The following is a 71,915-nucleotide window of genomic DNA, read 5'->3' as shown; positions in this document are numbered from 1 at the left end:
TTTGACTTATTGCAGTATGATTTGAGTATTTGAGTATGATTTGAGGTTTAGAAGTGAAAATTTTTAATTTTTGGTATAATTTGGAGTATAGGGTAAAATGATAATTTTGCCACCCAAGGGCAAAATTGTAATTTTCCACCACCAGTACATTTTTCCAGCACATGGTCTTCCCTTATCCTCATTTTGACATTTGACTAATCATGTGGTGGAGATAAAAGGTTTAAATTTTTTAAAGTTTTAAAAATGGACCAATGGAAACATGCCATGTGTCAAGCTTAGGATATTTTATTATTTAACTTAAAAATCAGCATAAATCAGCCCATTCTTCTTCTCCATATTTGGCCAAGACAAAAGGAAAGAAAGGAAAAACAAGAACAAAACTTAGGTAGAGGATTTCAAGAGAAAAAGTGTGAAAAATCAAGGAAACAAGTGAAAAAGGTAGGATTTTTCAATTTAAACTTGAAATCTATTTTCCTTAAGCATTTCTCCTTATTTTTCATGGTTAAATTACATATTTTCATGGTGAATTCATGGCTGGTCAAAATGGGTATGGAGAGAGAATGAAGTTGGAATTGTTTGATTTTAAGTTATGTTAGTGATTAAGGTTAGTTTAGCATATTTAGAAGCAAAACAACAAGAAAAGAATCTATTTTTCTCATGAATCTTCATTGGCCGAATCTTCTTTGATGTGTGTGGGTGATGGATTGTTATTATTTCAAGAGAAATGGCTTAGAAAATGATGAATAATGGTAAGAAAATTAAGTAGGAAAAATCACGGTGTTAGTGCACTGTAATGGCCGAATTTTTCCATGAAGAAATGGGAGGGTTTTGATGCTGAAATTCGTGTTATTTGAATAATGTTTGGTGAATTGAGGTACTAGAAATGAAATGGAGCAATTTGGAGCCAAATCGGACACAATTGTCATTTAATCGGGTAATAGGTCGAATTAGGTCAGCACCGCATTTAAGCGGTCATCTGATAAGTTGCATATCATATCATGCATATACACCGAGCCTGAATTGATTTTATAATGGTCAAGCATTAATGTGGTGAATTATGTATTGTACATTGTGGATAGGTGGTGAGCAAATTACACTAGTAAAAGTACAGAGATTGTGCTTGAAGACTGGGATTAGGAGTACATCGACTCTTAGAACTGTGAGTGGATAATTTATCGTTTTAAATATCTAGAGTAATTACACTTGTTTAATGCTTTTATTGAATGATGAGTTTAAATTATAGAATATTATATTTTCTAATTAAAATATTTTTTTTAATAAAAATGAGATTTATACTGATTTTGAAATCAAATATTGTTTTGGAAAAATTGAGTATATGGAGACTATGTTGAATTTATGATTTTATATGTTATTGAAATTGTGGCTTATGACACTATGGTAGCATGATGGCTAAATTTTGGGGTTGACATGAAATATATGAACAGTTTTGGATTGGTCTCGGTAGACTAGATTAAATTTTATTCATCATATTATGCTATTTAAAATTTTATGGGTCTGGTGGTATATTAAACGGTCATTGTCATGGCGGGGGTTTTCGTGGACTGCCTATGAGAGGGGCGCGGTAAACCAATTATATATTTACCTCCGGGGGGAGATGTTGGATGAAGTATCTTCTGAGGTAAGATTTGAGTGCACCTCACGTTCGGGCCACCACTTGAGAGTGAGACTAAGCGAACGCCAAGGAACGGTTGTGTGTTAGATGTGAAAACATGTTTATGGGTATGGGACATTTAACAGCCTTGGCGGTCTTAATGGGATACCTTGACGAAGGTACTTGCAAGAATGATTCTGGCAGGGGCCAAGTTTAAGAAATTCATAAGCCGAAAAATTTTGACGAAAAGAAATTGTTTGGTATAGATTGAAACAAATTTTACGTTATGAACATTATTGAAATATAACGTTTTTATATTGTCTCTATCTACTCGACTTTAGATGCTTTTGATGGTAATTGTTTACTCACTGGGATTATGTAATCTCACCCCTCTTCCTATCCATTTTTCAGGCTCAGGATAGTTTGTTGATAGTTGATTAAGACGAGAATTAATCTCGGAGCTACATCCTAAAAGTAAAGGTTCGTAGCTCTACACCTTCTTGGTCAGTTGGGGGCCCACGTGTCACTGTAAAAGAAATTTTATACTTCAGTTATCTGATTTAAAGTATGTATGAACATATTTAGCTTTTACACCATGTTTTTGACGGGTTTTGGTATTTTCGAAAAAAGAAAAAAAATGATGAAAATGCCCCTGTGAGCTAGAAAATAATATTTTGCTGTTTTGATTTGGAAACGACTTATGATTTCTTAAAATGTGAGATTTAATAACTGTCACTTACCGGGGAGATGCGGAAGTTGATGCTAAGTTTTGCGAGGTTTCGTAGGCATTCGGGGTAATGAGTACCTATCGGGACGTCGTAACGATTGTCACGGGCCCGATGGGAGTTCTGGGTCGTGACATAAAAAATACTTTATTACTTTCATAGATGATTTTTCTAAATATTGTAATGTCTTTCCAATTTGAACAAAAAATGAAGCTTTGGTTAGAAAAAAGGATCAAAATTCTTCATTCAGATAAGGAAGGAGAATATGATTCTATAGAGTTTTCAAACTTCTGTAATAAGAATGAAATTGTTCATCAGCTATCCCCCTTACACACCCCAATTAAACAGTCTGACAAAGAGGAAAAATCGAACTTTGTTGGATATGGTAAACTGTATGCTCTCAAGTTTCGGAGTGTCAAAAAATTTATAGAATAAAGCACTGTTATCAGCATGTCACATTCTAAATAGAGATCCTTAAAAGAAATTAGATAAAACTCCATATGAATTATGGAAAGGGAAAAAACTCAATTTAAATTATTTAAGAATGTGGGGGACCTTGGCAAAAGTAAAAGTTTCAAAACTTAAAAGGAAGAAATTGGGACCTAAAACTATTGATGGAGTTCTTGTGGGTTATTCCTAAGATAGTGTCACCTACAGGATTTTCGTAATAAAACCCGAAATTACCGATATAAGTGTCAACACTATCAGAAAATCGAGAGATGTATTTTCTGAGGGTATTTGACTCTTGAAAATTAAGGTAACTAAATCAATATCTTCTGAATATACTCCAATTTTGGTAGAGCAAAAAGAAGAAGATATGATAAATATGGAAGGTCCTAGAAAAAGTAAAAGAGCAAGAGTAGAGAAAAATTTTAGAAACGATTTTATACTTATCTGATGGAAGATGATCCTCGAACATACAAAGAGGACACATCATTTGTAAAGTCTACTTTTTGGAAAGATGCCATAAATGCTGAAACAGAGTCTTTAATAAATAATAAAACTTAGGTTTTAACCAAATTGTCTAAGGGGTGTAACCTATTGGCTGTAAGTGGATATTTAAAAAGAATCTTCAACTAGATGGGCCAATAAAAAAATTCAAAGTAAGATTAGTTGCAAAAGGTTATTCTCAAAAAAAAGAGTTTGATTATTTCGACACCTATTCTCTAGTAGTAAAAATGACGACAATCTGAGTGCTTATAGCTTTAGTATCCATATATAAGTTAAAGATCCATCAAATGGACGTTAAAATCGCCTTTTTAATTGACGAATTAGAAGAAGAAATATATATGAAACGACATGAGGGATTTGTCAAAGTATAAGGTTTGTAAACTAACGAAATCCATAAATAGATTAAAGTAAGCCCTAAAGCAATTGCATGAGAAATTTGATCAAATCTTCTTTTCAAATGGATTTTTGATAAATGACTCTGATAAATGTGTTTATATTAAAGTTACTAACCTTGGATGTATCATATTATGTTTGTATGTATATGATATTCTCATTTTCGGTAGCAATATGAGTATTATTAAGGAGACTAAATATTTTTGTCGAATGACTTTGACAAGATGGATTTAGGAAGGGTAGATGTTATTTTGGGAGTTAGGATTTTATGAAGTCCTTTGGGTATTACAATTACACAATCACATTATATACCAAAAGTATTGAAGAAATTCAATAAAAATGATTGTAAACCTGTGAGTACACCTCATGATTCGAATGTGAGATTAAGGAACAATGTTGGAAAGCTTGTTTCTTAGTTGTTGTACTCTCAAATTATTGGTATACTCATGTATCTCTCAAATGCTACGAGACTTGATATAGCACAAGTAGGGGGAAGGTTAAGTAGAGTAATCTTGATATAAATCATTGGACAACATTGGTAAGGATATTGAGATTTCTAAAGGGTACCATATCATTGGGTTTACACTATTCCTGGTTATTCCGCTGTACTCGAAGGCTACAACGATGCAAACTGGATCTCTAATTCAGATGAAACCAAAGTTACCACAAGATATGTTTTTCACATTAGGTGGAGCTGCTTTTGCATGGAAATCCTCTAAGCAAACATGTATTTCGCAGTCCTCTATGGAATCCAAGATGATAACCTTAGATGTGATGGCACAACAAGCGAAATGACTTAAACATTTATTAATGGATATTCTAATTATGGAAAAACCAATTCCTGCAATTTGCCTTCATTGTGAAAATCAAGCGGCTATTTCGAAATGTAAACAAAAGAACTTAAATGAGTAAAGGAGACATTTACATTTGAAGTAGAAAACAATTATGAGTTTAATTAAAAATAGAGTAATCACTTTGGATTACATTCTTTCTTTGTAGAATATTACAGATCTATTAACAAAAGGATTAGCTAGAAAGCAAGTTATTGAATGTTCACGAAGGATGGGACTGGATCCCATTATTTGAAATTACTGGCAGTGGTAACCCAACCTTTTTGATTGGATATCTCAAGACGAAAGTTCAATGCTTAAACAAGCTGTTTAGCGAGTGAATAAGTACCATTTTTTTTAAAAAAATTTTATAGTCCCACTGTGATTTTATGGTACTTAATGTAGTGGGTAGAAGGCGCTCGTGCTCTAAATGAGTTTGTAGCAAATTATGCAGGACATACTTCATTACACATCTCCTTGAAGAACTCACCTATTTGAGTGTGGTTGTAAGGCCATAACTTATGAGATTGGGTCTCTAGAGCAATCAATAAGCAAGATACGAGTGCAACGCTGTTAAAGCGCGACACCGTTTAGAACTTAATAAAATCTCGTACGATGTTTATGATGAATCGAAGCTTGAGCTAAAAGATCCTAGTTCAAGATGTTGTTCAAGACGCAAGTTCACTACGATTCTTTCGAATGGATTTTCTCATACTAAGTGAGGTTCGAGTCCATAAGACACCTTCACTGAATGCATTGTAAACGATTGCTTTTGTATTCCTTAAATTTCGAATCATGTGGAGGATTGTTGGCATTTTATTTAAATTCTTATTTTATTTTTGGTGATTCAAACTTTAACGTGTCTATTGGAACGGTATGACTTTTTGATTATAGAAAGGCATGTATTTATAAAAGGACACATTTGTTCACCTCTGAATAGGTGTGTCTGAATGGAGAGGCATGTTGATGATGATTCACTATCTATAAATATCCAGCCCTTCTTTTTGAAAAATTCATTCAAAGCGTTCTATATTTCCAAAAACTTTATTCTTCTTCATTCTCAAATTCCTTCAAGAGCAGTTGAGAGATTTACGAGTTTGTTAGATTTTCTATTTGAATGCACATTAGAATATACTTGAGTGGTTCGTTGTATCTTGGAAGTAGGACATCATCGATTGCTATTTGCATCAGGATAGTGACGGAAATCTACTTTGTAGTCGTCGCCTTCAATAGCATGCCTTGAATCGATTTTCACATATAAAACTCCTTTTTATTTATTTTATTGTTAACTATTAAATATCTGTTATTTTTTCTTGTATTCTTCTTTATCCTTTTGAGTATAGATTCCAATAACTTACAATAAGATGATATTTAGATTAGTCCTTGTCAAAACTTTGATATTATATATCCTCGATTGCTTCATGTTGTAAATGGAGACATCAAAAGTAATGTTTTAAATGGTTGTCGTTCTTTAATTTTCATAAACTTTAATATAATTTTTTTTTATTTTGATGTATTTTATATTATAGATTAATTTTGATATAATATTTGGAAAAGTTTTTGAATTATTTAAAAAAATTTAAAAAAATCTTTATTTTTCTATTACATTTAATCGAATCCTTATATTTTTATTTTAATCAAATAAGTTATTATAACTAATGGTTAATTAATTTTCATTGATCAAAATATAACTTATTATTTTATATTCATGTGAAGCTAATATGGCACTAATTTGATATTGATGTGAAAAATAAAAATATCACATAATTATATTATAATACCACATCAACATATCATGTCAAAAATATTTTCGTATTACCTCAAATTCCTTATCCCATGTATATATATAAGTATATTTGAAGACCTTTTTAAGCAGTATGATTTGCTTGCCCTGTTTCCGTCCTTATACCAAAGCTTTATTAGCTCAACTGTGAAAACAAATAGAAGTTCCTTACCTAATTAACGGTTCGTTGCCATTGTTTGGGCTTATATACTTCATCTATCATCCCAATGCGCTAGCCAGAGCCATACCTTATCCTTCTACCAGTATGCTTGCCAGAAAGCAAGATCAAATTTGGCATTTATAACTAAGATAAGAGTTAGAACAGCCACCTCACGTAGGACCTGCTCCTCCCTTGTCATCACTCACAATGCACAAACCCACACCACAAATTAATTCCTATTCCTTGGCATATTCTGCATGTTTGGTCGGAGAGAATGATTATTGTGTCTGTCAAGATCAGTGCCCAAGTCCGACCTAATGTCCAAATCTGATTATATTTTTTATTATCAAATATCGTAATCTAATTTTGCCATGCACCTAACAGAAAATGTTACTTCTCTTTCATATCACACGCTCCCTAAGTGTGTTATGTATCAATCAATAAAATATCTATCCAAGTAGAAGTGGGACTGAGTCTCAGCTCGTGACATTAGACATGCTTGAATCATATACGTTATAGATGTGGGAATTTGGACTTCTTTCCCTTTCACTTACAAAATAACTCTTGGGCTTGGTCGACTAATCCATTTAGGGCCCAAATCATTATCTAACAATTTTTTTTTATTTTTTTGCTTTTATTACAAATGAAGACTTATTATATATTGGATAAATAAACTAAAAATAAATTATTATTTCATTATTAATTTCAATAGAATTATGGTTAAGGGCAAGGAAAGTGAAAAATCAGTGTCCTAAAACCAATGGGTACTACTTGTTAGTGGTGGTGTATGAGTAGATAACTTGCTAGATTGATGAACTGCACAAGGTCTCAACAATTATATATGCAACTGATCACATCAATCTCATTCCTTGTGGTTTGCAAATTAGATATACGTGTGGTTCCATGTATTTTATATATGGTCAAATTAAGCCGAATATAAGAAAAGGGCTTGTATTATATTGTACAGAAGAAGTTTTTTTCCACCGGAATTTGATAATATTGGATTTTTGTTGTAAAAATTTCAATCGATAGTGATGAAATTTTGAATTTCTGACGGAAGGGTATTACCAATGTTAGTATTTATGATGAAATTTATAGAAGAACTATTTTATAAAAAAATTTGTTGGAAATATTTTTTTGGAGGACAGATTTCTGTGGTTAATCTCTTCAAGTTCAATGAAGAGGATCGAGCACAAAAGGCATCCAAAACATGGAAATGGAAATGCAGAAATTCATAATAAGAATCCTTAGAAGAAGTAAGAGGAGGAAGATCCCCCCAAGTCAAAACTATCAGGAGCCGTATCCGAAACCGATGGCATCCTGCTGAAAAGAGGGCTATGCACATATTCACTCGTGTCAAACCCAAAGAAGGAGCCACTCCCCGTCGACTCGAACTCATTATTTATCTGTCCGGTCGGATCGTCCGGCCACCCCATCAAACCTGTTGACGAGTGCTGGTCACTCCACGTGCCCTGCCCTGTGCCATACCCCGAATTGGACGTCACACTCGAATCAGCAGAGAAAGAGCTAGGCAAAGGAGGGAGCTCAGACTCGGAGGAATAGGACCACCCTTTGTTGTCAATGACAGGTTGGTCTTGATGACAAGAAGTGGAAGAGCCCCAGACATCTTCTTGGGCCATCTCTGGGTAGCCACTTGAAAAATGGCATTGGGTGGTGGTGGAGTCTTGATTGAAATAGAGCTGGGGATTAGGGCGAGGGTGATCTTCAGGATCAGAGGAATTGACAAAGAGATGGGAACGTTCGTCCGGGGAGACAATGGAGGTGACAGAAGAGCCAGGAGGCATGTCAGAGTAGACAAAATTGGTGCGTGAGCGAGGGCCGCGCATGGAACGGGCAGCTCTGTCGTATGCCAAGGCGGCTTCCTCTGCAGTGTCGAAAGTGCCTAGCCAGTGCCTCTCCTTGGTGCTTGGGTCTCTTATCTCTGCTGCGTATCTTCCCCAGGGTCTCTTCCTTACTCCTAGGAACCTCCCTCCATTGGCGCTGCCTGCTGTTTCTTGGGACTGTGTTTGCTTCTTCTTGCTCTTGGATGTGGACGTGTTCATGGTTCAGGAAACAAAGAAAAAACCCGCTAGGCCGGCCACAGTATACCAAACTTAATTTGCAAGAGCAAATGGGCACTGTCTGTTTTCTCTCTCTCGCGCTTGGTGTGTTGGTTTTGTTCCCTGGATGTTGCATTGCATGTGTATATATATATATATACGCCGTGGTGTCTGTTCAATCAGAGCTCTCCCAGTACTAGCACTATGCATTTGCCTTAAAACTTTTGCAATTCTCTTAATTATTATCCTTCATCTTCTCTAAGTAAGTAATATTTTTCCAACAAATTAAAGTAACGGGCCAAGTGACATGACTCTAATTCGATGTATCTGAAGAAAACATAAAGCGAATTCAATACTCTTAAATCTTAAATTCTCTTAAAAGGATTTAAATAAATAATTAGCTGCTTTTCCACCAATAAATATATTCTTTCCAAAAGAAAAGGCCATCAACATTGTCTTGTCTGAAATCAAGACAAAGAGAACTCAGAAAAAAAAGATGAAATTGAGTTGCTCCCCAAAAGGACCTGAAAGATCTCATAAAACTCCAAGACTGTTCCAGTTAAAGAAATGGGTTTTGTGAGAAAAAGGGTCTACAAAAGCACAGAGGAGAAGAATTAAAAAACAGAGGGTTTGGCCTTAATGGCGATGATAAGCATGTTCTGTGAGACACCCATGTTCATGATTATTCTCCAATCAAAGTTTCTTAACCCTGAATTCCATAAATTAACATTGTTGGTTTCTGGATAATCATATACAGTCCAAAGTTCTTCCATGTGACCAGGTCCCCAATCATCCATGATAACTAATAAGAGTAACTTAATTCTTACATGATTACTTAAACCATTTACAATATGATGATTAATCGATTTTATATACGAGGAATGCTTACGTTCCGTTTCATTGGTTTTTTCTATAAAAAAAATTAAAAATAAATAATAAAACTATTCATCAAACAAACCTTAATTCTCTTCCTAAATTTTTAATTATGTAGCAAAAATTCCACTCTTCATTATAAAATATGAACCATGAGGCTATCTTTGTAAAGTCATCCCTTTTAGATGATCCCACATGCCAATACATCAATTCTGTTATAAGATAACCTTTGCAATAATAATTTCATGATGTTGAACCATATTCATTCCCCCTTCAAAAGCATATCTATGTAGCCTTTTTATCCATTTTGTTTATAATTAATGATTCTAAATCTAATTAAAGTTTGGAAAGAGGGCCATGATGAGAAAAGCATTTTTTTTCAAGAAAAAAAATAGTATTAGATTTTATATACACACATATATATGTAATGATATTGTATGATTCTGCTACGAGGAAAATAAATGTCATGATTGATGGACCATGAGAGAAATTATATATCGTCACTTGCAAAGATTATCGAGGTGCTTCATAAGAGGAATTTCTTGTATTAATCATGTCATTTTAAGGTATGTATGTGTGTTTTTTTTTTAAAAAAGGTTTGATTAAAAAAATATATACATCAATGCTGGTGATCAGCCATGTGCATCCAATTTGAGGATGAAATTAAATTCAATGATAAGAGACACATTCTTGGCTCTCTTGTCCAAACCTTCTTATAATTTGGAGCAATCTTCTAAAAGAATTGAACTCAAAAGGGAAACCATTTTGGGCTGCATGTGAAGATCCACATAAGCTCTGCCTTTTCCCAACAAAACAATTGAGTAGGCACTATGAACTTAACCATGGAATGCAAAAATGTAAATCAAATTTCTCCTTTGACTAAATGCCCCACGCCACAATCTTGACCTAAATTCACCAAACTTGATTGATTTAAAGAAATATAAATGTCCGAAATATTCGATAAAAGTAAAATAATAATTTTTAATGTATTAAATGAAGATATTATTTTAATGTATTCTAGATGTGTGTGAGTTGATTATATTCGAAAGTTTTAGTAAAGTTATAATGTCGTACTGATTCTGCAGTTAAGAAGTTCGTAATAACATAGAGCCGACATTTTATGTATCATTATCGAACTTCTTCTAAAACTCACTATTCTCCTTTAAAAAACAGTTGAAGGTCTTGACTAAGTATGCTTAGCGACCACAAGATGAAACAAAAACATGCTAAAATTGGGGAATGTTTTGTGTGTGTGTTTTTTTTTTCATTAAAAAAATAAGACTCCAATAACTCTCTAATCTTTAGCTAAGGGCTAGGACTAGGAATTTTGGATTCATTCAAGGTCAATAAACCTACAAAGACTTTTAACTTAAGGGGGAATCAGAAAGCACGTATTCTTCTTCGCTTTTAGCACAAGCAAAACCGGTGAAAGGGAAAGTTCCTTTGGGATTTGGAGTTTCTGTTTTGGATTTATTTTACCATATTGGGGTGATTTTCTAGACTTTTGTCTTCTTCCATGGATGAGTTTGATTAGGAAGACTTCCATCCTTTCCTAGTCAATGATTCTCCTTAATTTCTACCTAGGGTGTTTTACTAATTATATCTAGGCACGTCGTTTTATGATTTAATCTAGATCCGGTTAAAATTTAACTTACATCACATCTTAATCGAATTCAATTAAAATTTAATACATAATACTCGAATCTGATTATTAATATTTAAAAAAAAAATCCCGAATTCATTTCAAATATGCTAATTAAACATGTTTATATACACGAGTATGAAATTAATACTAAAATTAATCCGATAAAGAGAGAATTTCCTAATTTTATCGGTTAATAATGTATCTCATCTTTCAAAAAAAAAATGTATCTCAATGTCTTAATTTTAAACCCATTATTAGTGTGATGAAGACAAAAATAGAAAAAAAGAGGGTTGTAGCAACCAAGAAACAAAAACCCTTAGAACATGAAAATAATGTTGAAATTGTGGGGTCTGTTAATCGGAAAACATAAAATTATCCTTTACTCCCATATCCCATGTGCAGGCCAAAGTGGGAGGAGAGATTGCAACCCCTATTTTCATCAAATCATCCACCATTAATTATATATTTTGCCTTTAACATATCAATTATACTCTGTTACTGTTCCCTCCGAATTCTCTATCTTATCTTATCTTATTTTTTTTACAAGTTCAGCCGGCCCTTGCTTGGTACTACCCACGTGTCGGTGTCATCGGATTGAAAAGATTGACATGATGTTTAAAAAAGTTTACGAATTATTTTTATATTTTTATTTTAAATTAAATAAATTTTTATAATTAGTGATTAATTAATTATTATTAATCGAGATGTTATTTTCGTTTTATACTGTATAGTGCTAACGTGATATGTTGACATATCACAGTAAATGATAATGTGACATGCTTACATGATTATAACATCACTTTAGCGTCAAATAAGTATAAAATGACAAATAACGTTTTAATTAAATATAATTAATTAATAGTTAATAATAATAGTTTATATGATTTAAAATAAAAATATAAAGACTCGATTAAATACAATTGAAGAATAACAATTGATTTGAATTTTTTAAAAAATATTATGCCAAACAAATTCATTAAGATTGAATTTTAATCATATGGCAGGGATCTTGCTTTAATACTGATCAACAACTAATCATATAGAGAGGGAAATGGAAACCGTGAAAAATTGTTTGCCCACTATCAAAGGGTGAATATTTTTTGATTAAAACTGAATTAATTACATTAATTGAATAATTTTGGTTAAAACAGGTTGATTAATTCAGGTTTTTGGGGGTTAACTTGAAATTAAATGTAATTAAATTGATTCATTCAGTTGGTTTTTTATTTTAAAATGTTTTTCGATTAACTGAACTAACCGATTTAAAATTATAAGCATATAAGTAAGTATATTTTTATTTATATCTGTTGTCATATTTTAATATTTTTAATCATATTTGTTGAAATAATTTTAATGTTAATAAGCTTACAGTAATGTTAAGATCTTATAATTTAAATATATTTACATTATTATTAACATAGATAAAAAACGAAACTATGAAATTGTACTTTAGTCCAAAAACTTTTAATTATTTCGATTGCCGATCAAATTAACCTGTCTAATTCAATTAATTAACAAGTTAATAGATTAATACTTGATTTTCAATTAGTTTAGTTAAATTTTAAACAATATTTGATTAATTTGGTTATAAAAATTGTTTTAACTGAATTAACCAATTTAATTATTATTTTTTCTCTCACACTTGACCTGGTTGTTGGTGCAGTGTCAAACCTCGGATTACTCAATTAGAAAAGGGTTCAAACTTCCGAAGAAGATGTTGGCTTGAAAGTTGAATGGACGACACGAGGCGTTGTGTGCACGTGTCGGACCATGCCTTTTTCCGGGAATCTGGCACCCCTGTCTGCTCGGCTTTCCGTTCCAGTGGATCCATTAATGGGATCAAGTTGGAAATATGTCCTCTTTGTGCACAACAGCAGAAGCATCAAAGCAGGAGCTCTTTTCCACAATTTCCCCCTCCATGCCATTGCTGATATGCTTCTGTTTAGTCAAAGATCACCTTGCTTTCCTGCTTGCCCTCTCTTCAACCCCGAAAGCGTCTTGGATGATATAAGTAGTAATTAAATAATGGGGTTGTTGTAATGATAAGGATGTTCATCAGTTCCAATTAAAATTTTTTGGACATTACGTCGAACAAGATACTTGCTGTCCATTCTTTCTTTGTTGGTTCATGGTTGATAAACTGGAAAGTTTCTCAAGTTGCTTTATAGCAGGTTTTCTGCCTGATTAGTTTTATTGTCTGGATATATAAATATAATAAGAATTTATTTGTCAATCTATAAATTTTTAATTTTAAGTTAAATGGTCGTCTTAATAATTCAACATGATATCAGAATAAATACTCTCATCATTGTTATGCTTTGTAAAATTCTTGCGACGTAATAAGTCTTTGATTTTTAAATGTGTTAATATTAAAATGATAATAATCTCTTACTTATTGAATTAGAGGAATGTTAGGCGTATAAATACAACAATGACCTCTTTACTTGTAGTCAATTGATTTTAAAATAGATATCTCTTCTAAACGTTTGATAATTATCAATTTGAAATCAGTTTTAAAAATGTAATTTGTTAACTGCTCAATCTGATGATCAGAGTATCCTTGAGTTGAATGCCTGATGCAGACCCATTACAGGCCATGGAATGATGTTAGCCTGGGCCTGTTGGCCTTGAAAAGCCAACATGTTTTGGCTGTTTAGAGAACCAAGCCACAAACCGCAATTTCCTAAAATCAAAACGGGAGCCAAGAAATGGAAATGATTTTCACTAATTAATGACTAAACATTCTAAACCAGTACGGTGCTTCACAAATTTGATCTGTTAAAAAACGGAAGAAGTCACAGACATAATGGAGTTATAGAAAGCCTAGTTGCCCTCTTAGTAAAAGAGGCAGAGGATGACTATTACTAAGGTCGATGTCTCATGTCAATGGCAACCTTTTGAGAGGGATGTGCCACGGGGAGCTTATAGCACTCAAACCATGATGATGCTGGGCGTTGGAAGGTTTTACATAGCAATTTGCAGCCATGACTTGACAGTCTGCCACAACATCAGATACTGGAATGGATGGGGGCTCAACTATCTCCTCCTCCAGCTTGAGTTCTTCATCTTCTGCCATAACTCTCAGAAACTCCTCCAGTGCCCTACGCATCCAGTCGTATCGGCAGAGTCGGAAGGCCTCTTTTACATTTACCTGTAGAGGTAAAGATATGTTTCAGAAGAATTGAAACTGTTTCAGCAGCATGGTTAATTTGCAAGTATGATTTAGCATGCATTCCTGCAGCATGTACATCGGAAAGTACTGGAAACCTAGTAAACTAGTATTTGATTTTTAGATTTGGCAGTGGCATAACTCTGGTGTAAGTATGGTGTAGATTGTTTATGCAGTTGGCGTAACTTTTTCCCATACTAACCCAAATCCTATCTCGGTCTTTCTGCTCTGGCCAGATGTCAAGCTCCTCGGTCACCTCTAATGCAAACATGAACCCTCTGCAGCTTCCTTCCAGGGTGCAAAGGTCCTGCTTGCTCTTGCTTCTAAACTCCCATACTCCTAGAGGAATTTCCTGAACAAGAAGAAATTCAGCCTATCAGAATTGTTTAGAAGTGGTGATAAACGGATCAAATACCATATATCTCACATTTAACAAGTTGATATATATGAAACAGCAATTGTCAAAAAAGGCAGCTGTTGGGATAAATTAACAGAACCTACTCTTAATATTCCTCTAACTCCTGCTTCTTCTAAGGCTTCACGACATGCTGCTTCTGCAACAGTCTCGTCATCCTCCCATCCACCCTGACAACAACAAAAAGGTAGAGGAAACACTGATCAACTTTTCATTCCAAGGAATCTCAAATGTTACATGAGGTTTTGCCAAATAGCGTAAGGAAGAGATCAAGGGAAGCACATGTACCTTTGGGAAGACTAAATCACTACGATTTGGTGAAGAGATCATGAGAACTTCTATCCGGTTTTCCCTGTCAACATCCTTATCTTCCTCTGTCAACCTGTAGGGAATACATCTGTTGTAGGGCCAACACAAGTAATAAGCAAATTTGCTTCTCATAATTAACTAAAGGATCACATTGAAGATATGTTAGATATTGATTAGCTGAGACTCTTCATGCAGATCAGTTTTCCTTGAAACGTTTCAAGGTCAAATTAATTTTTCTTGATTCTCCAATTTCTGTTTGAAGCTACATGTGCATTTTTAGGTTGGTTCTTCATATAAGCCTGATGCCCCTTCAAAAGTTTAAAACTCAACTTGTCCTTTAATTGTATGTATACATCTACATCTTGAATTCTTGATGCTCGATTTTCTATCTGAAATCTACATGTTCACATGTTGGTTGCATACCCCATTTAAGCTTCATCAGAAGATTAGCAAGGTAAGTTCGACTGGTCAATGCCAGCTTTGGAAATGCCATGAAGATCAAATCATTCCATTCAATATTCATCATCCTAGTAAAAGAAAAAGAAGATTACATTTTGAGAACATCAACATCATCAAACTTCAAAGTCAACAATGTTGAGAGGGGACATGTTGAACATTGTTCAGGGTACTAACTGTAAGCTAATTGTTGAAAATGGTGGGATCGGATGCCTGGATGTTTCCGTTTCGATACAGAGCATTGTTTGAGGTTCAGCTATTTACCAAACGTTGCAGAACCTTAAACTGACCAATGACCATGGAACCAGAAGCCATTAGGTAAACCGACCTCTTTAACTAAAACCTCCTAGACAACCCTCCTGAAATTCTAAATTACCATAAAGGTAGCAATTAGAATACTAATATCGCTTTACCAATGAATCAAATCAATACAAAAAGATTATCTGCAACCTCCATTACTGCACTCTGCTCTGAACCTAAAGGACACAGCAAAATCATTTTAATGGAAGACCTTTCCAACATGAAAATCCTCCCTCCCCCTCTTCTTTCTCCCTTCTTCTGGAAGGAAAGGGCAGATCAGTTAACAGAGTGAACTGCATACCGTAATGAATTAACTTAGGAATTCAACGCATGGGACAAGATATAGATTATGCAAAACCTTGAATTTTGTGAGGTAAAGTAATAAATTTAAGAGGACATATTCTGACACTAAAATAGGAGAATATCTTCTCCTTGCTCATCGAATCAAAACGACACTTTTGAGAAATGTAAAGGAATTGACAAAGATAAATAGGATAAAGCCAAGCTTGGTACCTAGGCAGGCTGAATGTAATGCATGTCAAGCATGAAGAACAAGAATGACAAACTGAAACAAGAGAGCAGGAATTGAGAAGATGGAAGCAAAATTAAGGAGGGCTTACCCAGAAACAAGTCGAAAGTTATTCTCATCATACCGTTGGCGGTGTCTCCCTGTTCTTGCTAGGAAACCTGACATGATGATATTCTGCAAACGAACAGACATCATATTCATACCTAAAACTTCAAAGATATACAAATTAAATCCATCTACAACAAACACTAAAAGGAAATGATATATCTGTTATGAACATAAAATTCTGAAACCGAATGCATGATTATCATCCTCAGTCCTCACCCTTGGTACGGAGTCAGCAACCAATCAAACCCAAAGCCAAGAAAGAAGGAAGAAGCAGTGAGAAAGTTGAGAGCACCAAGAGGCAACGGTGGAGGTGGACTTTGAAGAAACAAAGGCAGCAGCAGCTTTCATAACCAGAAATGTCAAACGAGAAGCTGCAATCTATTTTTCAAACAATCATAATCCCACGATCAGAAGATTAAAAGCAAAAAAAAAAAAAACCCCAACACAAATCTTTCAAAGCATTTGTACGTCATAAACATATTACATATATATCTGTGTATAACTCTCTTTCTTTCTATCCTGTAGAACGAACCTTATCACTTATGGCTTTGACAGAAGCTACTTGTGACCAGGAAAAAAAAAGAAAATGATTGAAACCGAATAAAACAGTTTGTTTCTTCTCTATCTTTTCACTACGCAAATAAACGAAGGAACAGAGGAAGGAAACAATGGAAGGGAGCCAGAGATTTCCGCGGGGCCAGTGCAACTGTATGCCATTTATAATCACTGCCAACCTCCGCAGGCCCAGGGTCGTTATCACTTTTCTTTATATATTTCGTTAATTATTGTTTATGATATTACATAAAATAATGCTAATTAATAAATTAAGTTAAAAACGCCAAACTTCACCTACGTATTTTGTGATGTGATTTTTCCATACGGTACCCTATACTTTCTTTGATTTTTTTTCTCCAACTAATATTCAGTGAATTATTTCTGTTCCCATTAAATTATTGAATTATTAATTTTGTTTAATAAAATAATAAAAATATTTTTAATATAAATAATAAGTTAATTTTGAATCAAAAATATTTTAATAATTTTACTAAAAAAATTAACAACTTAATCTCCATAAAATTAGAAATTATCTACAAGATGCTGCTAATCAAAATAAAAGATATCCAATTAATATTGTAATTATTGATATGGAGGAAGTGAAAGGTAATGAAATTAAATTTAATAACAAGTTACACTTGAATATTTAATTTATTAATTGATATATGATTTATTTTTAAAGTAGGGTTTGAAATTTTTTTAATTAAAAAAATATTAATAAAAGCGCCATGGGGCTTTCCGAAATGTAAAAGAAGTCAACCAAATCAATAAAATTGGGTGTCTTTAGTGGTTGGATCTTTCTTGATTTTCTCCTCTTTTTATTTTTTTGGCACCACCCCCCTGCCCCCCCGCCCTTTTTTTTAATTATTCTGCCTTCCAAGAAAGTCTTCTTCACCAAAGTCATTATTATTATTAATGGTGTTATAAATACTTAATAATCTAATTGAATTCTAAGAGTAAATTTCAAGTCCAGATTCACCCCTTCACCACTTTGTCTGCCTCTGTCTCCGTGTAAAGATAACTTCATATGCCAACAAAACCATTTGTTTCTATTTCTTGAAAATCATAAGTCAATGGAAGCGTGCTTTGCATTGTTACTCTTAACCTAATTATATTAATTATACAAAAAAATAAACAAAATAGTTCTGATACCAAGTGCAGACTAAAGAATGAGATTATCTTATCGTAATCGTAACATAATTCTTATTTATTTAACGTATAATTTGTACTATTATTATAATTATGTTGTAATTAACTCAATCGTAACTCTAATTAAAAGATGCTTTAGGTTTACTACACTAAAACAAAGTAATTAAGGATGATGATCAACACAAAACATGATGCACAAAGGCAAAAGGGAGGACTAATTTAATCAGGAGTTAAAACTTTCCACAGTCAATGATGTGAAACAACATATGGAAAGAAAAGCAAAGTCGCTTTTGTCACAAAAAGATGTCAAAAAGAAAGGAAAAGATGAATTCCATTTAGGTTTTGGGAAGTCTCAAGTCTCATTTTTTGACCCTCTTACCTGTAATTTATGCCTACACATGGACAAATCAAATCAGAAAGTTAAGGCAGAAGCTGCTTTAGAAGAATGCTTTTCCTCTTTCTTTTGGCTGTGTGAATATGTATATATAAACAAATTAGCTTGTTAAGAACTTGCACATCTCAGTTAGAACAGAAGATCACTTAGCAATGAACGTTGCATGGGAACACCGCCTCCTTATATATATATGAATGGGATCTCTCACTTTTTTTGACTTGTAATTCATACATAATTAGTCTGACCCAGACTTCCATTCCAGCTGCTGCTCTTTGCATTAGTCTTCCATTTTGTTATGAAAAATTAATATTAATATATATATATATGTATGTATGTATGTATAATATATGATTTAATAGTAAGTGTGTGTATTCTTTTATCGAAAGAACTTGCAGGCCTAAGTTGAAGTGGGCAAAAGGGGAAGACGGTGATCATCCTAGCAAATAATTCCAAGAGGAAGCTTTCAGTCAAAGGTTAGTTACTTACATAATTTCATGCAATAAAAAAATATTATTTTTTGAAATAAAGAAAAATAACAGGTCCATGCCAATATTAAATGTGACAATGACATGATAGGATCCCCACATGCATGCCGACATAAATGTCTGATGCATTACGCATTATATGCATGTCACATGCTTATAATAATCCCTCCACCAACTTGGGCCGGCCATTATTAGATGAAAATGAAAAAATTAAATTGAATTGATCCAACTGATTGAATTAATGTTTTAAAAATAAATAGTATAAGTCATGAATTGCTTTATTCAAAATGAATTTTAATGAGATAAAACCTCGATATTAATACTTTGTATGTCGATGGATTTAAATGTTTAAATGAAAATTATTATTTTGAAAATGGTTAAATTGTCTAAAAATTATTTCCAGTTTATTAAGAAGGTTCAAACTAAATTGAAAATAAAAATTACCAAAAGAAAAAACCTAAATTTTTGGGTTGGTTTGGTGTGAGTTTTATCCTAAAACCAAACTAACCACACAATGCATAGTGGTACCCTCTGACCTCTAGACCCTAAGAGTCTTAGACCAAACCAATTTCAAATCATATGTATGCAATTGTAAGTCATAGAGCAATTAAAAATGAAGAAAAAAATGATGGAAGCATAGGCCAATACTGGGTGTGGTGGGGGGAGCCTAGTTTGACAAATGCTATATATAATTAATCTTGCAGATGGACTAAATCCATGAGTTCCAGGAAAAAGCATTAATGGCAGAATCATCTCCCATGTGGGGAAGCTTAATCAGTTTCTTCTTGTTAAGAAAACATGTGTTAGTTCCGACAAAGCTCACAATCTAAACTGAAAACCAGAAACTTAACTGCAAGGATTCCAACACAAATTTTTTTAGTTAGTTAAGATGTATTTTTTTCTATAAATGTTTAAAAGGATAATGTTTTAAAAAGTTCTTGAATTATTTTGAAAATTTAAATAAATTTTTATTTTTTTATTACGTTCAATAAAATTCTTACATTTTTAATTTAGATCAAATAGATCTAATGGTTGATTATTAATTATCATTAGTTAAAACATTTCCTGATATTTTAAATTTACGTGATGTTGACGTGATATTAATATGTAAGGTAAGGTAAAAATATTACATGATCATGTCATCATGTCACTTCATCATTCAATATTTTATGTTAGCACTATATAACATAATATGATAGAAAGTTGTTTTTAGTTATAAAAATTTATTTGGTTTAAAATAAAAATATAAGGATTTAATTTAATATAATTAAAAAAATTAATAATAATTTATTTAAATTTTCTTGAATTGTTTAAAATTTTTTATGTACAAATTATTTAAATATGAAAATTAATTTAATTTTTATTTACTTGAAATAAATCAATAAAGGGTCATAGGCAGAGTTTAGGGCATGCAAAGCATACGACGAGAGGCGAGAGAAGCCCTTTCCTAGCAAGTTGTAAGTAAATTTGTCCCTTTGTTTAGGTTGTTGGGTTCTTTCTTTTCAATAATGTCTGTTCCAAATGCTTGAGAATCTTTTCTTGCTAACCAAACGTGGCTTAATTGGTCGGAATTTCAGCAAGTCTCCTTATCGTTCTAACAAGTGGCCGCTTCGCCGGAATAATTTTAATCACGTTTTTCTTTTCTTTTCTTTTTTGGTTTTCCAAATCTTTTATGTATTTTTATCTGAAAAGCAAAAAGCTGTTCATTAGACGACAATAAAATTTTAGTTGTGAAATCGAGATATTGAAATTTTATTTTATTTTATTAAGTATTGAGTATTATGATATGATAAATGAGGTTTTTTAAAGTTAATTATAAATAATATGTATAAAAATAATTATTTTTTAATTCAAAATTTTAATATATTTTTAAATAAAAAACTGTTAATTTATTAATTAAAAATCGAATGTCCCATAACCATTGTACCATGGTATTGAGTACATAATTTCCTTCACATCACCAATTCATTACTGGCGAGCTCGGTATCTATGCGTCACCCGTGATCGAGCATAGGAATCTATAGCCCAATTTGACACTGCATTCCCTATCCTTACTATTGTACCACACTAATTGGTCTTCCAGTCTCCTTATACTTAATGGTAGTGATAAAATAAGATTACTTTCATATGGAGGAAAGTATTCTCTTATTTGTTCTTCATCCTAGGTTATTTGATCTTCAATTACATAGTCACTCACCTTGGTGGATTCTGTCACCCTTTCATCACAAGTCAGAATTGGCCTGCGTATATCATAAGGTATCCAATTACACCATCTAGCCAAAACTTTCCTCCTATCACCAACCCTTCAACAAGATCCTCTACTAATAAGGAATTGGCTTTCTCTAAGACTGCACCGCAAGTAATTGGGTTAGACCCCATAGGTGCATTTGAAAAACTTGTTTTAGGGAAATAACGAGCTTTTAATGCCTTAAAAGCAAGCATATCCTTTTGTAACTGTAACCTCCATCCTTGCTTAACGAACATTGCAAAATTAAATCCCTAAAACCCATTCCTCCAAAATGCTTCAATGAACACATAAATCGCTAGTTCTTCGAATGAATCTTATAAGTTGTATCATTTCCTCCTCACCAAAACTTAGCAATAGCTGAATCGATTTCTCTACGAAAACCATCTAGTAACTGAAATAGCTCATGACATAAGTGGGTATTGCTTGTGCCACAATCTTAATTAAGACTTCTCTACCAGCTATAGAAATAATTTATTTTTTCGATTAGAGATTTGTTTCAGCACTTTCTCCTTAACATAGATAAATATTTGTTTTTTCGAACCTCAACATATAAGGGGCATTCCAAGATACTTCCCTCCCCATTGATCTCTCTGTGCACATAAGATCTAACTGACTATATCAACATCAACAGCACTTGTATTTTTGTTAAATAAAACTGCAGATTTCTCAAAAAAAAATTTTTGGCCTGATGCATTCTCATACCAAACAAATAAATTTTTGAGATTCATCACCTCTGGAGCTTGTACTTTCCCAAATAGCATACTATCAGCGAAGACTAAATGGGAGACATTTGGGCCACCTCTACTCACTTGCATCCCAAAGATACTTTTATTGGCTTTAGCAGCAGATAACAAACAAGATAAGGCTTAAAAGATTATGACAAATAAAAAAGGATACAACGAATCACTTTGTCTCAATCCTTGGGAAGGCACAATCATTTCCCCCAAAATCCCATTAATTAAAACTGAAAAAGTCACAGACGATATACACCGTATGACCATCTGTAAACACTAAAATTATAACAAAATGAGAAACAAAAAAAATGAATAAAAATAAAAGATTAAAAAAAATTGAAAAAACAAAAGGGGTAGAGGGAGTGGTAAGGTAGTGGGAGCGTGCCTCCCCTTCAACCGAGTATAAAGGGGGCACTGTAGTACCCATCCGAAAGAGGCCAAAACCTGCAAGCCAAAAAAAAAAAAAAGCAACCAGAGACCAAAAAGTCTTAGCTTTCTAACAACCTCCAACAATCCACAAAAATAAAAAAATATACTAGAAATAGACAAAAAAAATTCAAAAATACACACAGTGAGGGAGGGGATTTTTGGGGTTCATTTTTTTCTTTTGGGGGCTCGGGTTTACGCAGGCAGGAGAAGAGTGAGAGAGAGGAAGCTCAACCGTCGCGCCACCAGATCCGGCGTAGGTAAGAGAGGGGAGACACCCGATCGGCGCCAAAGGGATTGGAAGCCGACAAAGTGCAGGAGAAGAGTGAGAGAGAGGAAGCCCGACCGTCGCGCCACCAGATCCGGCGCAGGGAAGAGAGGGGAGACACTCGATCGGCGCCAAGGGGGTTGAAAGTCGGCAAAGCGTAGGGAAGAGAGGGGAGACACTCGATCGACGCCAAGGGGGTTGGAAGCTGGCAAAGCGCAGGGAAGAGAGGAGAGAGTTTTGCTGCCGACCGTCCCGCCACCAGATCCGGCGCAGGGAAGAGAGGGGAGACACCCGATTGGCGCCAAGAGGGTTGGAGGCCGACAAAGTGCAAGTAAGAGAGAAATGTGGGATTTTTAGAGAGAGAAGAGAGAGTCCGACCGACTAGAGAGAGAAGGAAGGGAGAAAATGAAGAAAAATGAAAAAAAAAAGGATTTTATAGTTAGGGTACAAGGGCTCAAAACTATGTCGTTTTGCAATTAATCAAGAAGCCCTTCCAAAGCTTTGAAACGACGTTGTTTTGCCACTTGGAGGCTACTGGGCAGGGAACCAAATAGTGGGCTTTGGAGCAGACCACGGGTCAGGTCCAGCGGTAGTTTGGGCTAGCTAAGCCTGATCAGGTAAAGGGCCTTATTTTTTTTATGGATCTGTGATGGACTGGTTGTTTTGGGGCAAGCCCATCATTTTTTATTAAGATTGGTATTTAGTAAAATTAAATGGTTTGAGCATGATATTTACAATCCTTTCAATAATATTTTAGAGGATTTTAAAGGATTTAAATTGATAGAAAAATGTGAAACAATAATTTTAATAATAGAAGGTAGTAAAAAAGATTTAATTATTTTTTTAATCATCACTACAAATCCTTTGTTTTGGACAATATTAATAGTTTTAATAGTATATTAAGTGAGCCTTAAGGTACCGTAATATTAACCATGGAAAGAATACAAAATTGTACCGATGATGGGATGATTGGTCGGAGACGCGAGAAGTCGTAATCTCCGGCTAATTTTCTCTAGGTTCGAAATCCGAATTAAGGCTCCACCAGTACGATGGGAGGGCCTCGATTTCGAGATCCCAAAATTTTTAAATAAAGAATTTGACTATACAAAAAAATTAATTACTTAATAAAATTAATAAATAAATAACAATAGATAAAAAAGAGAGGATAAAAATAATAAATAAAAAAATAATTCAAATATATAATAAAATAATAAATTTATAAAAAATGCAATATAAATAACAATTAAATAATAATAAACGATAAAAAAAATAAATAATAATAAAAAATCTAAAACAACAACTAATTTAAAATTAAGCATTAAATCTCAAGTGGCACAAACTATGAATTAATAAATATTATAAAAAATGTGAAGACAAAGATAAGAAAAAAAATAATTAAATATAGATTTATAAAATAAGATTCTAGGCTTTAATAAAAGTTTGCTTATGAAAAAATATAATAATAATAAAAATATAAAAATATAAAAAAGATAAGAAATGGTATAATAAAAAAAAATTGTTATTCATTAAAGTAACATGGAATCATAAACAATTTATCTAATTATAAAAGGAAAATATAAGAGTAACTTAAAATAAAAAATGTAAAGTATAAAAAAATAATAATAATAATTAGAAATAAAATAGAAAATATGATAATAAAAAATAAAATAAAATGAAAGTAATAATTGATAATAAAAATGGACAATTGTATTGGCATGGTATGTACATATATATTGCATCATGCATATTATTGCATATAAATATTTCTGTTTTCGAGTTTAAGCCCCGATGATGGGATCTTCCGAGAATCTTACGAAGGCGGCTATTTCTCGAAAAGTTCCCTAGGTGAAAAGATGTCCTCGGGTCCCACCAGTATGATGGGAGGGCTCGAGAACCATCTTTAATAAAAGACTTTTGCCCGAATTAGGTTCATTATGCACAAAAATATTATTTTAAAAAGAAAACGTACGATGACCCCGATGACGGGAATTATTCGTCGAATTTGCGAAGGCGAGTTTCTCGGATAATTCCCTAGGTGAGAGNCCCGAGTCCCATCAGTATGATGAGCGGATTCGGAAAAATATCATCGATAAAAGGTTATTCGTCCGGCATTTTTATCTCATGCCATGCATTTCATCTTACTTCACATTTGCATTCCATTTTAGGATAAATAAGGGATAAAATAAGAGAATCCTAACTAAGGAAATATAATAAAAGTCTAATAGGATAATCTAAAAATGGTACCGTTCATGGAACGGGCGTCCCGGGGGTGCTAATCCTTCCCCGGACATAACCGTACTCCCGAACTTAGATCTAAAAAAACGTAGACCAGTTTAAGGTTCTTTTCGGTGGGCTTAAAATTAATTTAAGGCTTCATCGATTAGAATCGAGTCAATGGGTGGCCAATCGCACCTAGTAAAAAAAGATTGGTGACGACTCTTAATTTTTTAGTTTTCTAGAGTTTTCACCTCGCGTCTGGCGGTCGGGTTTCCGGACCCGCACGTTACGACACCATCTCAATAAATTTATCATTGAACCCCATCTTTTGCAGAATCTTTTGGACGATGACTTGTTCCACTCTGTCATATGCCTTACTCATCCAGCTTAAGTGCAAAATTACCCATCTGTCCTTGTCTCTTGTTATTCAAGTAGTAGATAACCTCATAAGCCATAATAACATTATTGGTTATCAATCTACTAGGAACAAAAGCACTCTGGTTCTCAAATACAATGTCAGGTAATTTCGACTTCAACCTATTAGTAATAACTTTGGAAGCTATTTTATACAATACATTATATAAGCTAATGGGCCTGAATTGACGTACCGGTTTTGGGTGATCTATTTTTAGGATAAGAAATATGTTTGTATGATTAATGTTCTCAATTCCTGATCTTTCGTTTTGGAAATCAATAACAAAACGGTGGATACTAACTCCAACAATATCCTAGAATCTTTGATAGAGTAAAGCTAGCAATCCATCCAATCCAAGGGCTTTCAATGGATTCATTTGAAATAGGGCTAATTGAACCTCTTCAAGTGAATCATCTTCAACTAACTCCTTATTAATCTTCATTGTCACTCTCGGATTAACAAATGCAAGCACTTCGTCAATCATTGAAGGTTGATAAGTTGTAAATAAATGAGAGAAAAAATTATTCACCTATAAAGAAATTTCTTCTCGTGAATCTACCCACTCACCAGTTTTTTTCCTTATTGCCCATATTGTATTCTTCTTTCTTCTCTCTGAGGCTCTGTGATGAAAAAATTTTGAGTTTTTATCACTGTCTTTTAGCTAATCCACCTTAGACCTCTATTTCCACATCACTTCCTCTTCCTTAGCCAATTCCTGTAACTCTTGTTGCAAAGTTTTAATAGCAAAACTTCCACTAACCGTGACGTCTTCCTTGTCAGCTGCTTGCAACTCTTTTTATTTCACCTTTATTCTTTCCTGCATATCTTTCATTGGGTTAGGCTTAATAGAATTAAATAAGACTTTAATGTTATTATTGTTCAATTTTCTATCCACGTAAGTATTCGTATCACAAAGATAAATATAGTAATGAGTAGAGTGTCGATGTCACCGAGAATTGAATTAATTCTTACTGTTAACTACTAAAATTGTAACACCTTAATTTTATCCAAATAATTAAATTTAAAATTATCAAAAAAATTAAAACTAATAAACTGAAACTAAAATTAAATAGTAAATTTGTTTTATAAAACTCAATTAACTACCAGACCTAAGATTATGATGTCCCTCAATATTTCATCTGATTACTGTCTTTCTCTTAATTTAGTTTAATGGATTAATTTGCTAACTTAGAGTCCTAAATTATTTATAAGACTCTGTCGAGTTCCTCATAAAAATATCTCTCTCAATTAATTTACTATATATTTATGCAAATTAAATTGAAGAAAGATTCATTAAGTTCGTGCTCTAATTTTGGTTACGTATGACTTATAAGTGTATGTCTATCCTATATGCAAATCAAACCACCTAATCAATTAAGTGCATTCGATCATACATTATTTTATTTAAGGTCTACTTAAATCTCCTTCGTCAATGTTTAACTTAGGTTTTCAATTTAATCTAATTGGTGACCAAGTAACTATAAGCATTAAGAAGAGAATAAAATAAACAACTTAAATCTATCAAATATAAGAAAAAGATAAATAAATAAATCAGACTATATATTGAGTTCAATCATAATCTTAGAGAAGAAGGTTTGTTCCCCATCAAGTACACATCATCATCAAATAAAATTTAAACATTAAAAACAAAAGCCAAGAAAAATAAAGAATAAAAAAACTCGAAGAGTGAAATCTTGATCTCCAAATCTTCTTGGATCCTTCAAATTCTTCTTAGCTTCAATGACTTTGTGACTTGATTTTCAACTGTCAATCTGGTGTTTTGTTCTCTCCTTAAAGTTCTTCGAAAGGTTGTTTTTATAGGGTTTTGAAGTTAGGCCAAGTTGGGTTAAGAAAGAAGTCAATTTCAGTTGAGATTTCCTCATCAGACTACATGGGCCACGACCTACTACCTCCAAAGCTGCGGCTTGGACCATTTAAATATAAAAAAATCGTAATTATTGTAGGACTGCTATAGTGCATCAACTTTAACAAGATTTTTGACCACCTTCTAGGTCGAACTGGGTAAAGTGGTAAACATGAAAGTTGTAGCTTTTTCTCTTTCTTTCCAATGGTCAAAAATCACTTCATTTGAAGCTCTGTAGAGAGAGTTATGGCCAAAATATTGAAACATGTGCAGTGAAGTCTGCACATTGAAATTGCTCTTCTTCTTCCACTAAAATTTTTCTTTTATCAAACACCTACAAAAGCACAAATAAGTCAATAACAACCTATCTTAACCACATTAACACCAAATTAAGCATAAAATTAACTAACATTAGATTGACTTACTTAAAATAACTAATTTAAAATAATTAAATAAAATATACTAATTTTTATGTATTATTACAAGAACTAAGCTAAATTACTATCAAAATTATGCTCAAATAACTCTATATCATAGAGTTATCAATTATTAAGTTTACCAATGAATTCTTGTGAAGAAGAATCAGGATTGCACCATTCATTCTTTACAATTCGATCACAAAAATCTTCCTTTAACCATGAAGCCTCGAAATGAAATCTACGTCTCTAATTAACTTTTTTTGATAAAAAAAGATCAACTCTCAATGCTAAATAATCAAATGCTCCTAATGCTTCATTAAAGACCACCACTTTAGGAAATTTTCGAATCCATTCTATTATAGCAAGAGATCTATCTAAGCTGCATCGAATATACACCTCAAGAAAACAAAGTTTTTTCGACGAAAAAAATTCTGTTGGATATTTCCAATGGATTTCTAACAAAAAATGTTGTTATTTTTTTTGACAGATTTTCGACGGAAATCCGTTGGAGAATTTTTTAACATAAAAAAAATTTCTCCCACCAAAATTTTCGATGGAATTTCCAACGGATTTCCTTTGCAATTTTCCAACGGAAGATTATCCATTGGAAACTTTAAGGACCCAAAAAATTTGAAAGCCCACTAACGTTTCCAACAAAATTTTTCATTGGAAAAAGCTGTTATTAAAAAAAGCTGTTATCAAGAATATGAGTACTCCAAACTCCTACTATTGTGAGTAATCAAATGTTCATCTTAACTATCTAAAGTAGTTTATATTCCTTTTTTTATGATTTTAAAGAATAATAAACTTAAACCGTAGATTTTTATATTTTACAAGTTAAGTGATGGTTAAATGAATGAGATTTATAAATTATTCTAAAACTAAATGTTGATTTTTGAAATAGAGTAAGTGGAGGCTATACATTCATATTATATATATATACATGATTTGAATTGATGACTTATGAAATTGTGGTAGCATGAATGGTTAGAATTGTGGTTTTGTGAATTATATAAATTGTTTTGCCTTACATTAACAGGCTAGATAGTACTATATTAGCCATGTTATGCTGTCGAAATTTTATTGGTTTGGTGGGTTATGTATTTAGCTTACTACAGTGGGAGGGTTTTCGTGGACCAGCCTAATAGAGGGGCACGGTAAACCCCGTTATATTTTACCTTAGTATGAGAAGCGCGGAGGGTATCTCCTAAGGTAAGTTTAAAGTTCACTTCACGCCGAACCATCACGTGAGGATGAAACTCAGCCAACGCCAAGGAATTGCTATATTTTAAAAGTAAAAATGTGTTTTATGGGTATATGTCGTTTTAACATCCTTGACGGACTCGGTTGGATGCCTAGGCCAAGGTGTCACCGAGTATGAGTTTTGGCACAAGCCAAGTTTTTAAGAGAATCATAAGCTTTGTTGATTATTTTGATGAAATGTAATTGTTTTATAGGAATTGAAATGAGTTTTGAATGTTATGAACTATATTATGATGGGATGATTTAACTATCTCCATTTACTCGGCTTTAGATGTTATAGATGAATTTTGCTTACTCACTGGGTTTGTAAAAACTCACCCATTCTTTTTATCCATTTCAGGCTCAAGACAGTCTATAGACAGTCAATTTTGTCGAGGGTTGCTTTTGGATTTGCATCCTTAGAAATCGAAGGTCTACAGTCTTGTATATTTGCGGTTATTTTGGGACCCACATGTCATTGTAGAATATTTTCGTATACTTGGTTTAGTGTGCTATTACAAATGTGAATTTATTTTACTCTTACGCTACAAAAATTATTTATGCAGGATTCTATAAATATTGTTTTATAAGAAAATAAAATATTTTATTTAATATTTTTATTTAGTTTGATTAGCCAAAATTTCATTTTAAATGGATGATTTAGATTACTAAAATTATTTTTAGATGCGAAATGTACATTTTTCGATCGTATGCTGTATTTTCACCAGGTTTCAAAATTTCAAGTAAAAATGATCAAAATACCCCTGTGTGACGGAAATTACTTTTGTTTGTTTTTTATTTAAAAATAGTTTATATTCCTTTAAAACATGATATTTAGTAACTGTTGCTTACAAGGGAGACGTAAAATTGATGCAAGAGCCTTGCGAGGTTTTAGTTGACATTTCGAGTAATGAATGTCTATCGAGACATCGCGGCAGTTGTCACGGGCTCGAAGGGAATACCGGGTCGTGACAACTGCCCTTCTCTGTGCATCGCTTACTTTCCCCAAATCGAGCCTTCTTGTGCCCAGACCAGAGGCTGTTTGCTGCCCTTCTCCGTGTGTCGCTCACTTTCCCTAAATCTCTCTTCTTATGCCGAGACCAGAAGCTGTTTGCTACCCTTCTCGGTGCGTCGCTCACTTTCCCCAAATCGAGCCTTCTTATGCCGAGACCAGAGGTTGTTTTCTGTTTCTTGCTCACTACCGCATGCCTGATAGTTTTGAAAAGGAATTGATAATAAATAATTCTTTCCTTGCCTTTGAAAAAAAATGTGTTGAACATATTATTTATTCAGAGTTTACAAGTTACCCATCCCTTTTGAAACTAGGTTTCGACCAAGGCTTGGTTTGAATTTCCCTACACAAATCTGACTCAGCATCTCATGAGCATTGATTTTTTTTTGTTGGTGAGTTGGGTGTCTTTAGCCATTAAATTTGACAACACCGAAATGTTTTGGATGATGACATGTAATTAATTCTTTGCATGCTTTTACATAAATGATGGATCATTGAGCCATAATATTGCTATATAAGAAAGTATTGTAATAGGGCAAGGATCGAAGACATATGTGCATGTTGCGAAGTCAATTCCTCAAAATAAGTGCAAAGCACATTTTTATGTGAAAGTAGTTTTTAAGCTTTTCATTTTCCAAGTATTTGGAATGGGCAGGGACACAAAGCATTAGTTCGAAGAGCCTTCAAATGGCATTAGACCCATTAGTTTGAATGATCTACTTGGAATTAAAAGGTTTTATGTCTTCATAACCAATAAACACAATATAATATTTAACAAGTTCCCTCAGCTACCAAGCAAAGTATTTGGCTTCTCTAAGTTGTGGCAATTAACTTTCTTTTTCTTATCTTGTCTTGCTTGCACTTACATGTATTCTTTCCTCTAGTTTTGGGTTTAAGCTCTTTCAGAGTTTTGGAGTCAAACTCTTCTATTCTCTTCTGATACAATTAACACCACCATTTATATTGTAGAATCTTCAATTATTTTGCTTGCATCTATTTATTTTTCTTCTTATTGGAGTTGTTTTTTTAATGTAGTTTCATCCATCAAGTGCCCTTAATTCTCCATTCTAGACCACGATTTCTAGGGTTCCAGTTTATGACAACAACTCATCACTCACCGTCAGGCCAAGAGGTTATCATATAATTCTCAGTGTACCTAGATCACATTTATTCATGGTAGTAATTTCCCAGATGATGGAGTTTGTAATCATGAACTACTGATTCTGTTGGTCAATTTGGTTTAGCTAGTCATATTACTTTTAACCTTTGTTAAGGTCTTGATTTGTCAATATTCTCTTTCAATGTTGATTTTTAAGGTTAAATCACTTTTGGGCTTGTGTTCTCTCATCTCTAAATCTTCTACTGTTATTATCAACATCTTCTGACACTCTGTCACGGTCACTCAGCACAGGTACTTTTTACCTCTATCCCCACCCCATTATTTTTGCTTCCCATAAATAGTAAGAATTGATTGCTTATTTACCTTTTAGCCATGATAAAAAAGATGTAGTAAAGCCAAACGTGTTGTCTCCATGATAACCAAAGAAGACTTGAGACTTTTTACTTTCATATTCATTAATTGGTCAAGTCATGACATTAATTGGTTTTATCAGAATGTAGTTGTTAACAAATTTTATTTTAAACAATAGTGGAAATTACTCTTGACTGTTATATTCTATGACACTTAGGATTACAAAATGACGGGAGATCGATCTTGGATGCATTGTTGCTTGACTTCTGATGGATTCATTAAATATGAATTTGTAAATGAAGTTAATGAATTCATTCATTTTTCACGTTCTAACTCTACATTTATGTGGGAGAATAAAATCATATGCCCTTGCTCTCGATGTAGTAACAACAAGTTTCTAAATTCTGATAAGGTGACAGAACACATCCTTAAAAAGGGTTTCACTGGTGCTTACACAGTTTAGAGTTTACATGGGGAACATGATATTGGACAATCATCAAGAAGTTGAGGTAAAGTTGAACCATATGCTTTTAATGATGAACATGGGGAACATGGAGAACCCACATATAAAGAGGAAATAAAAAATCCATACACTAGAATGGTTAGGGATGCTATGGTCCAGAAGTTGCTTCCAATTATAGTCATGATAATCAGTCGAGGTTTATGGAAAAAGATCCAAATCCAAATGCAGCTAGCTTTTACTCTTTGTTAAGTAATGCAGAGGAACCTTTGTGGTCAGGTTGCACAAAGCAGACAATGCTTTCAGCGGTGTTACAACTTTTAAATGTTAAGTCATAGTTTCATTTGAGTGAATCATGTTTTGATTGGCTGTTGGATATAATAAAGAATATGTTGCCATGAGATCAAACTTTACCTATTGACTTTTATAGAATGAAAAGAAAAGTCGTAGAACTTAGATTGGGATATATCAAAATTCATGCTTGCAAAAACAATTGCATGTTATTTTATGAGGAAACTGCTAATTTTGAGCATTGTATTATATATGGGCATCCTCAGTATAAACTGAGGAAATCAAGTGTGAAAAGGCAGGAGAAAATACTTTACAAGATTTTGCATTACTTGCCACTTATACCCAGGCTTCAAAGGCTTTATATGTCATGCAAAACTGCTAAACATATGACGTGACATGCACAAAACCAAAGTGATGATGGAGTCCTCAGACACCCTGTTGATGGTGAGGCTTGGCAACACTTCAACTGCACACATGAGTTATTTGCAATGGAACCTCGAAATGTCAGACTAGGGTTATATGTTGACGGTTTTAATCCTTTTGGATTGACTACGAAACCTTATTCTGTTTGGCCAATAATGCTCTGTGTGTACAATTTACTCCCATGGATGCGTATAAAACAACAATATATATTTCTTAATATAATTATTTCGGGGAAGAAAAACCTAAGTTAAAACATAGATGTTTTCTTGAGGCCTTTGATAGATGAGTTGAAAGTATTGTGGATCCAAGGTGTTGTCACGTGTGATGCATATAGGAAACAAAATTCATATGAGGGCAGCATTATTATGGACAATTAATGATTTTCCTACTTACGGTATGTTGTTAGGGTGGAGTACTCATGGACGATTATCGTGTCCCTATTGCATGGAACATTCTAAGTTTTTCATATTGAATCATGGTAGGAAACCTTGTTTTTTTTATTATCATCGGCAATTCTTGTTACCTAATTATCCTTTTAGGAGGTAGAGAGACAAATTTATTAAAAAAAAGAGTTGAGCATGACTTACCATTTCCTCGATTATCAGGTGAGGAAATATTGTCACATTTGAATTCGCTTCTTCATCTCCCATTCGGAACAAAATGTGGTGAGCAGAAGATTTTGGGTTATGGTGTAAGTCATAGTTGGGTGAAGAAGAGTATATTTTGGGATTTGCCTTATTGGCATACGCTTCTTATTCGTCATAATCTAGATGTGATGCATATTGAACGTAATGTATTTGAGAATATATTCAACACAATGATGAATGTTAAGGGAAAGACGAAAGACAACTTAAAGGCACAACAACATTTGAAGGTGTATTACAAGCGGCCAGAATTGGAATTGGTGGAAAATAATAGAAAAATTTTCAAGCCTAAAGCTACGTACACCTTAAATAAGGAGGAAATAAAAAATATTTGTACTTGGGTGAAACAATTGAGATTACCTGATGGCTTTGCGCTAAACATATCTCGGTATGTTAATGAGATTGATTGCAAATTTTATAGGATGAAAAGTCATGATTGTCATGTTTTTTTTGCAAGATTGCTCCTAATTATCTTCTATGATATGGTGCCTCATTCAATTTAGGATGCGATTACTAAGATATCTCACTTTTTAAGGGATTTGTAAGCAACTGAAATATCTGTAGATCATATGGAAGCTTTGCAAGGAAAAATATGCGAAACTATATGCAAACTAGAAAATATCTTTCCTCCTGGTTCTTTGACCCTATGGAGCATTTGTCGATTCATTTACCTTACAAGGCAAAGGTTGGTGGACTCGTCTAGTATCAATGGATGTATCCATTTGAGAGGTACTATAATTGTTATTTGTTTTCAAATAGTTTATTACAAGAGTTTAAGGTACTTTTTAAGTTTGATGAATATTGTGATTTTTAGGTTTTTGCAACATTTGAAGAAGAAAGTAAAAAATCGAGCCTTTGTTGAAGGATCTATATGTGAGGTTTATATTATCGAGAAAATCTCCTTGTTTTGCTCATGGTATTTTGAACCTATTACGCGAACAAGATTAAATCGAGTGCCACGTAATGATGATGGGGGAGACGTGGACTCTCTTGGTCGTCTTTCAATTTTCACTCATCTTGGGCGAGCTTTTGGTCCATTAGATAAATCTCAATTTTTAGATGAGGATGAGTTTTATGCTGCTGAGCTATATGTTTTAATGAATTGTGAAGAGATGCTTCCATATATTAAGTAAGCACCATTCTACCATAAACTCAATTGATTGATCATAAGAATGAACTTAATCCGTAAATTGTGGATATGATGATAGGATATTTGATGAAATGGTGAAGAGAGATGTTGTGCATATATCGAAAGATGAAATGGTGATACAAGATTCGTGAAATGGTTTAAAAATTATGTAAGTTTATGTAAATTAGAAGTGAAGTTTTAATAACATTGAGGCATTAATTATGTAATTATTAATTTTTGATCTTGTATATCATTTTTGTAGGCTGCAAAACATAAGGATGAAATTGACCCACGTATACTTGAAATCTCTCATGGTCTAGGAAGTATGATAAGGTGTTACAAAGGATACTTTGTAAATGGTTTCAAGTTTCACACCTTAGATTACGGCCAAAATCGTAAGATAATGAATAGTGGGGTCTGCATAAAAGGGAGTTTTTACAATGATTATGAGCTTGACTTTTATGGTATTTTAATGGATATAATTGAGTTGGAGTATTTTGCTATCAAAAACAGAGTTGTGCTATTTAAATGTCATTGGTTTGACACTGAAAAGGTATTAATGTAGATCTTTTGCATTGTCTTATTGAAATTAAATACAGCTCAATACTTGCCACTAATGAACCATTTGTTTTAACTGTACAAGCTCACCAAGTTTATTATAGTAGTTATTCATCAACCAAAAGAGATCGACGTGATTGGTAGGCAGTATTTAAAACAAAAGCTAGGAATAGATTTCAAATTCCTAGTAGTGGAGATAGAGAAAATGAAATTGATTTGAATGAAGAAGAATACCAAAAAGATGTGTCTATTTCAATTAATGGTACTCTATTGGAAGAACTTGATAACTTTACAGTTCTAGCAAGTGATGATTATGAAGAGGTTAATCTCTTAATTGAGGATGAAGAAGATGACATGCAAAGAGATGAAGATGAAGAAAATGACATGGAAGGAGATGACAATGAAGATAAAGATGAAGATGAACTTGAAGACGACAACTGCGAAACTTTTAGTGATGATAGTGATAATAATGAAGAACATGAGTTTGTTTATTCTGAAAGTGATTGATGATAGTAGATATATATGATATTGGTTTTATATTTTTTGTTACATAGTTGTTTAACTTTAATTTTATAATATTGAAAGATCTTGACATGTTAAAAAATTATAAATTTTAGTTTATATTTATAAATGTTGAAATTAATACTATATAATTGCATCTTCGAATGTTATGATTGTTGTAAATTGATGATTTTTATACTTTGTTTCAATTTTATTTAAAATAATTTATGTATGAATTTTAACAACAAAATATTACAGGAACAATGGTTAAAGAGAAGCATTCAAAATCGAGACCTAGATCAACAAATGCCTTTGGAAGTATGTCCTTACCTACAAATGCTAGTGTGTTTGTTGATCCATCCATTCAACCACAGATGCAGTAGATCAATAATGATGTGCCCTCTAAGCCACCTTTTTTGTTGGGTGCATCTGCAGAGCAAGTAGAAAATGAGACATCTACTCACGATTCTCGTAGATCCCCATCTATTGATTTAGGTGCAAGTGTAGATGATACATCCTCAAGGTCAAGGGATAGAGGGCCTAGTGTAGGATTACAGACTCCTGTAGATCCATCCGACAGATTGTGTATAACTCCTATTGGGGAGAGGTATGTTATCTTGTATTATAATGAAATTGTTATATTTGTTATAAATTTTAATATATTAAAATTTTCTTTCATATTGTACAAGTACTTTTTTCGAGCAAGGGGTCACAGCTACAATAACAAGGATCATCAAAAATCACTTCCATGGTCCATGGTCGACATGGAGGAAAGTCCCTAATGATATAAAGGAGTTAATGATTCAAAAATTTTAGGTACTATGTTTGTTATTCAATTAAATTACAACTTTTTGTTTTCAATTAATTTGTATCATTTTTTTTAGTTACTATATTATTTTGATGTAGGAAAAATGTGTTTGGTCCACAAATCAAGATGTTTTGGTTTGACGAATATGGGATAAAATTTGTTCCGATCGGTTAAAAGACATGCTTTCAGAAGAAAGGAATAAAGTAATGACAGAAGCCAAAACAAACAACATTAGGGATTGCAAAGGCATGTCAAGGGAATGGATCACAAGTGAAATCTAGGATGCCCTTATCGATACGGTATGGGTTACAGAAGAATGGCAAAACAAATCGAGAAAAACAAGGCAAAATTGTTTAACGCCAAAAGAAGGAAGCATTCCAAAGCACACTGGCAGTTTAGTTCCATTTGTGGTTCATGCAAAAAGGATGGTATGAATTAATCTTACTTCGCATTTATATGTATGGTTTTCTTTCAAATTTAATTTAAATTGTATGTTTAGTAGTTTGACTTTGGTTTCTCCTTACATGTTGTTTATATATATATCGATTATGATTGAGCATATATAGCTGTAAATAAATGCAGGCAATTGAGATGAAACGAGATGTTAGCTTTTTGAAAGTGTTCAACCGCACTCATAAGTGTTTAGGGGATCATGGTGATTTTATAGATAACAAGTCTAAGTCTACGAGTGTACGTACAAAATTGATTAATTTTTACTTTAAAGTTGACGATCTAGTTGAAAAATAATCTTGTTTAATTTTTTATGTAGGAAATGTATAATTCTGTACTATCGCAGAAGTATGGTGACGATTCATCTTCTCAACTAGAATTCAATCCGCATGCTTGGACCGAAGCAATTAGAGGGATGGAGACTACACGCACTCACGTGTATGGGTTTGGTTCTCGAGTGCCTGCTACAACTTTCCTTACTGGAACACACAGCAATGTAGCAACATCTAAGTCTACGTGTGGTCCTATCAACTCAAATGCTACCAGTCCTGCAATTGCATTGGAAGAAAAAGTGAAAAATCTTTCAGAAAACTTGGGTAAGATATGTGAGGAAATACGTGAAGAAATTAAAAATGCAATGGCGGAAAGCATGACTGAATTTATGGCACGTATGGAAACCATGATCATGACTAATACGTTTTCAAAACAAGAAAATGTGGGACCTTCAAGGTAAAATCTTGACAAGTAAGAACACAACATTTCATGATATGATGTCTCTTTTTCACTGCTACACTTGGATCCTTTTTAGTATAGTTGTTTAATAACAAATTTAGCTTTATATTCATAAGTGTTAACTTTTTTAGATATTGTGTGTTTATCAAAATTTTTAATTGTATGAATTTGACTTTGAATTTCGATTTTTAATGTGTATTTATTTTATATATTTTGAAAGTCAACTGTGGACGTCAATTAATAATTTATTATCAAAATTTTAATTGGTAATTTTTTTTGGAAAACATCACTAAAAGGATACGTAATTGAAAACTAGTAAAAGAATTTCCATTAGAAATACATCATCAACGGAAATTCCGTTGGAAAAACATTTTCAATAAAAACGTCCATTGAAAATTTTCAACGAAATTCTCCGTTGGGAATGCTTTTCCAACGAAATTTTCCATCGGTGATGTATTTTCAACGAAAAATTATGTTGAAAATTTTAAACGTTTTTTCCGTTGGAAAAGCGTTTCCAAAGGAAAATTTCGTTAGAAATTCATTTCCGATGGAATTATTTTCAACAGAATTTTTCGTTGGTATTTTTTTTCCAACAAAAAATTCAGTTAAAAATTTTCAACAGAATTTTTTTTCCAACTGAATTCTATTTGACAATATTTTCTAACGGAATTCCAATGAGATAGCCAACAGAAAGCATATTTGTTCCAACAGAATTTTTCGACGAGGCTTTTACCAATGAAGTTTTCAACGGATTTTTTCGTTGCAAATCCGTCGGAAAAAAATATTTCCAATAAAAATTAACTTTTTTTCAATAAAAAATTCTGTCGGAAAAAAGCTGTTTTTTAGTAGTGATGGACCTCCTCATCTCTGGTATTCCACCAAGTGAATTTAAGACCTATAGCCCAAATCTCGGAATTCACATTCATCACAAGTTTCCTGGAAAGCTCTCATCTGATTCTCACTTTTTTCTGCACCACCAAATTTTTCACTAGCAAAAAATAGCTCATTAATTAAAGTCACCTAAACGCAACCAAGGGCATTGCGATTATTCTTTCAAAGTTCCGAGCAAACCCCAACTTAACGGCCTATCAGGAGTATTAAAATGATCATAAAACCCTGTCATCCGCCACAGTTCACCTCTCTTTAAAATTTCAGCATCTATGTGATTTCTAGAAAAGGACTCAACTGTTGGAGAAATTTCTTTCCCCGATAACAAAGCTAACCCACCAGCTCCACCTATTGAATCGATCCACTGTCAAAAAATAATCCAACCCAAAACATAGTCTCAATCGTTCCATCTCTTCACTATGCTTCTTAGTCTCCATTAAAAATAAAACATCCAGATTTAACCTTCCTAAAAATTTAAGGAGCATTTGAATTGTAGAAGGATTCTCAAGTCCTCGACAGTTCCAACTTACTAACCTCATTTATCTAGCCAATGTTGGTCAACGTGACCCTCTTGCACTGTTGTTTCAACAATGGAAATTGCTCCCTTTTCTGCTTCGTTTCCTAGTTTTCATTGTTCTAGTTTTCAACCTCGTAATCTTTCGTTTTCTATCACTCGGTCATCTTTCAGCACAAACCCGAATAGAATCTGTCTACACTTCTACATTTATTAACTCAACACCATTAAGAACAGACAGCAGCGGGCTCCTCTGTAAATTCGGCTTCACCTTCTTCCCTTTGTCGCTAGTTTCCTCAACTTGTACATCGTCAACTTGGACGTCAGACTCAACTGATGTCAGAACATTTATTAAGTTTACTGCATCTTGTGTATCATTGGCCACATCCAAGCTACGCACACCAAATTCCCCCACCATACCCACGTCATTAGGACTTACCTCCAACGCTTCCTACATATCATGCCCCACTTTCATATATACTGCAGACTTTCCCACGGCATTATTGCTTGTATCCCCCACAGAGCTTTGACTATCTGAGAGAATCTCATTTAAAGTTTTGTTGGTAAGTCTGCAATCCATACTTTTTCCCATATTTTCCCCAAACTTAACACCATCCTTCATATTTCTATCCCTTCGATCCCCCTCCTTCTTATCGTTGGTTCCATTAATGATCACTTTTGAGGATTTCTTTCGTAACGGTGCCACTAAAAAAGACCCCTATTGCTTGGTAACCTCTCTACTTGTCTTCATCAATGCAAGGAACTCTACAGTCTTTATCGTTGTGCCCCATCGTGCCATAGCAATAACAAAATCTAGGTAGACGTTCGTATTGGATTTGATCATTGCCACCTGCTAGCATTGTATCCCGTCTCAATGGCTTTTTAAGGTCTAATAAAACCTTAATTCTCAAATAATGATCCCTCAAATCCTCCCCCTCTCCATCCACTTGTACATACGTGCACACCATGTCATCAATGGCTTTAGTTGTTTCCCCATTCATTAATTTTAAAGGAACCCCCATGACCTGGATCTAAAATTGTTCTGTAGTAAAATCAACCTCTTCCGGGTCCATGTTACTTTCATCAAAATCTTTCAGCACTAGTAAGCTTTTGTGGAAACACCACGGTTTACCTTTTCTCACCTTTCCATAATCATTTTTCACCGTGAAAGTAAATAGGAATCTATTGTCTCCTACTTTGGTCATTGATAATTGGCCGCTCAACCTCCACAAAACTCCCAACGTTTTGACCATGGCCTCTTTATTTTCATTCTTAGACTCCCAAAGTGATCCCAACAAACAGAACTCATTTTTGGTCCGAGAGGATCCTACCCCTGTATTCGCAAGGTACATGATTCCGCGCCTGACAACTTGAAGTTTTCCACTTCAATTGTAGATCCTCCATTGTGTACACAACGTAAGGACTTTAAGACTTAAACCAGTAACAATCCCAATACCAAGTAGCCAAAATAAGAAAATAATTTTGGCGGCTACCTTGAGACTCAAGGCAAACCTCTCCCAAACCCTAGTTTAGAGAGGACCGATGGACAATCCATAACTAATATTAATGAAGTTTTTTTTTCTTTTAATTAATTTTAATTTTTAATATTAAGTATAGAGTATTATGATATGATAAATGAATTTTTAAAAGTAATTATAAATAATATGTATAAAGATAATTATTTTTTTAATTCAAACTTTCAATATGTTTTTTAATAATATATATTTTCAAATAAAAAACATGTATTTTTATGTTAATTTATTAATTAAAAATTAAGAAACATTTAATATGGTGAAATCAAAAGTGTGAATCTGATTTTTTTTTTAATATAATCTTTTACCTATAATCTAAATCTTAAAATTAACCATAAAAAGTAATTTTTATATTTTAACTAAAATAAATAAATAAAAGACATAATATTTACAAAAGTCTCTAAACTATTTAAAAAAATTCAACTAAGTTTTTATTTTTTTATTATGTTCAAACAAATATTTTGATTTTTATTTTTAATCAAATAAATTTTTATGAATAAAGATTGACTTAGTCAAAATGTAAAAATAGTACTAACGTGACATGTTAACATTTCAAAATGCAACGTGACATGTTAACATGTCATAATAAATGATAACATGATCATGTATATTTTTTATACTTTACAAAATTACTATTGATATCAATGTCAATTAATCAACTATTAATTATAAGAATTTATTTGATTAACTTGATTTAATATAATAAAAAAATAATTTTACCTGAATAATTTTAAATTTTTTTTGAATATCACACTTAAAAAATCTGAAGTAATTAAACTATAAAACTCGAAAACATATCACTTCTTTTTGCACCTGTATTATATTTATTGTATCGATCTATATTATTTTTGGTTAATTCTGTTACATATCTATATTATTTCGTTAATACCATAACGTATCAATCTGTATTTATATGCATAAAATCATAAGCTTTTTGCCCATCTCGAGTAAATCGTGTCCCACTTTAAAGTTAATAGAATAGAGTTTCTTAGGTAGAAGATTGGGAACAAAAGCAATTCTCTTCTACTACCACCACAAGCAACTCCTTTGCCAAGGTCCAAAGCCTAGCTGCCAAACCATTCTCCAAGCACAGTTTACAAATCCATAAGCATAATAATAGATACATGGTCTCTCAATGTCAATGAAAGAACATTACAATTGATTTTGCACGACCGTGGGATTCCACATAAACATCTCAAGTTCAAAATTCTCAAGTAGCCTTCGTTCTAAATCTCATATGAAAAGGTTTTACTTAGTAGTTCTTGCATGAAAACAAACTTCGCCCTGCTATTTGCCGATAGGCCACTGACATATGCAGCGCAGCCTAGGAAAGACAGCACTCTTTGCAAACAAGATAACCTGTAGCATGACATTGAGCTGCAGGAACCACCCGGCTAGCCTAATTGTTTCTCAAGTGCACAAAAATAATACAGAAAATCTAGAGCCAGCACAATCAAATGAAGATATTAGAATTTTGAAACCTGCTCTATCATTCGAACCTAGGTGGGTGGAAATTCGAACCAGAAGTGAAGATGATAAATTAGGATTAACGAACCAGGATAATGCATCAACTTAAAACGTTCATCGAAACAAAACCATTCCCTACATTAAACAATTCTAGATCAAAAGCATAACGAAGTCTCATCAAAACCTAATAATAATCACATCATAAGGCACAGCCACTACCATTCCCATTCAAGAACATTTGAAACGCTTCCAATCATAGCCATCAGTCTCCCTTTTTCCTAAAAGAGCATCCCTCTGTGAGTCTAGCTCTACCACCAGTAGGCTGGCACAAAACCGTCTGGCAGTTACCACACACCACAACAGTTTGAGAGTGGCTAAATACAGTGGTTCTGCAAATTATAAAGCAGAAAATTGAGAATGAAACCCCATATATACTTCAAAACAAAATCTAAACATCAAAACAGAAATCAGATAATATGAACTTACATGTTGAAGCAGCCTTGACATTTCACATCCTTCACAAAGATCAAAAGAACAAGTTAATCCAGCATATACAAATACACACAGATCAAAAGGTCAAAGCTTTTCACAGTACATCAAATTTTTGTTAAGGAAAATTTCTCAGACATCCTAAAAGGCAACAAATTTATTCAAACAATCAACCAGGAAGAGCAAATATGATATGACAAGAAAGAAAGCCAAAAATTACCATGAAGAAAGAATTGGGGGACTGAACGAGACGCTTGAGCTTGTGCTTCTTCTTCTCAAGCTCTGCCGGAGGATTCAACAAATCAATGTCGTTTTGGAGAACCTAACATCACATTGTAACACCCCAAAACTCAGGTTCCATTAAAAACAATATAAAACTACCCCAGAAGGGAAACCCAAACTAGAAAATTAATAGAAAAATCATAAACCGCCAACAAGGCCAAAAAACCAAACAAGTGTTTCCATCCCACCTAGCTAAGTTCAAGTTCAAAGCAAACAACAGCAAGAAGTGAAACATAAAAAGTCATAGAATTTTCTATTTCTCCTTAAAGCTTCCAAGCAACCAAAAAAGTAGTAAAGGAATTGGAAATCAGCAACATGAAACCATGAAAGAGCGAGCACTAATCAAAGGCAAGAATAGGATGACGAGAAAAGAGGGACAAAAAACACATAAAGAAAAACTTGGGACAGACCATTTTCGGAGGCTGCTAGTGCTGGATGCCTTACGAGAAACCTTGAGACCCACCGATGCGGAAGCAGTGTTTCTCAGCAGAGCCGATGAGCAGAAACCATGCGAATGCGGCGTTTATATATGAAGCGGAAACTGGTTGCCCTTCACCTTTCTAGTTTCTACTTCTCTTTATTTTCTTAAGGCGGTGTGCGGGCGGACACTATAAACCCACTTAGGCCCAGCCTTTGAAGCCCAGACCAAACTTCTGTTCTTTTGTTTTTGCCCAGAAACAAAGGCACAAACATTGTTCCAAACTTCTGACCTTCTGATTACACTTTTAAGGTGACGAGGCAAGTAGAGAAAATAAATATTGTACTTACAATATATTTAGCTACATTTCCTTTGTAGGGGTTGGGTTTTTGAGCCTCACAATGAATGTAAGCCCAGGCCTGATGTAGATAATCATACTGCTGAGTATAATAAGTTTAAGCCCAAGACTTTAGAAAGTTTGAGTTTTCACTTTTTGGTGCCTTAACGCTTCAGGATTTTGATGACATTTGCCATTTGATACTTGATCACTTCATGATTTGCCCTTTCGGACCTTACCACTTGATGATTTTAGTCATGTTTATGATTTTGGTGGTGTTTGCTGTTTGATGCCTTTCCACTGCCCTTCATGACTTGTTGTCTGGTGCCTTATTATTGTTTTTAATGACATTTATTGTTTAGTACCTTGTCACTTCATGATTTACTAAGTTTCACTTTGCATAAAAATTGATTTTAGTACCATTTATGATTTTGGTTGTGTTTGCTGTTTCGACCCTTACTTTGCCGTCTTGTGCCTTACCACTAATTAAATGGTTCTAGTGACGTTTGTCTTTTGGTGCCTTACCGCTTCAATACTTTTATCACCTCATGATTTACCATTTGATAGCTTACCACTTGATGATTTTAGTAATGTTTATAATTTTGGTGGAGTTTGCCGTTTGAAACCTTACCACGTCATGGTTTACCATTTGGTACCTTACCACGTCATGGTTTACCATTTGGTACCTTACCACTTATTAATTTTAATGACATTTGGTGTTCAGTGCCTTACCACTTCATGATTTACTAAATTTCATTTTCCACAAAAATCATTATACTTTCATATGGTTGAAAGTAATTAAAACGCATCATCGTTGAGTTATAAGGGCAGCCCTAACGATGATGGGGCTACTAAGGAGAACCCGGGGAGATAAATATAGGAGGAGTTTTGAAGAATGAGCTGGCTGAGACTAATTTTTCTAAATCTATAGGAATGCATGATGCAAAGTTTGCTAACTTAGTGCAGTACATGAAGCTTTTACAATCTTTGAATAATCTAAATGGCAGGAGTCTTTACTCTTTGATAATTGAGAGTGATTCTATAAATGCAGTTAAGTGGGTTAGTGAACCGAGCAATACGCTTTGGAAATATAGAAAATGAATACTTAGAATTGAGTCTCTCAAAAAGAAAGATAAAAGATTGGAAGATTATACACACATTGCGTAATGCAAATGGTGTTGCAGATCAACTGGTCAAAAATGGGGTTTTAAGGGAGAACGATCTTCTAAATATTTGTCCATAAGGTTGGTGTTTAATTTTTCAAATTTTGCTCTGCATGGAGGTTGTTGTAGCTGGTTTTCCTTGCTGTTTTAAGAAGTATATGTCACCTGGTTCGGTTATCTGGTATGGAGCGATGGAATAGAGTCTACCATATGTTGTGATTTTTCCAGCGGCAAAGGTATGTTCTTTGACCGTCGCAGACTCAGATGCTTATGGCGAACAGGAGGGCAGTTTTGATGGAGAGATGTTAGCTTCCAGTATATAATCAGATAGTTCGGAGGTTGTGTATGGTTTCCACTTTTGGATTGTTGTGAGGTTGTGTTCCAGAATTAATGTTTTTGTACGAGTTCCAGAATTAATGTTTTTGTACGAGGTTGTGCTACCCTTCTAGTGACTTATGTAATAACCACAGGCCTCAATATTGTAATGGGGTTAAACCCTATTTTTGCTTTTAAAGCTAATTTTCCAAAAAAAAAAAAAAACCCTTCTCTCTTATTCTGAGAGAAGTCGCCCAGTGTCTTCCATTTGTCTTTGCTGTTTTTCCCCTCTTGGGCAAGCAAGGAATGAACCCTCTTCTTTTCCCTCTACAAATATGAAACTTTCATCCAAAGGCTTCTTGTGGGGAACATAGCAGTTCAGCTCAACATCAAACATCTCATCTATCATGCTCCTACTTGCCAAAACTCAACTTATCCCACTGAATGAAATGAGAAACAAACCTTAGCAGCAGTGTGATAGAAATCATCAGTAAGTAGTAACCACTAGCATGTGTAAATGGTGAAGAGGAAGACAAGCAGACTTATTAATGGCATAGCAATTTCTGATAAAATTGCAGCCAAGAAAAGAATTACAAAATCGATCTTCAAGTGAAGTTTTTCTGTATGCTTCTTTATCATAGAACAATCAACCAACGCAAATAAAGCTTGAAAGAAGCTTCAAGCTGTCAAGAATGACGGGGCAAGCCAATTTTGCCCTTGCAGTGTATTTCATGCTAGAATGGCATGTGTATTATAATCTAAAACAATGCTATAATCTACTCAATTAGTAACCTTATTCTCTTAAACAATCTTTTTCGTCACCGTCCCCACCACTCCAACTATACACGCAACAATGTCAATCACAGGCATGGACACAGCACCAAAACTTGTTATTCCAGATCCAGACTCCTTTTCATGCTCTCATAAACCAGGTATGTTATGCTTGCAGATGGAACAACTTTGAGCAAATTAGGAAATAATCCTTTGTAGAAACCCCTAATCCCTTCATGTTGAAATGTTCTCTTAAACATATCAGACATTCCCTTGTAAGCAGCACCTGTATTAGGGCGCTGAGCCTGCATTCTGAAAGCCACAAGCAGAATTAGAATTAGGCTCACAGCATTAAATCCCAAAAGAAAAAGTTTTACTTACGAATGAAAAGCCTGATTCACCTTGTTCGGACAACCTGCAATGGATAGACACATGTTGCCCCTAGAGCTCCAGATATTGTGCCACATCCCAGTTGTACAAGAGGACCAGGTTCTACAAGGATAAATGGAATTTTCAAAATAAGATGAAGGCAGATGTGAAAAGAAATTGATGAGACTGAAGCCAGTGTAAAAGGAGAGAACTTAGCCAAATTCATTAAGGAAAACACGAATAACAAGAACAATAAAGATAGGAGCAAAATGAAAGGAAAAAGGCATCTAAATTAGGGTCCATAAAATCATACCACTGTCTTGAAGAATATACTTCTTGGACATATCTTTCAAAGTTTCATATGCAGCAAGATCAATGCCTGCATAAGGAATTATCCCAAGAAGAGATGGAACAAGTCCTCTATAAAATGCCCGGGGTCCTTCCTGAATCCATATATCCTTAGACAATGCTCCAAGGTTAGGAATTTTTCCACCTTCACAAGAATATGTTTGCAATCGGGTTTTTACAAGATCCATCGGATAAATGGCAGTCTGTGACACAGCACCAGCTAAGCCACCAGCAATTAGACGACCTGCAGCACCAATTTCTGCCTTATCTTTCCCCCCCTTAGCTTTAATGATAAATTCTTTCAGCATTTCATACATATAGAACTTGATGGCACTTTCAGGTGCCACTTTCAAGACATTTAATCCATTGCCACGGAAAAATCCCAATATTCCTCCTTCCCTCCATATGTCTCTTATTGCTGGCATGATATGAGCTCGTGTAGTTTGAACTTGCAAAACAACCTTCAAACGATCAAGAGGTGCAGTTGCTGTCCGAGATGCTGCCCCAGCCACTCCACCTGCAATCAGGTATCTGCTTGCATGTACATGCTTACTAATTCCCTCAGGGATAACAGCCTGTTCTCCGATATCAACAAGGCATACCCTTTCTAAGTAATGGTAAATGTTTTCAATAGTTGCCTCATGAGGGTAGAGCAGAAGAAAGTCTCTCCATTCTTTAAACGTTATAACTCCGTTATTATCCTGATCCACACGTTCAACAAACAGAGCTAGCTCCTCATCGTCAATTTCAATTCCTACAAAAGAGAGACTGGCGTGGCTTATAGAATGAAACAAACAGCCAAAAGGGAAGCTTTTTCTGCGAGCATTTTCAGTTATGCTCATCACATAAATCAAGTAAAAGAGCCAAGAAGAAGAATTTGTAAACAGAGCGCACTTTGAACAAGCAGAAGTAGGATTAGCTTAGATTCTAATTGATGTAGCTAGATGACAAAAACAGTAAAAGTTAAATTCCACTAAGCAAGTGCCTACAAGTTCTAGTCTACCACATGGTAATCAATAAATGTGTATTTAGAAAACCAATTAGTCAGTATACTAATTTAAGTCAAGCCAAACCGTAATAGAAAAAGAATAAAGTCTGGTTATTCTACATACAGATGAATTTCTCACTTTGCTTGCAGTTAGCAGCAACCATTACGCCAGGGAAAAGGCAGACAGTAGCAGGGATATCACAGACATGGTATGAACAAGATAATTCTTCAGCTAAATCCAGTTACTAGTAATTACACATGAAGAAAAAATTTTATGGTAAACAACAAAATACAGTCAACTCTCCCAACAATCTTTACAAAGAGAAACTAAATCAGCCAATAGAAAGACGAGTAAAGGTGCTAGAGGAGTGCTGAAGTGGTGGATGAAACAAGAAAATAATTAGTAATTGAGGAAATTAAATGCAACAGTAAATGTTACCTGCCCTGAGAAGAGCATCATAAAGCTCCTCAGGCAAAATGCAACCATTGTGTTCAACATCAATGGCTTGAAAAATACGGTAAAGCTCGAGCTCCTTATCATCCATATAGCGCCTAAACTCCTGATAATCCACCCGGCCATCCATGTTAGCGTCACACACGTCAAGCAAATCCTTTGCATACTTGTACTCGGAGGGAATTTGGAGAGCAGATAAACCAGCCTCAATCTGGGCATAGTCCAAAAAGCCGGCATTGGCAGAATCAAAGAAATTGAAGAGACTGCGAATTCTCTGGTCCCTCTCTTCCTTGGTCTCTTCAAGGGCCAACAAAACGTGGTCCATCGTGACTGGTCCCGGTTTCTTGACGGGGTTGCAGCCGCGTGCTCGCTGTTCCTTGGCTTTCGTGGGATTAGCGTCCATTTTTTAAGAAAAAACCAGCATAAAACCGCCACACCTACAATGAAAAGCTCTTCCTACGGTTAATTCCAATCTCATAGATTCCCATACCCAAAAGCTTCAACTATGAGAAAGGTACGGATCAAAATCAGAAATGAGGAAACGCAATCAAGCAGTTGAGAATCTAAATGAAATGAAATGAAATAGGAATCTTCAATTAGCATGCAAAAGGGCTCGAAATTGATCAAAAGCTGAAGGCTTTAGGAATGATAATCAACATTCAACAAAGGCCCATCAAAGCACAGGGACAAGTACGTATATATTGGAGTATGGAGAGCAAGAAAAGATCGAGGTGAAAACGAAATGAAGGGTCAAATTCAACACGGAAAAGAGGAATGGAAACAGGACACGAAGACGAAGACTAAGAAGAACAAGCGAGAAGTTTGATTGTGTCAAAAAGGGAACAAAAACTTTTTTCTTTCCTTCCTTTACCGTGGAAAAGAGGGGAGAGATACTGAGAAGGAAATCACAAGGTCCAGGTGGGATTGAAAAGGGGTATGAAGGTTGATTGATTCATTCATACATCGGCAATCCCCGCAGAGACAGAGGCAGAGGCAGAGGAGGAGAATCACCGCCCACATCCCCAAAGGACAACGTGCCCATCACAAAACTATACAAACAGAAACTTTAAAAGTAAATTCCTTTTTCTTTTTTGGGTTTTTGGTTGTGTAATAAAATTGTGATTGTGAAGAAAGGGACGGTGCAAGACACAACTCGCAATGCAACACAGTGAGCAGGGCGCCACCAGAGCCAGGGGATATTTCATTCTATGTATTTTCCCATTTTGTTTTTTTATCTAGGAAAGAAATTCATTAATCCATCATAAGCTATTTTATCTTTTTTTTCTTTGATTATAGTAGTAAAAGTACTGTAAGAAAAAAAAAAAAGAAGAAAACTCCAGAAAAATGGGGAATAAGAGAAAGAAAAATACTCCTATAACCATGCCCACGACTACCACGAGGTAGAAAAATTTACCATTTCTTTTTTGTGATTTGTTTTGATTAATAGTAGTAATAGTGGACCTGTTGGGGATGGGGATTGGGGGAGGGAGGCAGGGAGGGACACAGATTCTTTGTAGCGTGAGTTTTGTGCGTCCAACAACGTTAAAGATTCGAGTCCACTCGGAATCCAACCGCTTGAGTTGACACCACAGACCTCCTAGGCCCATATCAGGCCCTCCTCTTTTCTTTTCTTTTTCTTTTTCATTAAATTTCCCGTTTAATAATGAAAAAACCCTAGAGTACCCACAGGCCACGACTGAAGTGCTCTCTATATAAAACGGCAGTTGTTGCAGTGTGAAGTGCAGGGTGTGGCGGCTGTTCAAGAGTTGAGTCTCCGAGTATGGTGTCTCTCATTTTGGGTTCGGTACTTCGCTAACATTTTACTCAGTTCAAAACTGTAAAAGTATGCCCCTTTCTTTCTTTTTTTTCTTCTATATGCTTTAAAATGCTTCACAATCTGGTCAGTGTGGATTTTGATTGATTCCCACATGACTCGTTCCCTTGAAGCAATAGAAAGTGTGTTGCTTTCCAGGAAATCTCAGCCTCAGCTTATTTTTTGCTCTTGCTGTGGTACAACCCTGGAGCAACTACATATTTTGTGAACTAAAATTTGTCCTTTTTTTGCCTCAATTTAGCATTTCAAAGAAACTTGCAGTCCTTTTTTGAATAATATTCTTCAGGCTTTTTAGTTAGTTGGTAAAGTTGTTTTCTTTTCTTTTTTTGTTAATTTGCAGGATGAGCTTGATGTAGACATTGCTAGAATATAGAGGATTTACATTCGTTCTTTCAGATGGCGGTTTCATCTTTCCCTTGTATTCAACCTGTAAGAGCTCCTTTCAGAGCCTGCAGCTTGTTTTCTACTGGAGTTTGTGGTAGATTCAGGAACAAGAAGAAGATAAATGCTATTGTCTTTGCTTCTTCGAGGAAATTAGATAAAGATATCGACCTTCAATCAAAGGTACTTATTTTAGTGTGGTTTTATATGTTATACATGTATTGACGTGCATGTGCTTCGATGAAACATTCAACCGTTTTTAGTAGAATTGTCTGTTTGTTAATGTTATGGTATTATGTGAATGAACTGAATGCTATGTCTATCAAGATATTGGTAATTTAAATAACTCTACAAAAGCACAGATTGGATATGGGGTTGGGGGTTAACCAACAGATCCTATCAGGATTAGTATTGAATATTATCTAATCAGGCATTTTGCAGGCCAAGCTAAATGCCTAAAAACAGTCAATAGTGTTATTAGTACCCCTACTGCAGCCTTCTTTTACATGTATTATGTTTCGATTAGTACCTAAGAATTAACCAGACATATGTCAGATGCCTATCTTATCTATTGTGGTAGGGATTGTTACATGTCTGGAAAATAAAAGATAGGGAAGGAATAGATGGTTTGGGTTTTCAATCTGTCTGTTATCCGTCCCTTGAAGGAGTTCATCGTTGCCCAGTACTATGTGTTTAGTTAGTATTTGAGCTACATCTGGACACTACATCTCTTGACACCTCTGTATTCTATCCATCATTAGATTTGGCAAAATTATTCATCTTTGATTTTCTTATATACCATACCGAAAAGAATGTACAGATTTATACTTACACAGCTCTGTATCTACTGTTATCAGAGGACAAAAATTGCCTTGGGAATATTAGCTTTCTTTCACATGATTGTTTAATTAGCATCCATAACCTGTGCTATGTCTGCAACTTGGATTTACTAAGCTATTGATTGGTGACTAGTGAAGCCACTTTGTTTTCAGATGTTTGCCCTCTATCTCTATTATTTATGATTTTCCATATTTTGTTCTTAAAGAGCATGCCTCTGATTAGTTCAACCTACCTTGATTTTTAAAATCTGTCTAGTGTCTTGTGAAGATGTTGTAGTACTTTTCACCATGCAGAGGCATGATTATGGTTAGGTATTGTGAATTTTATATACTATCTTAGGTTTTTTTATGTCTTTTCTTTTTTCAGAATTCTTCTGTATATATGGAAAAACCACACATCTAAGTGGGAGGACCTGAATATCTAAAAATTTTAATTTTAGGTTGATACGTTGTTGGACAGTATAAAATGGGATGACAAAGGTTTAGCAGTGGCTATAGCTCAAAATGTTGACACGGGAGCCATATTAATGCAAGGGTTTGTCAACAGGGATGCTCTAGCCACAACCTTCTCTTCTAGGAAGGCAACATTCTTCAGTCGGTCACGGGCAGCATTGTGGACAAAGGGAGAAACTTCCAACAATTTCATCAACGTTCATGACATCTTTGTTGATTGTGATCGTGATTCTGTATGTTCTAAACAACTTACTGTATGACATTTTTGTTGATTGCTTAATTCATTTTGTTTAACTTAACTGAAAATTATCTTTCAGATAATTTACCTTGGGAAGCCAGATGGCCCTACATGCCACACAGGTTCGGAGACGTGCTATTTCACATCAATAAGTGATCTGTTGAAGGAGCAAGAAGTAAGCAGCTCTAATCTTTAACAAGTGCACATTACATTATTTGGTATTATTTTGCAAGTTTGTAAGTGAACTTAGTTTGCAATGGCAGGTTGAAGAAAATAACTTGGCACTGACAACTTTGTACTCATTAGAATCTACAATTTCCCAACGAGAATCAGAGTTAGCAGGACAGCATGGAAAGCCGTCATGGACTAAACGGCTGTTGCTTGACGAAACTTTGTTGTGCTCAAAGATACGGTAATGTAGTCAGTTTTAACTTGGCTAGTATATATTTTCATGGAGAAATTGTAGAAAGTAGATCTGGTTATATTTATAAAAAAACAAGGAAAGCAGTGTTAAACCACAAATGAACAGCATGGTTGTTCGTTTCCCTCCTGTGAAGATTCAGCAAATGACTAAGCTGTATGCCTATTAAATCTTTAGCATGTTAGCCTTTCTTTTGCATGTAATCATGTAATTATATGTACTCATGCAGGGAAGAGGCAGATGAGTTGTGCCGAACACTCGAGGAGAAAGAGGACAATTCACGTACTGCCTCAGAAATGGCAGATGTGATATACCATGCCATGGTTTTGCTAAGGCGTAAAGGTGTAAAGATAGAAAATGTTCTAGAAGTTCTTCGGAAAAGATTTTCTCAGTCGGGTATGGAGGAGAAGCAAAGCCGTGTAACAACACAAAACTGAGATATAAGCTGTGCTGTAGATTGGATTCTTTTATCCCTGGCTTGATTTTGATCCAATTGTCTACTGAGGACAGATTTGAATATTGTATCACCATAAGAGAAAAACTTTTATGTACCAAAACCACAGTTTGAGATCCACCATTGTCATAGTGTGAAATCGTGATTCGTGTAGAAGCCATGATTTTGTCTTTTCTCCGTAGCATTTTTTCTCTGCAAACTTACGGGTTTTGTCTTTACACAGCAGTTCCTGGATTCAGTTTGTACCGGTCGTGGGATCAAATACCCAGTTTCCTGAATTATTTGATAATATGATTTGTGTAAATACTAATGGCACAGAGTCGATTTTCTGTCATGGTTTAATCTTGTAAAATGCATTTCAAAGGTTCATAAAAGGTGTATCATTCTAGTACACCGTGATGTGAATTTTACAGCTCTGCGAGATCTTGAAACTTTGGGTATGGGTTTGGTTTTAATGGAGCAGAAGGCACACCAGAAATCGGGAAGTTTCCTGTTTTGACGTGGTATCAGATGGAGGTAAGCAGGCAAACAGGGGTTGTGTTCTCATTATGCAATTAGCAATGGCGTTTCTTTGTCATCTTTAGTGTCAGAGTCCTGCCCATACTCGCACACTGATTACAACAAGAAAGAAAATATTAATGCATGTCCCTGGCCTTGGCACAATCATCAGATATTATTGCAAAAACAGTATTATTTACTACATATTTTTGCTTCCCCTAATCCATGATACAATACAGTTCAAGACACAATCTACGTAGAAATCAATTTATGGAAACACTAGCTCTATAGAAGACTAGTCCAGTGGCATTGCTACTCATTATCATTTTTATTTATTTCAGAGACATGCAGTTGTTGGCAATAAAGACGTAATACAGAAACGCCATCCGTTCATCCATTCATTCAGGCCTGCGGTGGAGGTGCTGGAGATGCTGGTGGTGCTAGCGGTGGCGATGGGTCTGGTGGAAATGGAATAACGCTGCAGGTACTCTTGCAACTAATATTTTCGGCTAAACAGTCTAGGAAGCATCCCTGCTGGCTACTTGTTTGACATCCTGCCATGCAGCCTAGCAAATCACATTTCACTTCGCAGCTGACGGCGCCGTCGACGCCTGGTTGGCAATCGCCCAGTTTTTTTGGCGCCCAGGGATTCTGGGTCTTGAGTTGTGCAGATGCTGCGGCCACCCCTATGGATAGCAGCAAGAGCAGTGCTGCAACTTGAGCCACTGCGTTTGATCCCAGACGAACTGGAGCCATTCCCATTTATTTCTCAACCTCTAGCAGCTACCCTTCTTGGATTTCCTCAGCCATGGTTCTCAGGTTTTTATATATAAGAAGGTAGAGAGTTGATTCACGACTGTAAATACAAATGTCAGCACCACGCAAGAGGCATGCCCGATTGTTCTTTACCTGCACGACAATGCTAACTAAGAAGATGAGATAGATATAAGCAATGCATGCTTGGTCTGTGACTATCTCAACAGTTGATGAGTTTTCTTACCAAATTTGTGGAGATCACTGCACAGAACTTAAACATAATTCCCAATAGAAGTAGACGAAACAAATCAAGCAATTCCGATCTCCGGTCATCGGATCAGTTGGCTCACAACGGGTACTTACTTATCCATTGATGCATCCCCTGCCCTGGCTACTGCCAACAGCAAGGTTTTGCAAATTGTTAATTAGTTCTTGTGTTCGGAGTTCAACTTGCCAGAGATTCGTCACTCATTAGGATCAGAGAGAACCGGAAGATCATACATGCACCTTTTGCATTCGTTTACACGTATTAATATTTGTTGTCACGTTTGTGCAAACTGAATATTTGAAATTTCGTAATATTAAACCTTAAATTATGAATGCAATAAGAACTTTTATATATAAATTGAATAAATTTTATCAAAAACTATTTTTAATGAAAGTTATTTGATAAAGAAAAAATTCAACTGCACTTTTCGACGACCGGAGATTGGTGACCGATAGCAATCGTTGCCGGCGACCGAGATCTAGGTTTAGGGGTCGGCCTTGGGAAGAGAAGGGCAAGGTAGAAAAAGAAGAGAGCTAGAGAGAAGGAAAGAAGGAAAAATGGAAAAATAAATTAAATGTACTTTAAATAATTTCATCAAAATGACTTAGTGTTGGATAAAGAAGAAAAGAAAAAGAAAACTCAAATGATATTTTTTTTGTCTGACATGTTAGCATTATTAACGGTCAATTTAGACGAAATTATAAAAGGATTGAATTGTAATTAATTTCTAAATAGAAAGATTAAATTATCTAGTTTTCAGGTAGAGGAATTAAATTGTCAAAAAACTTATAGTACAAAAACTTATGAGGTACTTGGACCAAATTAAAATTTTTATTTACAAAAAATTAGAATAAAGAAGAAAGAATCAAATCAAATTAAATTAAATTTATTCCTTAAATTCTACAAAAAAAAAAAAAAACAAAGGCCCTACATCAAAAAATGGTCATTTAATGGACAAAAAAAACATAAAGAGGTTAAGTGAAAGATGCATGGACCAGGATTTGATTGAACTTGACATTATATATATATATATTACAAAAAAAATATATAAAAGTAAAGTTTTATTTACTGTCTTAATTGAATGACAGATGTTGAAGCTTAACATATATATAGTATAATAATAAGATTTATTTGAAGCTAGCTAATTTAAGAGGCCGGAAGGGTCGGTGAGAGACAGAGAGTGAAGGAAGACTAGCCTCTTGGCTCGTGGCCGATGGGGCACAAAACACTTAACGAACAAGTTAACCTAACACAATTCCACAAGACAGATACTAAACCTTAGGGCTGGCTGCCTCCCATCTTCCTCTTCTTTCTAAAATTTAATTTCCCATGTTCTGCATGGCAGTTGCTTTCTTTCATCTCTTCTCTCTCCTCTTGGCTACTTGCCATTCCACTGAAAAGTCCCTTTCGCATTATATATCTATTCTCCACAATGGGTGCACTAGTTCCATTTACTTACATCAGTGCAAAATCTAATTATTAATTACCACTAAAATGGTAGTATAATTCCATGCATTTCCTAATTAGAGCATTCATGCATTACCTAATTGTTCCAACTTATTAATTATTCTTGAGAAAAAAACATTAGTATTTGTTTTTTTTAATTAATGAAAAAGAAATTCGAATATTACTTTTTAAACAAAAAAATTATACACCAATCAATATATTAAAAACTCGAATGCTTTATTAATGTATAACTTACAAACAATCACAGTGTGTTGCAGAAAATAAGTGGGTCTAGAGTATAATGTCCAAGCCTCCCACTACGACACAAATTCAGCAACTTAACAGCAATTTTATCTTCAACATTTTGATTTATTTCTTCTCCAACATGAAAAGCCTCCCTTAATGCTACAAACCATGCCTGGATACCGTATCATTTTCACACTGTAAATTACCATCAAAAGATGAAATGACATCAAAGAGAGCCCAATGAACATCTTGCATTATGATGTATATAGTGCGATCCATTAGTAATTTTTTGAAATGATATAAAAAAACATTAATATTTACTTTATATTATGATCTTCTTCTTTTAAAATTAACAGGTAACTCTTTTTAAGATAGAATCTATATCACATTGTACTAATTTAAAGGAAAAAAAAACTCAATTATTATATATGAAAAAATTGAAATTACAAATGTAATTTACCCGATTAAACATCATAAGATTGTCATTAATTATGATCAAATGGTTCATATAAATTCTGGCAGCATCATCCCATCCAAGAGATGGAATTGGGCAAAAAAAATTGAGATGGGGGAGCAGCAGCAGCAATACCGACAAAGGAAAGATTATTGTATTATCGAGATCATGGATTCTTTCTTAATTTATGTATATATATTTTGATGCTGCTTCAATCAATTTCTTGTAAAGGACTTCTCTTTGTCTACACCCAATTGACAACTTAAGTCTTTTTCTTGCCTGACTTTTAAAAAAAAAAAAAATTGCTGTTGCTTTCTTGCAACCATATATTAATTTGGAAAACCCAACTCAATAAAGTAAGGGAAGACAAAATAAAAAAAATACAAAATTTCTATTAAAAAATATTAATGAAAAAAATACGTTATATTAAAAAAATAGATATATATCAAATTACATAAAACAATTTATCATTCTCGATGCATCAAAACAAAACATCCGTTTTAAACGATGTATTAACACAACAAATTAACGAATTAAAACACAAACAGTGCAATAATCTTACTGAAAACAGGGAAAAAATGAAAAAGATAGATGAAAGAGAAAATCATAATCTCAGTTGGACTAAGAAAATCTAATTTAACTTAAAATAGAAACAAGTCTAATCCGGCCATATAGTATATTACTATACATGCATATATAACCCATGTGGGTCGAGAACGTATATACATACATATATATATATATTATAATAAAATCCCGAACTACAATTGGTCCAAAACCAACCAACAAATAACTCATGGCCGGCCACACAAAACCATCACCCAAGACGAACAAGTAAACCTAACCAATCAACACAAGGAATGATTATACTATAAGATAAAAAAAAGTTCTGTATCATGGTAGGCAGCAATTCAAACCAGTTAGTCAAGCATGCTAACAGAGTCCAACTTCTGCTGGGATACTGATCTAATTGTATTTTGTGAAACATATTTATTCATAAATTTGCAGATGTACCACATTAATTACCAATAAATTGACTTTTCAAAAAAACAACCAATAAATGAAACAAATTTGAGGTACAATTGCATATGATTGGCACTAAAAAAATTATGTGGCCATCTTGCAACGTTTCCTGTTTTTCTAATCTGTTATATATCATCCGAAGTTGATCATTTAAAAAAAATGTTAAATTGAATGTATATTGTAATTACTTGATCATTGATATTTTTGTTTTCTTTTAATACTTAATAATGGAGATAAATTAAGAAATAGTAATGTTATTGCATCATGTAACTTGAAATTGGAGAAACAGACGTAAACGGGAGTGGAGTAATAGAAAGAAAGAAATATAACAGAGATGTGGCAGCACAGCTACCACCTCTTGGAGCAGCCTACCGCACACTCACGTGGCCTCCAGCTGCCCGTCCATCCAACCTACCCCTTCTCATATAAAACCCCGCCCAGGGCCTCCATCCAATTCCCACACCAACATACGGGTTTTCCCAGTACGATACAGTATACTTGAGAAATCCCACTACTCCACCCCTCACTTTCATTTCCCCCTTGCTTAAAGGGGACTCAAGTAGACTTTGTTATCTCCTTCATCCTTTGAACTTGGGGAGCGCTAGCTACTCGTCAACCAACCACCCAAAATGGCAATGGCTTCCGTTGAGGAGATCAGAAAGGCCCAAAGAGCCCAGGGTCCAGCCACCGTCCTCGCCATTGGCACCGCCACTCCTCCCAACTGCGTTTCCCAGGCTGACTATCCTGACTACTACTTCCGTATCACCAACAGCGAACACTTGACCGAGCTCAAAGAGAAATTCAAGCGCATGTGTACGTATATTTTTTATGTGCTACTAGTTCATAGACCCATTCCCTAGTTACTACTATCTATGTTTATTTTCTCATTCATGCATGTGACTGTTTCAAGTGGTTAGCTACCTTCTGATCGTTTATTTTCTTTCTTTGGGATTCGAAAATATATAAATCCAATCAAGATATAATATTTTATCTTGTCCGAGGAATGTGAATATGATATAAACATATATATATATATATATATATATATATATATTGTGATATCATTGGTTTTTTCACTCCCTCCGGAGGATTTCCATGTATAATCTTTGCTTTTCTCCCAACAGGTGACAAATCAATGATCAAGAAACGTTACATGTACCTGACTGAGGAAATCCTCAAGGAAAACCCAAACATGTGCGCCTACATGGCTTCATCTCTTGACGCGCGCCAAGACATGGTGGTGGTGGAGGTGCCAAAGCTGGGGAAAGAAGCCGCAACAAAGGCCATCAAGGAATGGGGACAGCCAAAATCTAAGATCACCCACCTTGTTTTCTGTACTACATCTGGTGTAGACATGCCTGGTGCAGACTACCAACTTACCAAGCTCTTGGGGCTGAGACCCTCTGTTAAGAGGCTCATGATGTATCAGCAAGGATGCTTTGCTGGTGGAACCGTGCTCCGAGTCGCCAAGGACTTGGCTGAAAACAACAAGGGCGCTCGTGTTCTCGTGGTCTGCTCCGAGATCACGGCCGTCACTTTCCGTGGACCCTCTGATACGCACTTGGATTCCCTGGTGGGGCAAGCACTTTTCGGCGATGGCGCTGCAGCCATCATCGTAGGCGCCGACCCTGATACCAAAATCGAACGCCCACTGTTCGAGCTTGTATCAGCAGCTCAGACAATCTTGCCAGACTCAGATGGAGCCATTGACGGACACTTACGTGAAGTCGGCCTCACGTTCCACTTGTTGAAAGATGTACCCGGATTAATCTCAAAGAACGTAGAGAAAAGCTTGGTCGAAGCATTCTCTCCAATTGGCATTAATGACTGGAACTCAATCTTCTGGATCGCTCACCCTGGTGGCCCTGCAATTCTGGACCAAGTCGAAGCCAAACTGGGTCTCAAAGAAGAGAAACTCAAGGCGACCCGCCATGTGCTGAGTGAGTTCGGCAACATGTCAAGTGCATGTGTGTTGTTCATCTTGGATGAGATGAGAAAGCAGTCTCTGGAGCAAGGGAAGCCCACCACCGGCGAAGGCTTGGAGTGGGGCGTCCTTTTCGGATTCGGGCCAGGTCTCACTGTGGAAACCGTTGTGCTACACAGCATATCCACGGAGGCAACTCACTAACCAGTCAACGGAAGATCAGATAAAAACAAAAAAAAAAAAAAAGTGAGTTCATTGTTGGGCTTCGGGGAAAAAAATCAAAATATAAATTTCGCAAACGTTGGTGTGGTTAAAGACTTTAATTTAAAAAAAAAAGAAAAAGAAGAGTAGTATTAATAATGATATGAAATATGATCATCTTTGTATCCCCCCTTCATTTGTACTATTATTATTTGAAATTTGAGTGAAATGCATTTCCTGTTAGGTGAAAAAGAAAAAGACAATATCTTGTGACCGCCGTAGATACCTTTCCCCTCTCTTTAATCAGTACTATGATTTTTCTTTCTCTTTTTTCCATGTTTTGACATATGCTAGGCTGCTGCCACTACCCTCCTCTTATGGGGATTTTGAACCATATACTATTATTTTTTATTATATTATTTTTAATAGATTTTAATATTAAAAAATAAATTTGCAATATTAAAATATATATAAAAAATGGAAAAAGTATAATATTGTNTATATATATATATATATATATATATATATATATATATATATATATATCCGTAATTAATGATTACTTTATACCACTCATTTACTATTTTTATTCCCTTCTCCCTTTTATTTTTCTCTTTTCTCTTTTCCTTTTTGCAAAACTATGTTTTTGCTAAAACAAAAACAATGGTATTTTGGCAATTAAATTGAAAATATTTAAAAAAGCGTTTGATTGCAATCATGATTATTCACAACAAGAAAAATTTTGATATGTAATATATATTTCATTTATTAATTAAAGATGTCAAAATCGGTATCTTGTAATTAGGTATCCTGTACTACCAAATAAGATTTGAATTATCTAAAAAAAACTCTTAAATTATTTTTAAAAATTTAAATATGTCTTTATATTTTTACTACATTTAATTAAATTCTTATGTTTTTATTCTGAACAAAATAAGTCTTTATATTTTAAACTAAATAAACTCTTATGACTAATGATTTTAGAATTAAAATATTATTAATCATTTTATACTACGTAATGTTGACTTGACACTAACATGATATGTTGACATGTCATATAATGGATGGTGATGTGATTATAAAATGACAATGAACGTTTTTATTAATGATAGTTAATTAACCATTAGTTATAATGGTTTATTTAACTCAAAATAAAAGTTAAAAATTTATTGAATGCAATAAAACAATAAGAGTTTATTTATATTTTTTTAAATAGTTTAAAGATTTTTTGAATATTTTATCATTTTTAAAGTAGTTAATTTGAAAATATTTTTAAAAGTGTTTGGTTGCAATCATGATTATTTGTAAGAAGAAAAATTTGATGAATCATGATATATATTTCATTTATTGATGCTTTAGGACAAATTTGATTTTGTTTACTCAGAATCTTGAATGTCCAAAACTATGGGCATTCTTTTTTTTTTTTTGTTTTTTGAAATAGTATTTGTTTTATTGAACTTTTGTAATGTAATATTTAATTTAAAATTAATTAATTTTTTATTTAATATCAATTAATTTTAAATTAAACATCAAATTAGACTCTATTCTCATTTTTGTATCCTTTTATAAATTTTTATTTTGTTATTCATATCACATTACAAATTCCTATTTTTTACAAAAAAAATTAAAAAATAAAAAAAATTCATATCGTGCGTGAAAAAAGCATGGCATGAATCTTTTTCATGGTCATGAAAGCAAGCAACAGTAGTAATAGTAATGGCAACAGCAACAACAAAAGTACGAAGAAAGCAATGGTGGTCATGCCATCCGATGAGACCATCGTTCTCGGTCCTGGATGTAGACACCTGGCTTCACAGGCTAATGCACATATTGGGAGAAACCCAGAGGTTAATATTATTCCATGAATTGAACCTTGTCCAACTTATTGACTTTCCTTCCTCATTCAATGATAAGAAAAAATATCTTTGGAATACGTGGGGTGTTACCATTCATGTTTGCATCTCAAAAAATATATCTGTTAAGTGTACAAAGAATTTTATTTAAAATTTATTTGGTAATCAAACAATAATTTATTAGAGAGAAATTTTTTTATGTAAAATGTTTTATAAAAAAATTTTATATTTTCTATTATTTGGATCATCTTATGAAAAGTATTTTTTATTTTTTGGATCATCTCGTAATAAATATTTTTCACTATCAACAGTGGAGTTATTTGGATATTGAAATGATAAATAAGAATTGATTACAAAATAATAGCATCGTTTAGTTTTTATATTAAAATTAAGATTGAAAATAAAAATGGAAAAATCTATAATGATTTTTTTCAAACATTTAACTCTATATTGTAATGAAAGCAAGTTCTAATTTTCAAAAAGATTTCCATCTCATCTTTTTTTACTATAACATTATAACAATATCAATATTTATCAATTTGTGTAAAACATCTAAAATCTATATTTGTAAATGTGTATTCATCAAATGATGATCATTAAAATATTTTTGTTATAATTGTTAGTAAAATGTATTCAATTTATAAATAAAAATATCAAATTGCATTGGATGATTTTATTAATTTTTTTAATTTTAATGGTATTGAATAATTTAAATATTAATATTTTAAGTTAAAAAATTTTAAAGTTAAATATGGTTTATTTAATTTTTTAACATTTTAAGTTAAATATTAATTTTTTAAAAAAAGTAAAATATGACTTTCATTTCATAAGTAGGGAATAGAAATCCCCTTACTCTTTACATCAGGAAACATGTGTAGAAAAGAAAGAATTTAGCTTAGCACATGACCTTTAAAAACATCATATCCTAAATCTAAACACTTCACAAAATTCATACCCTACTAAAGTAAGTAACAAGAAAACAATCCCTAACTTAACAAAAAAAAAAAACTCAGGGAATTAAACCCCAACCCCAACATTCATATATAAGTAAATCCACCAATGATCAACAAAATTACACAACCTATTTCCCCAAACTCAAAGATAAAATTCCTAACTTGTCAATCTCAATCGTACCTAGTAAAACACTCCAGCTTTGAACAAAAAACAAGCATCCTGTTCTCCCTCTGAAAGCAACCAGCTCCACCTATACACATTAATGACTCAACAGAGACATAACCAGCAAGAAAACTCCAAAGCTTACTCAAACACTCTCAAAGTATCCATTTGTTGAAAAACTCCTTCTTTGGCAAGATTATCCGCTCTTTAATTGGCCTCCCTCAAAACATGTCTTACCTCCCACCCAATCAATTCTTTTTTCATTCTCTCAATTTGCAGTAACGATTTTTTCATTCTCCAAGGTGTCGTGTTTGCACCTTTGATCCATTTCACTGTATTACTTGAGCCGTTCTCAATGAGAAGTCATTGACTCCTTGTCCACTATGATGTTGTAAAAATGAGAAAAACCTCCCTTATTGCCAATACTTCTGCGAGATTTGAATCTACAATGTCAATTGACTTAGAGAATAAGGCTTTAACTTCCCCCCCTTGAGTCTCTCAAAAAACCTCTTATTCCAGTTGCCTTCGAGCATCCCCTTGCTGCCCTGTTGACTTTAAATTTCATTTGTCCATTTTGAGGCTACTCCCAATCGATCCCATTTCTTTCTTGTCTTCTATTTTGTTGTTGACCTTGTATAGCAAGTTGTCTATACACATTCAACACTGATAGAAATTCCTTAGGCCACTTAGCATTTGCCTACTTAACCATTCTAATTCTAGCCATAAACAAACATCTTTCTGCATCTCGCTCACTTCTTTAAAGACCATCTCATTCCTATCTTTCCATATAGACTATACCATTACAAAGAATGTCATTTTCTAAGTCCTTTTGCTTAACCTTCCTAGTTGGCATTTGTTCCATGCTTCCAATATCCCTTTAACATTTCCAAGGGATACCTAAACCACACTCTAAAACCTACACCACCCAACCCACACTTTCCAAGTCTCTTTACATCTGGCAAATAGATGATCATAAGATTCAACCTCTATATTACACAAAACACACTACATTAACTCTTCTTTTAATAAGTTCATCCTTGACTCCAATTTTACCTTGCAATAATTGCTAAACAAAGATCTCGACTTTATAAAGGGCCAAATTTGCCCAAACATATTTCCAATTTCATCAATATTATCAGCAGTGGTAAGTGTGTACTTACAGAAAGATTTCGCGGTGCATTTCCCATTTATTTCTTTTTCACATATGAGTTCATCTTTTAACTCTTTGCTTATTTAAAACTCTCGCAGCACCTTTTGAAGTTGCCATTGTGTAATTTCCTAATCAAAGAGTTGTCTCTTAAGTTTGACATTCTAAATCCATTTTTCCTATTCCCATTTCCCGAATTCACCAATCTTCCTTTTTTTTTTTTTTCATTTTCAACCAAAGCAAAAATCCTTCGAAAGGATTGCGCCAAAATGTTCCTTTCGATCCACTCGTCTTGCCAAAACCTCAAATTTTCACCATTGCTAATAGCATAACTAATGTTGGATTGTATTGGGAAGAAAAATTAGTTAAGTCAGAGTGATGATGAGTGCATCAAATACATATATTTAACGGGAAATTAAATATCTAATTAGTGTAAATTAGACTAGATTTAGGATCAGTTTTAGTTTTTTTTTATTTTTTTATTAGTTTAGTTTAATTTATGTTTAAATGTTTATTTTAAGTTAATAATGTTAGTTTTATGTTATTTATATTTATTTTTATATTTTTGTAGGAGTAGGATCAAAAATAATTTTAATTGGTGAAGAAAGGTGCATAATGGACTATTGCTCTGTTTGCATATGTTTCGGTTTTTCAAGCTTATCTCCCACTAAAGAAGTCCAAATGACATGATTTTTAAACCATTAAAAATCTAAGAGGCAAGGTTATAACTTTGATGTTTGTCACTTTACCCAGTTCTGATCGAAAAGTGGCCAAAATCTTTGTTAAAGTGAAAGTACTGCACCAAAAGAACAAAATTGAATAGAACCTTTGAGAGTAGTGGCTCTGGAAAATGAGAGCCGCGGCGCTCAACATATTTTCCAAAAACAACAAGCTTATAGGATTTTGGAAGCTAGGGCTTTTGGAGTCTATTTAAAGGGCCTTTTTTCAGAGGTTTTTAGAAGAAGGCAACAAGCAACTATTATGGAGAAAAAAGAGCCAAAAACAAAGCAAGAAAGCCAAAAAATAGAGAGAGAATCAAGAGCATAAAGCTTCAACTATTAGTTTTTTCTCTCTACTTTTGTGTTTTTTTTTTATTTTCTTTGACTTGGATTAATGGTTAATTTTCTTTGGATGAAGTTTTATTTGACATTATGAGCTAAATTTATTTTTTTATGATTGCAATTGAACTCACATGTAATCTAAACTTTTAATCTATTTCTTGTTTATCTTTAATGAGATTTGAATTGTTTATTCCAATTTGTTCTTAATGCTTTTAATTGCTTGATCACCAATTAAATTGATTTAGGAACCTAAACAAACTTAGAAAAGGGAGTTTAGTGTAGACTAAAATTGGGATAGCATATGATCATATTAATTGATTTGCATATAGGATAGGGATATACCTATAAAACTTACACAGCCAGATTAAAGCCTGAACTTAATGAGTCTGTTTTAATTTCAATTCACATAGAGATATAGTGTTTTGATTAAAACAGATATTTTTATAAGATGAATCAAGAGACCCTTATAAATTATTAAAGACTCTAGATTAGCAATTCAATCCATTGAAATAAGTTAAGGAAGAGAGTTAAGATTTTAATGAAGTGTGAGGGATATTGTAATTTTAGGCTTGTTTGATTTGATTTTTACCCAATTATCTTGTTGCTTTGATTTTTCTTTTTAGTATAAATTTTGGTTAATTAGTTTTAGCTAATTAATTTAGCTATTTGAATTTGATTGTTTGAATAAGATTAAATTATTCTAATTTTAGTACTTAGTAAAATTTTATATCAATTCTTTGTGAGATCAATACTCTGCTTCCTTATATACTATCTATTCAATACGTATACTTGCGTAGTAGAATTTTAACTGACAAGAAAAGAGGCTAATAATTTTCTTCCACAAAGTTGACACTTTCCTGTTTACACTAATGTTTGGCAAAAGAACAATACTATCACTTCCAATTTTTTCAATCAAAAATTCTCTCCACAAACTATCTTTTTCCTCCCTAAATCATCAAATTCACTTGTTTAGCAATGCCTTATTCTTCATTTCCAAGTCAGTCACCCCTAATCCTTCACACTCTATGCAATTACACACTTTTTTCCACCCAATGTAATGAATCTTCCTTTTGTCTTTTGTACCTCCATAGGAATCTCTTTTGCATTTTTTCAAGCTCATTTTTCAAATTGATCAGAATTTGAAGCAAGGACATATACAATATTAGCAAATTTACCAATATTGACCCTAGTAATGTTACTATTTCTCGTGAAGAAAGAGTCACTGCCTTCCAACTTGCAAGTTTAGCCTCGACCCTATCCAACACTAGTCTCCAAAAAGATGTTGAATTGTGATTAACACCCAAAGGCAACCCCAAATAAGTGGTTGGAAGTGACCCCACCTAACATTATAGGTGTCAATATGGGCTTGACCCATTGAACCGACCCATTTTTTTATTAAATATAGGGTGAGTTGGGTCTGAAAATTTAGGCCCATATTATAACTAGGCATAAATGGGCTAGCCCGTTTGATTAGGGGGTTGACCTGAGTTAGGGCGAGCCAGCCCGGTGGGCTAAAAACAATGCTACAGTGCCACTAGCCAAGTAAGACCCAAGAGGCCCAAGACCCTAAGTCCCTAACCTCCGCCTAAGTCTTAACCGGCTAACCCCAAATCCCTAAATCCCCCACCACCCTAGCCATCTGTTCTGTTCAACAACTTCAACTGTTCTGAGTTCTGGCCTTTTTTCTCGCTTTCTAGACTGTAGCTTCTTGACTGCGGCTTCTTGAGAATCTCGACTTCTTGCCTCGCCTTCTAAAATCTCACTACAGCTTCTCGACTTCTTGCTTAGTAGCCTTCTCGGTTTCATTTCTCAATTCTCACTCCCCCTCCAGCATTCGACCATCGGCATCGATGCATCACCCATCGCCGGTCACCTTCAGCCGGTCACCGCTCCGAGTCTCCGACGTTTCTCACTCCCATCGCCATTGGCCATCACAAATCACAGATCGCACCATTCCTGCGATCCTACCTAGTGCTCTGAGTTTTCTCCTACCTAACCCACCTCCGACAGCCTAGGTAAACCTCCAATAACTTTTAACAATAATTTTGTAGAGAAAATTAAAAATGTTAGAAGTGGTTTAACTTTTGTGAATTGTGATGTGTTACTGGACATTTCCATATCTTATGATAAAGAATATATAAGCATTTGTAGCAGTTATTTTACTAAACTAAGATGTTCTATGTAAGAGTTTTGAACTTTATTATTGTTGCTGCATGAAGTCATGTTCAGTGTAAAACTCAAGTTATTTATTTTGTTCATGTTTTCGCCCAATGTTTCACTAACACGATTGATGGCCAAGGTAGCTTGTAGGTTGTAATAGTCTTGAAATCTTGATATATTTCCCTTAGCATAAATGATTTAATCCTCTTACTAAACAAGATAACAGAATAAGGTAAAAGAAAAATGATATCTTTTTTCCCTTTAAATGAATTGCAAATTTTGGTCATTCCAAGATGAACAATATATTAACACTAGAGAATGGATAAAATTAAATCTACAAGATGGATATGATAGTTCTAATTTCTCCAATTATTTTCCTTTATAAATGAATTCACCCTTGCCTACAATCCAACTTTTGAATTGGATCAATCAGTTTATGTAAATTTTTAATATTTTTTATTCATATTTATGTTATTTGAAGGTAACGATGATAGACCAATCATTTGAAAACTGTATAAATATGGATGATGATGTGAACATTTTGAATGAGGATGAAATTCCCTCTCAATCTCATATATTTGAATTTGAACAATTGAATAAAAAGGCTAAAAAAGAAACTTCAAATGTTTGAAATTATTTCACTAAAATAGGCAAAAAGTAAGATGGAGTAGAAATGGCAACTTGTAACGGTTGTAAAACGGAGTATAAGGTTAGCCCTAAACTTGATGGCTCTAATTATGGCACTTCACATTTGTGTCGTTACATTGACACTTGTAAATTCATTTCCTTTTTTAATCCACATTAGATGCTAATGGATTATAAAGGGAAAGTAAAGGCGAGAAAGTTTGATCCTAAGATTTCACGTGACATGCTTGCTGAAGCCATAATTAAGCATGACTTGTCTGATGCTTTTGTTGAATATGATAAGATTAGAGCTTGGGCTAAGTATGTAAATCCAGATGTGGTGATGCCTGCTGTATCTGATGTCCAGAGAATTCATTTGAGAGAGAAAGAGAAACTTAAACAAGCGATGGCCAAGGTACCTAATAGAATTTGTTTAACTTTTGATGTATGGACAACATCTATTTCTGAGGGCTATATTTGTTTGATTGCTCACTTAGTCAACGAAAATTGAAAGTTATGTAGCAAGTTACTCAACTTTTATCATATGCCTCCTCCACATACTGGAGTTGAATCAGTTGTTACTATATTTGATTGTTTGAAAGAATGGGGAATAGATGGAAAAGTTTTCTCTCTTACTTTAGATAATGCTTCTGCTAATGATAACATGTAAGGTATCTTGAAATGCCATCTTCATTTGCAAAGTAGCTTGATTTGTGATGATGAGTTTTTTCATGTGCGTTGTTGTGCTCATATATTAAATCTTATTGTTCAAGAAGGCTTGAAAGTAGTCAATGAAGCATTGTTTAAAATTAGGGAGAGTGTGAAATATGTAAAGGCATCGGATGGGATAATGAAAAAATTTCAAGAATGTGTTCAACATGTTGGTATTGATATAGGTGTTGGGTTGCGTTTAGATGTGTCAACTAGATGAAATTCAACATATTTGATGCTTGACAGTGCAATCAAATATCAAAAAGCTTTTGCTAGCCTCCAATTTGTTAATAGAACTTATAAATATAATCCATCTGATGAGGAATGGGGGAGAGCAATGATAATTTGTGAATTCTTGGAGCCCTTTTATGAGACGACAAACTTGATATCCTGTTCATCTTATCCAACTTTCAACTTGTATTTCATGCAAGGTTGGAAAATTGAATCGATTTTAAATGAGAATTTGCATAATGATGATTAGGTTATCAAGTATATGTCTCAAAGGATGAAAATGAAATTTGATAAGTATTGGAAAGATTATAGTGTAGTGCTTGCATTTGGAGCTATTCTTGACCCAAGGATGAAGCTTGATTTCTTAAGATTTTGCTATTCTAAGATTGATGCTTCTACTTGTCATGAAAAGTTAGAAAATGTGAAGACAAATTTGTACGAACTCTTTAAAGAATATACAAGCAACACTCGTACATCAAGTACATCTTCTTACTCAACGAATAATTTATCTAAGCAAGCCGGAGGGGGAACTAAATCCAAGGGATCAAAGATCTTTGGTGTAAGTTTTGTGTCTTTCCTTCATCTTATTACATGAGAATTTATGTTACTTTATTTATGTTTTGATAATTATTTTTTTTGTCTATGTATTTAAAAAATTGTAGGAGCTCAAAATGTTTCAAAATGAAATAATTTCTATTACTGGAAAGTCTGAGTTGGATGTTTATTTAGATGAGGCAAAGCTTGATTATGAAGTGTTTGAAGACTTGGATGTGCTTAATTATTGGAAGGATAATGCTAAGCGCTTTCTTGATCTTTCTATTATGGCACGAGATGTATTGAGCATTCCAATTACTACAGTAGCATCAGAGTCTGCTTTTAGTATTGGTGATCATGTTCTCACCAAATTTAAAAGTTCCTTCCACCATGAAAATGTTCAAATGCTTGTTTGTGCGAAAAATTGGTTGCATGGCTTTTCTTTAGTTGCCGATGATATTGTTTATTTTATATATTTTAATGTCTTTAATCTTTACTTGTTAAATTAATAATTTTAGTTAAAATTGAAACTCACTATATATTTTTTTATAACAATGAATATTAGAGTTGGAGACATCATTGTTGTCCAAACAAGACTCAAATGTTTTGATTGAGGATGAAGATTGAGAAGAACATAAATTAGTCTTGAAGTTTATAAATATTTGATTATGTACTTATGTTAATGGAATTGTAGTTTGTGTAATTATGTTAAAGATTGAAAAATTTTTTATATGTGATGTAGTGTATTTGCTTATTTATGTTTGGTGTAATTTATTTGTTTGCAACATGTTTTTATTATTCAATTTATGTATTAAATCATTGCATAATTTTATTGATAAAGAGTAAAAAAAATTTGAAAAAAATGGGCTGGCCTAGCTTGACCCATGGGTTAGCAAGAGGTGGGCTGGGTTGGGGATTTGACAGCCCATATAAAATATGGGTTAGCCCAGCCCAACCCAACCCATATTTTTTTAACCTACAAGGGTTTGGGCCTGGCTGGCCCGTATTGACAAGTCTACCTGACATGAAATCTTCCTTACTCAAGTAAGAACTGTGTCTTTCTTAACTCTTATGATGACAAACTGACTCTTGTGAAAATTAATTTTGAGGCTCGAAACTCCTTGAAAACATCCTTTTCAACACTTAAAGATTTTCTAAACTTAAGTTGTAGAATAAAATCGTGTCATCAGCATACTGAAGCTGGGAAGTTGAGAACCCATTATTTCCAATCTCCACTCTTCTACACATTCCTATCTTTTCTGCTTTTCTCATCATAAATCTTAGTGCTTCAGCGACTATATTGAAAAGAAAAAGAGATAACGCACACCTTTGTCTTAATCCCTTTTTTATATCGAGGACCCATAAACCAGCACTAAGATTTTTGCAGTTGTCATACATTCTTTGGGACATATCACACATTTTTTCCTCTATTTCGAATCTTGGGAGATTTTCCTTGAAAGGGGAGCCATCTTCTTCCTCTTCCCATCTATTAAACATTATTTCCTCCTACCACGGACTATCCATTTTCAATTTGGACTGAACCTCTTCTCTCTATACTAGCGATTGTTGCCCTTACAAAATAGTCACTACCATTGACTGTCAAGTGTGTATAAGCACTTATATCTTTTAATGACTTAACCTCCACAAGAATTAATGCCTAATCCAAGCCCCATTTGTCCATTATGTTCCCGTCAGATTTAATGTATCTACCCATGAATTCCCAATTACTTTGAAGCTATATTCATACCACACATATAATGAGATTTTCTTAATCTTGACCCATACATTGAATTTCCTTACTTCTATACCAACACAATATGGAGTCAATGATTCAAACCATGGCTCAAACAAGTCCATACACTTTTCTAAATATTCATTCATCCCTTTTTTTTTTTCATCAAAAGTTACCAAGACGAATAGTCCACCATTGGTCTTACTTGTGCCCAAATTCCTTCTCTAACTAAGGAACTCTACACTGATTTACTGTTCATAGGGCTTCTTAGTTGCCCCACTGCACTCTTTCCCAACCATTCCAAGTTGTTCTTGTTAATGACCACTATGTTACCTTTACTCCTGTTAGCCTTATCCTATTCTTTTTTATTATTTTTCAAAATCATTCCTTATTACTCCTTTATAAGTGTTGGTAAGTAAAGTCTCTCTAAATGTTTTGCTATTATTGTCCTTCACCCTGTCTTCCTTTTTCTTTTAGTTTTTTGTATCCTTTACTGCACCTTGACTTCTAGGTTTTTTCCATTTGAAGACCCTCAATCTTCTACCATTAACCTTCCTTCCATGTCCCAAGTATATGGCTCTTGCTTGTTCCCTCTCGACTTTATACCTCACAGCAGCATACTTGGACTTTGAATCCTTTCTCGATTGTGGCAAGAAAATGTCCACCACTACACCATGTTCGTCAAATAGCTCTTTCAGTTGTCTCCAATCCACTTTTTGGTGTAAATTGCTTACAAAAATTGAAAAGCTGGGTTTCCTCCATTTTTCAACCCTCTAAGGATCCTTCTTCTCCCCATCATCCCTCTATCGCCATTCTTGTCTCCTTTCAGCGGTCCTTTATTTTTGCCAAACATTGTTTCCTAACCTAGATCTCTCTCATACAATTTCTCTCCTCTTGCTTTCATTCTCTCTCTCATGTTTTTTTCCTTTAAGTTAAATGTCAATATTCATCAATTTCATAAAAAAATTTAATATTCATTAAACCTATACTGCCAAGTTTAATATAAGAGAATTTTTTTTCTGTTCTTTGGAAAATTTCTTGCACCTTTGAGAGACATAAGACATTTTACATAGTCAATAGGTGTTTTTCCTGTTGACCTATAAAATGTTTTACATTTGGAATAAATTTTCAATTTTCCAAACAAGGATAAGTCATGAAAACATTTTTCAAAAAATATTTTACATCAAAACAAATGGATCTTTATTAAGCTCAAAATTCATCTAATCTCTTACTAATTTGTGATTTGTGACATTCTACCATATTCAATTACACAATGTCCTCGTTGGACTAACTCTTTCACTCATAGATAGAGGAACTTACTTTGATTCAGGTCTACTTTGATCTTGATATCTCTCATGGAAGATTTCACATCAGTGAAGAGTTGAGTCTGTTTTGATATCACTTGTCACGAGTCTACATTTTCAATTTAAAAAATATGTTTGTTAAGTAAAAGAAGATCCTTATTTATATGAAACCTTTGAATGTCATGAAATTGTTTTAGCAAAAGGATGGTGTTGATAAAATGCCTCCCTTCGATTTCATTTATTTAATCTTACTCTGCTTTAAGCTTAGCTTTGCATGATATAAGCCCAAGTTTCAATTTATTGGTTGGATTATATGTAATTTCAATTAATTTAGACAGTTATTGGGTTAGCATGAAGTGATAAGCTCATATAGTTTTTGGTTAATTTGAAAACAGAAATCTTTATTTATATATTTAGAGCTTATCTCATCTCTTACTAAGATCAGAACATATCAACGT

The 71,915-nt window shown here is 33.9% G+C and overlaps 6 protein-coding genes across 8 annotated transcripts; 2 read left to right on the top strand and 4 right to left on the bottom strand.

Annotated features, from left to right (window-relative positions):
• LOC18601158 (ethylene-responsive transcription factor LEP) lies at nucleotides 7,702-8,599 on the bottom strand. The gene has a single exon (XM_007032000.2). It carries the CDS (start codon nucleotides 8,515-8,517, stop codon nucleotides 7,702-7,704), a length of 816 nt encoding a protein of 271 aa, XP_007032062.2. The 5' UTR covers nucleotides 8,518-8,599.
• On the bottom strand, nucleotides 13,730-17,051 carry LOC18601156 (nudix hydrolase 12, mitochondrial). The gene is made up of 7 exons (XM_018119657.1): nucleotides 16,851-17,051; nucleotides 16,535-16,696; nucleotides 16,302-16,384; nucleotides 14,905-15,013; nucleotides 14,703-14,786; nucleotides 14,404-14,553; nucleotides 13,730-14,183 (listed from the first exon to the last, which is right to left on the bottom strand). The coding sequence occupies exons 3-7, from the start codon at nucleotides 16,373-16,375 to the stop codon at nucleotides 13,911-13,913; spliced, it is 690 nt and encodes a 229-aa protein (XP_017975146.1). The 5' UTR covers nucleotides 16,376-16,384; nucleotides 16,535-16,696; nucleotides 16,851-17,051; the 3' UTR covers nucleotides 13,730-13,910.
• On the bottom strand, nucleotides 41,620-42,950 carry LOC18601152 (40S ribosomal protein S27-2). The gene is made up of 4 exons (XM_007031994.2): nucleotides 42,796-42,950; nucleotides 42,324-42,425; nucleotides 42,101-42,129; nucleotides 41,620-42,003 (listed from the first exon to the last, which is right to left on the bottom strand). Exons 1-4 carry the CDS (start codon nucleotides 42,796-42,798, stop codon nucleotides 41,877-41,879), a joined length of 261 nt encoding a protein of 86 aa, XP_007032056.1. The 5' UTR covers nucleotides 42,799-42,950; the 3' UTR covers nucleotides 41,620-41,876.
• On the bottom strand, nucleotides 45,133-48,833 carry LOC18601151 (calcium-binding mitochondrial carrier protein SCaMC-3). 2 transcript variants are annotated; one of them, XM_007031992.2, is made up of 5 exons: nucleotides 48,420-48,828; nucleotides 47,534-47,985; nucleotides 46,072-46,860; nucleotides 45,791-45,881; nucleotides 45,133-45,701 (listed from the first exon to the last, which is right to left on the bottom strand). In XM_007031992.2, exons 2-5 carry the CDS (start codon nucleotides 47,949-47,951, stop codon nucleotides 45,509-45,511), a joined length of 1,491 nt encoding a protein of 496 aa, XP_007032054.2. In that variant the 5' UTR covers nucleotides 47,952-47,985; nucleotides 48,420-48,828; the 3' UTR covers nucleotides 45,133-45,508. The 2 variants fall into 2 exon arrangements, with proteins under 2 accessions (XP_007032054.2, XP_017975097.1); XM_018119608.1 differs by having other exon boundaries at nucleotides 45,605-45,701; nucleotides 45,771-45,881; nucleotides 47,534-48,833.
• On the top strand, nucleotides 49,003-52,502 carry LOC18601150 (histidine biosynthesis bifunctional protein hisIE, chloroplastic). Of its 2 annotated transcripts, none has more exons than XM_018119648.1 (6): nucleotides 49,003-49,391; nucleotides 49,723-49,946; nucleotides 51,043-51,288; nucleotides 51,373-51,468; nucleotides 51,557-51,705; nucleotides 51,944-52,502. In XM_018119648.1, the coding sequence occupies exons 2-6, from the start codon at nucleotides 49,779-49,781 to the stop codon at nucleotides 52,149-52,151; spliced, it is 867 nt and encodes a 288-aa protein (XP_017975137.1). In that variant the 5' UTR covers nucleotides 49,003-49,391; nucleotides 49,723-49,778; the 3' UTR covers nucleotides 52,152-52,502. The 2 variants fall into 2 exon arrangements, with proteins under 2 accessions (XP_017975137.1, XP_017975138.1); XM_018119649.1 differs by having other exon boundaries at nucleotides 49,190-49,352.
• Nucleotides 57,301-59,247, top strand: LOC18601149 (chalcone synthase). The gene is made up of 2 exons (XM_007031990.2): nucleotides 57,301-57,672; nucleotides 57,984-59,247. Exons 1-2 carry the CDS (start codon nucleotides 57,489-57,491, stop codon nucleotides 58,985-58,987), a joined length of 1,188 nt encoding a protein of 395 aa, XP_007032052.2. The 5' UTR covers nucleotides 57,301-57,488; the 3' UTR covers nucleotides 58,988-59,247.

Source organism: Theobroma cacao, chromosome 4 (genome assembly GCF_000208745.1).
Source record: "Theobroma cacao cultivar B97-61/B2 chromosome 4, Criollo_cocoa_genome_V2, whole genome shotgun sequence".
In the NCBI taxonomy this organism is placed as follows: domain Eukaryota; kingdom Viridiplantae; phylum Streptophyta; class Magnoliopsida; order Malvales; family Malvaceae; genus Theobroma; species Theobroma cacao.
This window is presented reverse-complemented; position numbering and strand designations above follow the sequence as displayed.

Excerpts from the sequence above, each read along its gene's own strand:
- LOC18601158 (XM_007032000.2), bottom strand. The coding sequence starts at position 8,517 with ATGAACACGTCCACATCCAAGAGCAAGAAGAAGCAAACACAGTCCCAA.
- LOC18601156 (XM_018119657.1), bottom strand. The coding sequence starts at position 16,375 with ATGTCAGGTTTCCTAGCAAGAACAGGGAGACACCGCCAACGGTATGAT. Across the intron at positions 14,554-14,702 it reads GAGTTAGAGGAATATTAAGA|GAAATTCCTCTAGGAGTATG; the intron begins GTAGGTTCTGTT and ends CTTCTTGTTCAG. Across the intron at positions 14,184-14,403 it reads AAGACCGAGATAGGATTTGG|GTAAATGTAAAAGAGGCCTT; the intron begins GTTAGTATGGGA and ends TTACCTCTACAG.
- LOC18601152 (XM_007031994.2), bottom strand. Across the intron at positions 42,130-42,323 it reads CCCCCAATTCTTTCTTCATG|GATGTGAAATGTCAAGGCTG; the intron begins GTAATTTTTGGC and ends ATCTTTGTGAAG. Across the intron at positions 42,004-42,100 it reads TGTCAAGGCTGCTTCAACAT|AACCACTGTATTTAGCCACT; the intron begins GTAAGTTCATAT and ends TATAATTTGCAG.
- LOC18601151 (XM_007031992.2), bottom strand. The coding sequence starts at position 47,951 with ATGGACGCTAATCCCACGAAAGCCAAGGAACAGCGAGCACGCGGCTGC. Across the intron at positions 46,861-47,533 it reads TGATGCTCTTCTCAGGGCAG|GAATTGAAATTGACGATGAG; the intron begins GTAACATTTACT and ends TCTCTTTTGTAG. Across the intron at positions 45,702-45,790 it reads TTGCAGGTTGTCCGAACAAG|AATGCAGGCTCAGCGCCCTA; the intron begins GTGAATCAGGCT and ends TGTGGCTTTCAG.
- LOC18601150 (XM_018119648.1), top strand. The coding sequence starts at position 49,779 with ATGGCGGTTTCATCTTTCCCTTGTATTCAACCTGTAAGAGCTCCTTTC. Across the intron at positions 49,947-51,042 it reads ATATCGACCTTCAATCAAAG|GTTGATACGTTGTTGGACAG; the intron begins GTACTTATTTTA and ends TTTTAATTTTAG. Across the intron at positions 51,289-51,372 it reads TTGATTGTGATCGTGATTCT|ATAATTTACCTTGGGAAGCC; the intron begins GTATGTTCTAAA and ends ATTATCTTTCAG.
- LOC18601149 (XM_007031990.2), top strand. The coding sequence starts at position 57,489 with ATGGCAATGGCTTCCGTTGAGGAGATCAGAAAGGCCCAAAGAGCCCAG. Across the intron at positions 57,673-57,983 it reads AGAGAAATTCAAGCGCATGT|GTGACAAATCAATGATCAAG; the intron begins GTACGTATATTT and ends TTCTCCCAACAG.